Genomic DNA, 72,089 nt, shown 5'->3' with positions numbered 1-72,089 from the left:
TAATTTCATCTGTTTCTCCTTTTCTTTACTGAAGAAAGAAAGCCAGCACTCAACTCCTGGAATCAGGCAATCTTATTTAATGTCCAACTTCAAGACATCAAAATAACATAACCGTACATCAACATGGTTGTACCGGTTTCGGTAAATCCTTCATCAGCAACCAAACATGATGTACAAAATGAAGACAAAACCTAACATGCTGTCTTCCAACTTATACAAATTTCATATAGAAAGCATGGAGCGCCCTCTAGTGCATCAGTAAAATAGTGCACTAGTTCATAAATGCATGAAATGTAATGCAAATAAACACAATTATCCCAAATATATACATTAATATATGAACCCAAATATAACAACAAACATGTGAATTGGATGCCTCAAAAATGATCAAGCCAGGGGAAAATAGAGCCCATAGTTTGATGATCCACATTTTCTCTTTATAGGTAAGCCTATCATGTAAAACATGGGATTGTACATGTCTGTCCTTAATGTGATCAATGACCATAAAACAAAAATTGCCCATAGGGTGTTTGGAAATGTGTTTGTATAAACAACTGGACCCATTTTTTGTTTTTAATATCACTAAGATGTTCCCCTATCCTAATTTTAAAAGGACGGGAAGTTTGTCCAACATAGAAGGCTCGACAATTGCACTGGGCCAAATAAATCACCCAAGAAGTACTGCAATTGGCAAAACATAAATTGTCATAAACTTTTGGACAGTTTTGTGAGGAAAAGGTCTGACATTTCAACACCCTAGGGCAATAGGTACAATGACCACATGGATAGCATCCCAATAAAGGGCCTGCAAAAAGATGAGCTTGAGTAATAGAACATGTATCTCTATAATAAACCTTCTTGTAATGACTGAAAAGAGAACCCAAAGACCGCCCTTTGCGAAATGAATAGTGACACTGGTCCCCTATATATTTCTCTAAGACATTATCCGATTTTAACAAATGTCAATGCTTACGGATAATGTTCATAAATCCAACTGTATTCCTCCCATAGGTTGTTACCAGTCTAAGCAAATCAGACTTAACATGATCCCAGTTTTGATAGGATAATAAATCAGTTCTATCTTGCTGATTTGCAAAATGATTTGCCCTCGTGATGTCACCCCCTAAATAACCCCTACTTTTAAACCTGGTGATAAGATCCCTCTTGTAATGGTCGTAGGTGGAGGAGCTGGAACAAATCCTTTTAACTCGAAGGAATTGAGACTTGGGGATGTTCTTGATGACATGCTGGGGGTGGAAACTGGTGGCATGTAGTAAGGTATTAAATTGGGGAGATTTTCTAAATATCTCACTCTCAAGATTGTTGATATCCATTCTTTTTACCAAAGCATCCAAAAAGGTAATTTCAGATCTAGAAAAAGTCAACTTACTCAATCCCCCATATATTACCATTTAGATACTCAAGGAATTCCAAAAAGAATTCCTCATTAGCTCTCCACACCATCCAGCAGTCATCAAGATACCTCCTCCAAATATCAATCTCATTAATAAAGATATTGTGACTGATGTCATAAATTACCTGATCCTCCACATACGCCATAAATAGATCTGCATAAATGGGGGCAAAAGAAGCCCCCATAGCAGTGCCCTGTGTTTGCCAGAAACACCTGTCCTTAAAAAAGAACACATTGTGAATCAGGACCTGTTCAGTCATGCATACCAAGAGGGTATTAAAACCAGGCTTATAAATGTTGACCTTATCCAACCAATATTGCAGGGCCAAAAGTCCTGCCCAATGGGGAATACTGGTATATAGGGAGGTGACATCCAGGGTGCACAAAAAACAATGGGACTCTAGTTGGGTCTCAGATATAATAGAAAGGAACTGTGTAGTGTCTCGGATTCTAGAACGTATATGTACCAAAAGTGGTTTTAAATATAATGTAAGAAATTCAGAAAGGGGTTCCATAAGGGAACCCCTACCTGATACAGTCGGTCTCCCGGGCGGCCTTATGGGGTCTTTATAGATCTTCGGGAGAAAATAAATATATTGCCTGCTAGGAAAATCAACCTTAAGTTGATGACACACTTCATCATTAATGATGCCCTCCTCTGTAGCCAAATCAAAAAACTTGTCAACATCCTTTTTAAATTGCAAAGTGGGGTCCACCTGCATTTCCTGATAATGATTATGATTGGATAACTGGCAATCAGCTTCAGCTTCATAGTCCCCCAGATCCTGGACCACCACTGCTCCCCCTTTGTCCGCTGAAAGAACAACAATATCCTTGTTGTTAATCAATTTACCCAAACATATTCTCTGATCTTTATTCAAATTATCTTTAAACCTGTCTTGTTTATGTAGATATAAATGTAAATCTTTAAGGACAGCATTTTGAAATGTTTGGACAATGGGTTGCATAGGTGGCCTGAACCTGGAGGGCCGGAAGCAAAATTCCCTAACCTCAGAGGCATCATGATCAGTCCCATGAAAATAGCATTTCAAATTCAAATTTCGACAAAATTTAACCACATCTTCAGCAAAAAATTTTCTTGGACAAAAAACCCAGGGACAAAACTTAGTCCTTTATTCAATATATCAACTTGTTGATCATCCAATAACACTGAGGAAATGTTATGCACATTGTTAACATTGGATGCTAAATCCTGGTCATCTGTTGAAGGATGTCTCCCAGCCCATCTGGGTTTGTGATGCTTCCTCCCCCTCATCTCTGGGACTTGTACCTAAAGGGGTCTTTCCAATAAAACCTCTATCCAAATTATTCCTCTTGGAAATAGGGGAAATGCTAATATGAGTATCCTCCCATTCAGTATTGGAGGATGAGTCCTCACCAGATGGCGTGGACTCCCTGCTCCTTTTCTTCAGAATAGATTTAGGCCGAATAACTCTCATTCTCTTAGATGAATCTGTGGGCATATCAAATTTGACTCTAGGTCGCAATTCAAATGGCTTCCCCCTGTCATGGTCTCCTACATCCCTAGTAAATTTCTTGACCTTTCTATCATTCAAACCTGAATCCAAAGTAACCAATTCCTTGCCAAGTTTTCCAATATTGTCTTTATAGCAAGAAAATGTGGAAAAAAACCTCCACAGTTTTGCTAATCAACGATACATTGACAATTTGCTGTTCAACCTTCCTCTCATAGAAACTACTCAAAAGATCCACAAAAGTCATGGAAACATTTTGCTGGGCCTCTGCCCATTGTGTGAGAAGACATTCATCCGGTTCAGCCACCATAGGCTGAATCCTAACCCTAAGTCCTCTAGGAACTATTTTTCTACATTGATAGGCCCGAAATAGTTTTAGATGCCAAACATTTTTAGGAAGAGAAATGAGGTCTTTGGTCAATTTAGCAAAAGCTAAATTACAATCCTGAATAGGATCCCGGACACCCTGAACAGCATCACCTGAACCTGAAGCTAGGCCAAAAATATCCAGATCCTCAGAGTCTGAAGACAGACCTTTGATTAAATTTGCTAGTTCCATCCCTGGCCAAAAATAAACGCTAATTCAATACCAGGTACAAAGATATATGTAACACATGTGAAAAATACAGGTTCCACACTAAATATATTACATAAACAATTGGTTGGACAATCAGTATACTAAATGCATAATTCATGTAACCAACCTTAAATCTTAAATACACTCCAAATTAGGTGAAACCATATGGCCACCTTATTATTACACTTCATAAACCACAAGGGAACCATATATGGTCACAAATATCAAAAATATCAAAAGTCAAGGCCCCAATTAGATACTATTATAGCCAACAAGCTTAATAAAAAAGCCTGTGTTGAGCCTACAAAAGGCTCACACTACATAATCAAAAAGGGGCTATATATAATATATATATATATATATATATATATATATATATATATATATATATATATATATAATCTTAAATCACAAGTATGAAAAGCATATGAGTATCCCTGGCCAGTGGTGGAAAAGCAAAAAATAAAATGTCCGGAACAATAAAGTAAAAATTATCCAATCTGCTAATTATAAACCAAAAAAATTTTTTTTGGATAAACCAAATAGTCCATGCAAATATAACCCCCAAGGTATAATACATCACATAGCATATACCATCAAAAAAGAAAAAAATCCTAAACCTCAAAAGGGCCCAGAGACAAAAAGAGGGGCAGAAGACTTACACACTAATAACTCACTAACTCCACACTACCAAATACAGAAATAGAGAATAATACATATAGAATGCATATCAAAAAACATGTGAAACATATAAGCTCAAAAGCCCACCAATTTTACATATAATAAGCTATTCATTCTATAGAAAACTGTTATGAAGGCCAACTTTAAAAAGTGAGCCCAATGGAACAAACCCAAAACACTTATATAGAAAATAAACTGATGCCTAAATATAATTCAAAAGAACAAACATATAACATATCTAAAAAATATATACTGCTCCTAACCTATCCATAATAATAATAATAATAATGGCAGTACATGACATAAGAATGCAAATATGTTTGAAAACAACCAGCATATCAGATTGAACAATTATCTAAATTTGTCCTAAATATACCATGCAAGATGTCAAACAATTGATGAACCATTAATAAATACTTGCAAGAATAAAGTCCTCATGAAATGTTCCGCCAAACAAAAAAAGAAAAAATATAGTCACTTTAAGTCCTCAGTCCAATCGACCACAAAGTCCCAATATAAACCCAGATGCAACTGGGAACATCCAAACAGGAACTCAGGATCTTGAAAAAAAGAATCAGCATCCCAAAACACCAAACAACCATCATTCCACCATATTATAAGGTGCTCCAAAGTTTTCTAATCCAAATATGCCACGCCATCCAGGGGAAGCCATCAGCAAGAGACAAAAACCTTCAATAATTCCAAAACATCCTCCTGCATGAACGGCTGGTGCACAGCTGGAAAACCAAACCAAAAGTGAAGAAAGAAAGCCAGCACTCAACTCCTGGAATCAGGCAATCTTATTTAATGTCCAACTTCAAGACAGCAAAATAACATAACCGTACACAAACATGGTTGTACCGGTTTCGGTAAATCCTTTATCAGCAACCAAACATGATGTACAAAATGAAGACAAAACCTAACTTGCTGTCTTCCAACTTATACAAATTTCATATAGAAAGCATGGAGCGCCCTCTAGTGCATTAATCTCCTTTTCTTTATCCTCTAAATGCTGCAGTCTCTCTGCTTATTCTAGTTCCAAATATTTGGCCTCCAGTTCAAGTCTCTAACTCCAGATGGATGTTTAAGTTCTTTGAGGAACAGTTGAACTATCCATTTTCTGAGAGCTGTACATCCCCCAAGACCAGTTTGGCTATCTTCCTGGTTGCTGGTCTGTGATGCAGCTGTGACTAAGGCTGCAATCATTTCCCCTTTAGTCAGGTTGGCATGCACCAGTCCTCTGGCTTGGCACATCTCAGCCAACTGTCTTCTTGTCAGCTTGCTATAAGCCTCCGCTGACAACCTTGCCTGCTCTCCCTGACTGACTAAGCTAACAAAAAATAAATATAACTATTGTGATATAAAACTCTGAATGTTCCCTGTGTGGCTGCTTGAGAGTACAAACACCTTCTTTAGTGATCACTTCTTGCAGGCTACAAGAGTTCAATATCCACACCACTGTTCACCAGTATGTGATGTGGTGATCCCACCACTGCCAAGGCAATAGGAGGTACTGCCAGCACACTCACCAATGTACATATGATAAACTTAGAGTTGCACACCTCAGCCAATGGAGGCAGACAATGCTACCTTATGTGATTTTGCTGCTAGCTTCAGCAGTGCATGTGGGTAAGGTTTCCTCACTGCTGAATTCTGTTCCAACATAGTGCTCCCCATGGTCATGTCTGTTGTCCTTCAGGCTTGGGTTAGAAGATCCTTAAACACTGTGTAACAAATATAGTTGGCATGATAGTACAATGCTTGCAGTGTTAAAGGGTTCCTGAAAAGTGACATTTGTCGGCCATATATAGACTCCTTTTGAGATTAGGGTGTGTGCTGTACTGTGCCCTCTGACCACAGCCATATTCCAGGAGGAGCAAGCAATTGTGGAAATACCTCAGACCTCAGTATCCTAGATGATGGGAATCATGCATGAGTGCTTCTATTTTCCAGACACTAGAGAACCACTGTTTACCATGCAGGACTTTTCACACAGTAATCAGCTTTATGCTCAGTGACTGCATGCATGTGAGCATTCATAGTTTCAAGTGTGCAGAGGTACATGAACTACAAGGAGAAATATAGCATTAAGTATCAGTTTGTCGTCATAGCTAATGGGCTGATCACAAGAATTACTATCCAGCCCACTGTGTGTATGATGTCCTCTCATCTCAGGCTTCCATAATCTATGCCATTAATTCATCTGCAGTTTTATTTATAGTGAGTGGGAATTTGGTATGTATAATTGCATATTATTTTACGGGAGCAATAACCATTGCATAGCCATACACAACAGATCACTTTTTATGGTTTTACAGGAACAGTAACAACCACATAGCCATACAAGCACATAACCAAAATTATGTCCTTTTCACTTTCGGGAGGTGTTAGCTGCTGTCCTGCTTCTCTGGCTGAGTACATTTGTTAGGTTCCATCAAACAGTAGATGAAGAGGCTTGCATACCATCCTGTGTGCAGTCATGGAGTAATAGTCATGTCTGTGGATTCCTGAAACACCTGTCTGTGTACCACAGTGCACTGCAGTGCCAGTGACAGCTATAGGTGGCTCATCTGACACGTGGTGCCCTTCAACTCTATGGTGAGGAGCCAAAAAAAAAAAAGTCCTCCAATCTGGTGCTGCTCCCCTCTCTGAGGAGTGCCAGGTCCTCTCCTACTTCATCTGCTGCCTAGTGGAAGAGCAAAAAAAAAAAAAAAAAAAAGTCTTCAGCATTTAAACATTTAAAAAAAACTGTAGCAAACAGCTTTCTACAATATATATCACATAAACCACTGAAGTAAGTACTTCAATCCATTTAAAAAAAAAAAAAGTTTAGCAGTATCGGAATTAATTTCCATACTGACATTTAGAAGTGCTGGTACAAAAGTCCATATTGGTACTGCACTACTGATCAAATGGCCAATCGTTATCTCCTGATCATGCCCCCCCCAACATCTTGTACCCAGAGCAACTGCTCCCTTCGCTCCATCCTAGCTACTCTTCCGGCTAGTGGCACTATATTGTTGTACAGAAGGCGTACAATATAACTGTCTACTACAGATCATCAGCATAGCCAATTATTTATTTATTTAACATTTGTTAGAAAGTCTGACTTGGAACAAAGCCAATTCTTAGTGGAGTCCTGGGGAGAAATGCTCCAGACATATGTCTTTGTAACGTGGGAGGAAACCGGAGAACCCGGAGGAAACCCACACGAATGCAGGGAGGACATGCAGACTCCGGACAGAAGGCACTCCAGCCGAGAATCAAACCAGAGAACCTGTTGCTGTGAGGCAACAATGCTACCACTGCACCAGCCTTTATCATCATCAAGGGTCGTTAAGTAGAGGAAAAGAATATGCTAGTAATGCCAGACTCTCAGGTGTGCTGGAGTATTGCAGGATGGTGTCAGTAATTGGGTTCAATGAGCTACATGCTGCATGTTATCCAGGAGATGATATGTTCAGAGGCACATCAGGCCAGAAGCAGCAGTGTTCTGTAGCTACCTTGAGGTTGTGTTTGATTGGTCTGGGAAAAGGGTAGGGGAATGCATGCTGGGCAAGCTAGCTCAGTTTCTCACATCCAACCTTCACTTAGATGGGTGGGGGTTAGTCAAGCTATTGTTTTAGTCAGGGAGTTAATATGCTATAGTGATCTCATCCTGTTAGTGAATGAATGGGCCTGGCCCTTTCCCCAATTGGCAGAATGAACAGGCCAGCTTAGTGCGGTTAAGGGAGCTGTCGACAGATTGGGTAGGTGGGAAAAATACGTAAATGTGGTTTCATTTTTAGACTTTGCTGATGCTCTGTCTTGATCCTGAGTATTAAAATATTTAACACTCAATAGTTAAATACTTATATAAACACATACATATGATTCTTGAGTTGGGTTTTATCACCCCCCCCCTGCTCGTTAAGCCAAGTAAATGAAAGCTGATTCATTAAACCTGTGAGGTGGGCTTTAACATGGCATTTGCAGGGAGAACAAGTCCTCCTCTGCATACCCCATGCAGCTTGAAAAGCCATTCTTAGATAAAATGGACTAGATGAGATGAGAGTTGCTGAATCCCAGCTGAACAAAACATGCAGTATCTATCTAGCTATATAAAATTTGTGTGTACATGTATACATACGTGTCTAAAACAAAACTACACATTTATTTACGTAATTTTCCCCATTATAGGAATTACATGTTTAGACCGTATGGTTAAAGAAGCAGCAGCATTTATGTATACAGCCTTATCTTCACAAAAATAAAGTGAGTTAAGATTCTTTAGCATTTCAAAACCTGAACACTTGTTTCAGGTTTCGACATTTATTGGGCAGTCCTTTTCATCCCTTTTACATATTCTCTTCTGTACACTTTTCACCCCTTTTGCATATTCCCTTCTGTGCACTTAGAAATATACAATGTTTGCACACTATCATTTAAGCATTACATTGACTTTTTAAAAACGCTTGTAATCCACACATGCTCTGACAAGTTTAATCCTTGTTTGTCTGCTGGCGCCATCTCATGGAATTTTTGAAATTTATCAATCCATGTTATTTAAAATGTTGGAATATTTCCAGAAAGCACTATGAATGCCCTTGTGTAAATAAAACATTCTAATTTTAATTATTTTAACATAGAAGCTGATTAAGAAACTCATTTCAAAAAGTAAATGTTTATCAGGCTATTCTGTTTTAACAAACTTGAAATAAATCTTGGTTTGCTGCTGACTAAAATGCAAGTTAATTTAAAAACAGATATGCATTTATTTTTCTGGAAAATACAAATAAGATAAATTTGCTGGCATAAAATGAAAGATTTTATTTTCAAGTAAACTCAAAATGAAGCATGAGAAGTATACTGAAATATGTATTCATCTTCCTGAGTTTTTCTGGAATCAGAGAGAGTAAACATCAGTATTCACAGTTTTTATTAAATATCAGTGTATAACTGGTCATTTCCCATTACATTTGTTACATTACTTCATTTCTAACCCAACCAGTGCCAGGTTTATGCACCTTCTCCATGTTGTGAAGAAACAGTCCAACATATTTGCTTGCAGCAGTTTTGTATTTCATATGACTTCTGCTTTAGTGTATGCATATTGTTCAAAACATACAATGCAAGGAAAACAAGTAGGGCAACATTTAACAGTTACTTGTTGGTTTAGTTAGGATACAAGCATTCATTAGATTATATATTATGCAGACCTTATGGTTAAGGAAGAAATAGCATTTACCTATATAACCTTGACACTTTAATGCTACCTCACATTTTGCCATTTCCTTTTCCTGACTTTAATATATATATATATATATATATATATATATATATATATATATTAAAGTTGGTATAATGGTTAAGGTGCTTACCTTATAGACACAAGGTGCAAGGTTTGATTCTTAATGGGGTAATTGGCTAGGCTTAAAATGGCCCACAAGGGCAGTTAGCCTAATACTAATCTATGAACCTATGCATCTATATATATATATATATATATATATATATATATATATATATATATATATACACACACACACACACACACACACACACACTGTTTAAATGTGTAGACACATTTGAGAAGGTATAAAAATGCAGTGCATATTATGAAGCTAATATCTGTGCTAGCAGTCTACTGTTTGTAGCCAGCACATTGAGGTAGCAACTTGCATTCGCCATATAGGAAATGCTGGCATTTGGTGCACTTCAAATATAGATTTGTGCTGTTCACAGTGCCCATTTAGTCCATTATTGAGAAAAGGCTGTTGCTCTGATGGTGTTTAAGGGTGGTCATGCAAATTGTGTTCTTTAAAAAGGATTATTAGCGCCACTTGCAATGGTCCCTATGAGAGGGATAAGCTTAACTCACTTGTCATCTGGACAAGGAAAATCTTACCCTACATATCCAAACTAGCCATAGCTGCTATAGGCAAAAGAGTCATTCTGGTCCAGCTTGAATTTGGACTACCCATAATAACCACAGCCTCTAAGAAAAATTACTCCACTGTACATACTATTGAAAATAAAATTTGTTGCTTCACTTCTAACTCAACCTCTCATAATCTCCACTGCATCACCCAAAAAAAATCCAAATGGTTCCCAGAGCAGCACAGAGTATACCTACTAGGCTGTCTCATCTTCAGGTTTCTCCAGCTGAACTCCTTCCCAGCACTAGCTACCAAATTTTATACTAAACACACACGCTACAACCTCCAATACTTCTCCCTAACAACAACCCCCAACAAACCAGGCTACACTGCACCACTTTCTGCATACCTAAAATCTGGGATCCTCCTTCCCTACCTTCAGAGCTTGAGCCTAAAAAAAAAAATCCTCCACAGCAAATCAAACTGTATTTTCCACACAGCAGGTCCCATCACATGAGGACCTCTCAACCCCTAGTCTCTCCCTCAACTACTGACACATCTGAACTTCACTTCCCATGCCCTGGATAACCCACCCCTCCAAACTGATACTGTCCAGAAACTTGGACATGTATGTTTATAACTCTATCACTTGACCATTATATCTCCACAGTAGTTAAGAAATCCTATCTTGCTCAACTAATTTCCAAAAGCATCTTTGCTCTACAGTCCCAAAAGTCTGTTTCCTTGTACTTGCCTCTCATAAGAACCACTATTGACTACAGTACTGTTTCAACCAGATTCATTTTAGACATATTAGTCAACCTGAAAGCTCCTGGAGATTTGTAAATAAAAAAAAAATTATTTACCCTGACAGACTAGCAGCCCTGCTTTTGCAGTCAGTCTCTTACTGACTCCTCTACAGTGACTATTGATTTGATTTTGAACCCATGAAAGATGTACTATTTGACCTCCTACACATTGGCAGAACCAGTAAGTGAAATACCCACATCAAGGATTTCAACCTGCAGCATCAAATAAGATCTGTTGCTAGGATAAGGTACCTAAACTAATTTATTCCATGTCTATGCAACTAGCTCCCTGCAGTGCAGTACAGTTGCCATTTCAACAGCTAATGTCAGGCTGTAAAATCCTAAATTTTCCCTCTGGGTTTTCCTGCAATGCCCCTTCTAGTCAGAGGGGGTGAACACTATTAAATTACAATGTAATTCAAGGGGGTTTTGTGGCTAGGCTCTTACTAGGCCTTATGACTACTTGCCTACTATCAGAGTCTGAACTTAGGAATGTAGCATGTATAGTGCAGCAGCTTGTGCTGTGGGGTGCCTTGCATGCCAACAATGCCATACCATTTGGTTGTATAAAATCACATTAAATGTATAGGAAAAGGCGGGATATAGAGTGGGCTACTGTACTCACACCAGTATACAGGAATATGCGGCTCAGTCCTAAAACATACTGAACAGCAGTGTGTATCTTATTCACTTCTGCATAAATTGCATCTTCGTTGAGCAATAAAGTCACATCTTTCTTTTAAAGATATACCCATATTTGATTACCAGCCTTTCTCGATTCTTGCAGTATAACCAACTTTGTGACAGTTGTTTTGAATGTGTGGAAACTCATTTTCTCTCTCTACTGAAGTCTTCTACCTAATCTGTGATTCTACATTACCTTGCCAAAGACTGCACTAGGAATTTTTTATTTTTATTTTTTTTTATTTTATTTTACATTTGTTGACCGGGCTAGTCCAACTGGATTTATGTCCATTTTCAGTGGAGGCCCGGGGAGAAAGGCTCCAGAGGTACAAAAAAGTTTTACAAATACAAATAAAACATAGTACAAGTGTGTTATGCAATGGGAAGAATGAAATGTAATCACATATATTATAGATCTTAAAGAACTAAATAAGCTAACTTAGAAAAAAAGGCCTGTGGAGAAAAGCTCCAGGGCTAAAACAATTTTACATTTACAAATATTGCATAGAACTAATGTGATTATATAATCACTTATATTATAGTTCGTGACTAACTAGAAAAGGCTAAATTAGAAAGAGATTAAGTTAGAGGTTAACTCTTAGCAATACAAAAGGAAGGTCAGAAATGTTAAAATGAATAATGTAATATTTACAAAGATAAGGGAAATTTTGTTAGTTGGAGAGTTGAGGTAGATGCAAGGGTCAAAGTGGTTAAGGAAGGTTTATGATAGAGTAAGGTGCAAACAGGTTAGTCTGGGTTGGTACAAGAGCAAAGCCAGAATTTATTAAAGTGTCTTAATAGTTGTTTCTTAAAGAGTGGAAGAGTGGACAAAGAAGAGATATCAGATGGAAGATTGTTCCATATTTTACCTACTGAGTTAGAGAAAAGGCAGTTGCCTGCAGAATTATTAGTTTTGGTAATATTAACAAGTAGTTTATCAGAGGAACGTAGTTGTTTCAGGTTTATGTAGGGAGTCAAGAGGTTATAAAGAGCTGGTGTTTTAGAAGGTTGGTATAGAATTTTGTGTGCTATTAAAAGTTGTTGAAAAATGAGCTTGTTAGGGAGTTCCAGCCAGTGTAGTTGTTTTAGGTTTAGACAGTGGTGGGTTCTGAATTGGGATGAGGCGGCAAATCTGGCAATATTATGATAAGATGTAGTAAGTTTCTTAAGGTTACTTTTAGATAGATTAGTGTAAATGGGGGAGGCATACAGAAGGGTAGAGATAAGGTGTGTTTGGGCTAAGGTTGTCCTAGCTTCAGGTGTGAGGAAGGGCTTTATTCTGTACAGGGATCCTATTTTCTTATTAACTGCTTTTATAGTACTGTTGATTTGAGTATCATAGTTAAGATTGTTATCGATAATAACACCGAGAAGTTTAGTTGTGGAATCAGGAGAGATAATGTCATCAATTTATGATGGATAATTTAATGCCATCACGTCTACATTACATATCAACTTTAATAACATCTGTTCCATTCATGGTGGATCTATTTCCTCCTGTTTTGTGTCAGTTTCTGGTAGCAATATCCCATTCTTGGTATCATTGTTTTCACCTCCTGTTTCAGACTCAGAAATTAGTATATCCCTCATCAGCCTCTTTTCCAAAAATGACCATCTTATTTTCTACATACATTTTAAGAGGTGTTTTGCTGGATATGTGTTCTCCAATTCTACATCTTGTTTGAGGAGCAGATCTCTCATTCCATAGCATTCTTGGGCTTGTTCACATTGAACCTGATGGTGAAACCAGTTTGTTGTCTAAACCATCATATCATCAGTTTTGTTTTGAGGGCTTTCCCTGCTTTTCATGCCTGCTAAGTTAATCCAGTAGAGAAGATTTATATAATGTTCTAATAGTGAACTGATACCCTTTAAGGCTGTTGTGCAGAAAACCCAAAGTAACTGGCAGTGGATTATAATACAGCCATCTTCAGTGTTCCTGATCCACTTGCCTCATTTATCCTAGTACAGACTGAGATACATAAACACTGGTGCAGTTGAAAGCTTGTCTGTCTTTATAATACTTGGTGGAAGTTAGAGCACAGATAGAGAAAAGCAGCCTTCTTAATGGCAAACCTCCATGACCATTGCTTAGCCTGTTAACAGAAATCTATCATAAAAATACACATTCTTATCCATTGATATCCACCTGCAAATCAGCAGAATATACTTTGCCAAATCTTTCTGACTCAGAATGAGGTTTCTGTTAAGTATCTTGCTGTTAAAGTTCCCCACATTAGGTCTGAGACTCTTTAGAGGTTGCATTTTGTAAAAATCCAACTAGGTTTTGAATGAGTTTTACTATACTGGATTCTGAAGATGTCATGTGTTACTTGAACTATTCATCCGACCTGTTGTGGACAGGATGTTAAGTCAGCTGTACTTGTTTTATTCTGTATTGACAGACTCCCTCAGCCCACAAACATGTTTTTCCTTATTCTATAATAAACAAAGCTACTCTAACACTTGTTCTTAGAGTCTTCTATTAGGAATCATCAGCCTATGTCTAACTTTTTCTGACTGACGATTTAATTAATTCAAAAGTGTGCTCAGGAATGAGAAGCGGGTTCTATGTTATGCCTAGCTACTTCAGAAGAAATGAACTATAGAATAGGGCCACAACAACTGGAGAAAATTTCCCATAGACTGGTATAACAACAAGATTATGATATGGAAAATTAAGTATATGTATAAAATATACTATTGGGAATAATTAGATCTGCGATGGGCTGGTGTGGTGTAGTGGTTCCGTGCCAGACTCCAAGTTCAGGTATTTGGACCCAAACTGTTAATTTTTTAATCTGGCAGTTAACACAGGTCTAAAGCACTGACTTGTTAATGAGCTTCTTTCTGTGCCAAGGGTGCAGAGTTTGAATGTTTTCACCATTATTTGCCTACCATGTGACCTTGAGCAAATCACATAACCAGACAGTGCTTTGTGCTGCTGGACTGCATGCCTAGTAACTATACATATGCAATACAGTAGCTAAGATATAAATACATAAATGCTAAAGTAAATTTAGAAAAATGATTATATACGTTTATGAAATATACTCTTGGGAATTAAATCTGTAATACAGTACATGAAATTAAATAGTAACATACTAAAGTAAATTTAGGCAAAATGCTTATACTAATACAGAGAAAGCTGGGAGCTGGTGTACTAGAAGAAATGGAGTGGCAGGCACACAACTGCTAAGACATCAGTGGCCAATAATCCTGTATGCAGTTTGTATACATTTTAAGTTAAAGGACTGCATAGAGTGTATACAGCTGTGAATTTAAAAAAAAAAAACTTTTTATATTGACCTGACAATAGTACAGGCAGGCATTTAGGTGAAAAAATGAAAATCACACAGCCATAAACACGCAGGTCTGGAAACAGCTGGATTTTAATGCACATAACATGGACCAGACAGACTGTATACCCACTAGTGCACAAACATCCTTGATCTGGTCTTCACAAACAGAGGAGAAGAATGCACCCCCCACCCCATTTAATGTCTTCACTGGTCAGGTCAGACCATAAATCTGCCTCCTTAGAAATAAAAATAAAATGTGGGACACTAGCAAACCCTGGTACTTTTAAGAATTATTCCAAGGCAAACTTCCAACCCCCCCCCAAACCATGAGAGATGTTCACTGAAACCCTGCACAATCATGTTAATAGTTGCATTGAGGCAGCTGTACCTACTCAGAAAAATATATCAAATCACTCTGGTGGAATCTCAGCAATGATAGGCTGTGTGACAAAAGGAGATACTGCCAGCACAACTATCTGGAATTTTGTAAATAATTATGTCATTTGTAAATATCAACATGATCTGTATAAGATGCTTGTTTTACTAATGTATTAGAACTGTATGTCATGTATATCAAACCAGTCTGTACAGATGTATGTTAAAAATATATTTTATAAAGTGCTTGTGCTTAAAATGTAACCGCAGTGTGCCCTATTGGAATAGAACAGAGATGTACATGCACTATTGTAACTGTTTAAATGTATATTTTTTAACAGTGGAAATTAGAATACAGGACATTAACTTCAGACAAATAGCTGAAATTAAATTACTTTATAGGAGAGACTGGAGACATGTCTGTGCTGAGAAATTTACTGTATTGCCTTCGGAGTGAACTAATTACTAGTTTTGAAATGTGAGGGAATACAATTGTTTTATGACTTCCGGCATCTGAAAAAGATCTGAGGTCTATGTATTTTCATGGGGAGTTGCTAAATACTGCCACATTCCAGCAGTGGGGGTTTCACCTGGGATAGTCAGATGACAAGAAATGATATAATTCTGCAAGCTATCCCAGCAGTAATATCTGAGATATAAACTTCAGAACTCTTTGAGAGAGACAGTGCATTCTGTCTTGGACCTGACAAGAACCATTCACCACACATCTGCCTTGCTCTGTAAGTAAGTTTGTAGGGCATAGTAACTCTTAGATACAGTGGATATAAAATGTTTACACATCCCTGTTAAAATGCCAGGTTTTTGTGATATAAAAAATGAGACCACAATAAATCATTTTAAAACTTTTCCCACCTTTAATGTGACCTATAACCTGTGCAATTCAATTGAAAAACAAATATGTTAGGGAAAAAATAAAAAACATACAATATGCTAGTTGCATAAGTATGCACACCCTTAAATTAATTATTTGTTGTGTGTGCGCAACCTTAAACTAATACTTTTTTGAAGCACCTTTTGATTTAATTACAGCATTGTCTTCTTGGGTAGGAGTCTATCAGCATGGCACATCTTGACTTGGCCATATTTGCCAACTCTTCCTTGCAAAAGCACTCCAAGTCTGTCAGATTGTGAGGGCATCTCTTGTGCACAGCCCTCTTCAGGTCACCCCACAGATTTTCTATTGGATTTAAGTCTGGGCCATTCCAAAACTTTTTAATTTTCTTCTGGTGAAGCCATTCTTTTCATTTGGATGCATGTTTGGGGTCATTGTCATGTTGAAAGGTGAAATTCCTCTTCATCTTTCTAGCAGACACCTGAAGATTTTGGTTCAAAAGTGACAGGTATTTGGAACTGTTCATAATTCCCTCCACCTTGACCAAAGTCCCAGTTCCAGCTGAAGAAAAGCAACCTCAAAGCATGATACTGCCACCATGCTTCACAGTGGCGATGGTGTTCTTTTGGTCATGCGAAGTGTTGTTTTTGTGCCAAACGTACCTTTTGGAATTGTGGCCAAAAAGTTCAACCTTGATCTCATCAGACCATAATACATTTTTCCACATGCTTTTGGGAGACTTGATGTATTGTTTTGCAAATTTTAGCCGAGCCTGGATGTTTTTCTTTGTAAAAGAAGGCTAACCTATAGCCCAGACATATGGGGAATATGGGTGATTGTTGTCACATGTAATACACAACCAGTACTTGCGAGAAATTCTCTCCACTCCTTTAGTGTTGCTGTAGGTCTCTTGGCAACCTCCCTGATCAGTTTTCTTCTTGTCTTTTCATCAATTTTTGAGGGACGTCCAGTTCTTTGCAACGTCATTGTTGTCCCATATTTTTTGATGACTGTCTTCACTGTATTCTACGGTATATCCAATGCTGTGGAAATTTTTTTGCACCCTTCTCCTGACTGATATCTTTCAAATATGAGATCTCTTTGATGCTTTGTAAGCTTTCTGCGAACCATGGCTTTTGCTGTAGCAGGCAATTGAGTAAATGTCAGGAAAATCCTACTAGGACAGCTGAACTTTATTTGGGATTAATCAGAGTCTCTTTAGTTGATGGCAGGTGTGTACCAAGAAGACTGAATGCTGTAATTAAATCAAAAGGTACTTCAACAAAGTATTAGTTGACAAGAAATGTCATTCTGCAAGCTATCCCAGCAGTAATATTTGAGATATTAATTTCAGAACTCTTTTTTTTTTTTTCTTGGACCTGACAAGAACCATTCACCACACATCTGCCTTGCTCTGTAAGTACGTTTCTAGGATATAGTAACTCTCCGATATAGTCAGGAATATAGCAAAGCTTAGATATTTTCCTTTCTTTATTTGAGACTGTCCTGCAGTGTTTTAAATATTTCCTATGATTTTGAATTCTGATGTCAATGTGAATATATACTGAGTATTTTCTTGTTCTTTTATTTATTATTAAATAAATTTAAACATTTCATCGTGGCTGATCTGTCTAGAGATATTTAAGTTTTTAGAGTACTTGCATAGTTATTTGGTGACACTGTGTGAGCCACTGCTAATAACCTTGATCTTGGTCAAAATACCATTTGTATTAATATTATTAATACACAGTAAGATTGGACACCTTTGTTAAGGGCTTTAAAGTAGCTGATAAGGAGTTGGCTGGTGGCAGTGATAACTACCTTATAGTCTAGGCCAAAGGGGGGATAGCTAGTAAACCTGTGACAGCCTTTCCCAAGTTTGTGTGTAAGTAAGTAAATCAAACCTCAAAGTGTGCGTGTCAGCTACTTGGGCAGGGACATGAAGCACTGGTTGGATAGAGGGTGCTGGAATTCTTGGCTTAGCCAGTCAGCTGAGATCTCAACTCTATAGCTGTTCCAGTGGGGGGAGTCATATTGGGTATCTAGAAAAAGAGGAAGAAACCAGCCCTGAACTGACTGTGGTCTCAGTGTGCTCTTAAGGGAAATTGCACTTGATTCAGAGAGCTGCATCTGAAATTACTATATGTGTGCACCTGCTATCCTCCCAGTGCATGTCCCCACTGTTGCCAGTGGTGAGGATTGAGGCTCGTTGATTACCAGGGTTCCTATTAGATGACCGAAGACTCATTCTTTTGAATGCATCTTGATCGAACTTGAAAAGACGAAAAGGCAAAATGATGAAGCGGCATATAAGCAAATTCTTTCCCTGGTAAAGAAATCGCTTGGCTGCATCCGTTACTTTGCCATTTTCGTCACTGTAGTGTAATCTTCGAATTAGTAAATTTAAGTTGGGGGGGTGCAGGGGGCACAGCCCCCCACTTTGTTTTAAGTGTTTTTTTTTTTTTTTGGAACAGAGATTTTTTTTCCCTTGGAAAAAATCCCTGTTCTAAGCGTTCGAGTTTATAAGCTTTCACTTACATGGGGTCGATAAATCATCATTCGCTTTTCTAAGTGCTTGATGATTTACTATAGACCCAATCCAGTGGTGGATCATTACATTTATTGGCTGGCGGCGGTGGGATCATCACATCACATACTGGGATTCAGTGGTGTGGATATTGACCTCCTGTAGCCTGTAAACAGTGGTCACTAAAGAAGGTGTTTGTACCCTCAATCAGCCAGATGGTGGACATTCTGAGTTTCATATCAGAATAGTTTTATTTATTTTTTGTTAGCTTAGTTAGTCAGGGAGAACAGGCAAGGATGTCAGCAGAGGAGTATGGCAAGCTGACAAGGAGCCAGCTGGCTGAGATGTGCCAAGCAAAAGGACTGGTGCAAAACAACCTGACTAAAGTGAAAATGATTACAGCCTTAATCACAACTGCATCACAGACCAGCAACCAGGAGGACAACCAGACTGGTATTGGGGATGTACAACTCTCAGAAAATGGACAGTTCAGTTTTTCGACAGAGGACTGCAGTTTCTAAATTGTTAGATTCTGATTGCTTAAATTATAATACTGTTAAGCATTCTTAGTGTTTTAAGCTAACACTTGAAGGTAATAGAAAAAAGTTTTGTGAGCATAGATGCAAGGCAGATAAGAGTGTATGAATATATATTGCTGAGTTAAGCACTTATTTTCATAGGTAGGTGAGTGGGTGTGAGGTCACCACTTCTGAAGGGCTGGCAGACCTTTTGTGGAACCAAGCCCTTAGCCTGAGGACATGAGAATCTGATTAGCAGATAGAGAATGCAGGACCACAGATGAGTTGGGGAAAAAGGGAGACCTATACCTAGCAAGCAGGGCATCACTGCACAGGAAAGGGATACCCAATGTTGCACATGGGTCTAAGGAAACCCATGGTGGGCAGCCTAAACCACCACAACAGAGTCTGCCAATAGCAGGGGAAGCCACTAGTCAGATACATGGCCAGGAGTAAGGGTTAAATGTTTTAAATGTAACCAGTGGGGCCATGTAGCGTATAAATGTCCATGGAGGCAAGGTGGGGAACAAAAGGTGGGGGAGACAGTAAGTAGGAATGACAGAATGCCAGCAGTAAGTTGTCTGTAGACAAAAAGGGTAGCAAACTACCACAAGAGGTTGTATCCTATCTTAGCAGATGGAAAACAGGCAACTGCTAAGAGAGAGAGAGCCTCTGACCTAACCGTTGTGAAGCCTGCAATGGTTAAAGAGGAGCACTGCTTGCTTGGGTCGTTTATTCCAGTCAGAGCATTAGGAGGGACCCCATTCCACATACCTTTGGCTTGGATTCACTTTGATTGGGAGGGTGGAAAAAGGAAGCAAACAAGTAGGTGTGTTTGAGAATACCCCTGTAGATGTCCTGACAGGGAAGGATTTTGATAATGTAGTACCTTGTGTGTATTCAGTGATACTCAGTCATTCTTGGAGACAAGCATGTGGATCTGGTAGCCTGGGGGGATACAGACAGACTGCAAACTTGAAGTCAGGATTGGTGAGGTGGTTACTTCAGGGAGGGCGCTACCCTGTAGCAGTGAGACTGAAGCTGAGATACAGCTGCTTGTGGGTACTGATGTTCCCTTGGACAGAGTGACTGCAAGGGCCGAGGTAAACAGTAGTACCCAGGCTGACAGTGAGGCATCTCTGTCACAGGATACCAGACTTCCTGTGGAAGGGGAGCTCGGAAAAGTTAACAAAGAGAGAGTTGAGACAGACTTGGCTCTCAGACCCTTCATTACAAGGCTTGAAGGAGGTAGCCAGGGAGGTGACTGATTCTCAAGGAAAAGGGGAATCTGTATACTGGGACAAAGGGTTATTGTATAGAGAGTCAATCCCTGAGGGAGGACTAGAGGGTGAGAGAATACAACAGTTGGTGGTGCCCAGAGCCTACCATCTGGCACTTCTAGCCATAGCCCATGACATTCCCTTTGCAGGTCATATGGGCATAAAGTGTATAATGAGACGTATTATACAGAACTTGTATTGGCCTGGGATTTCCGGGGATGTAACAGGGTATTGTAGGACCTGCAAGCAGTGCCAAAAAGTAGGCAAGGCAGAAGACTAGGTGAAAGCTCCTCTGATGCCTTTGCCTGTGATTGATGAGCCAAAGGTAGCTATGGATATTGTGGGGCATCTGAGTACCCCAAGTTTCACACAGAAGTATATCTTAGTGGTAGATTATGGTACCAGATACCCTGAAGTGGTGGCTCTGTCCTCCATTGAGGCAAAAAAGGTGGCAAATGCTTTGTTAGAGATTTTCAGCAGGATAGGTTTCCCAAAGGAAATACTGATTGACAGATGTGCCAGTTTCAAGTTAGACCTGCTGGCTTGTCTGTGAAAATACTGTGGGGGTGAAGCACCTAAAGACCACCCCCCATACCACCTTCAGAATAATCGTTGTGTGGAGAGGTTAAATTATACACTAAAGACCATGCTACAGGCATTTGCAGACCAGTTTAAGCAGGAGTGGGACAAATATCTGCCCCATCTGTTTGCTTACAGAGAGGTGCCGCAGGAATGCACAGGTTTTTCACCCTTTGAGTTGCTGTATGAGCATAGGGTGAGGGGACCTCTAGATATGATTCGTGATGAGTGGGAGGGGGAGTGTGAATCCCACAAGGAGTCTGTTGTGGCATATGTCCTAAACCTCAGGACAAGGCTCATGGAACTCATGGACTTGGCCCAGGAGAACCTGGCAGAAGCCCAACAACAGAAAAAGGTATGGTATGACAGGAATGCTCAAGCTAGAGAGTATGCTATGGGGCAGCAGGTTATGTTTCTCATTCCTTTCAGACACAACAAGCTGCAGACACCTTCAGAGGGAACCTTCAAAGTGGTAAGGAAGGTCAGTGATGGTCACTATGTGGTAGAACTGCTAGGTAGGATTCAGGGGCAGAAACTGTGCTATTTGCACATGATGAAACCTTACCATGATAGGGAGGCCCTGGTGCTAAGTATTTGCAATAAAAACAGGAGGAGTCTAAGTGGGATCTATGGTGGCTACAAGGAGCCAGTCAGCAAAATCCCAAATTACTATGGTGGAGCCTAGGTTTGCAGGCATATATGACAAGACAATGCAGCATTGTACTGGGGTCAGCAATACAAAGGCAGCTGGGATCTCAAGACAGGGATTAGGGTAATGTATTCCCAAATAGGCTCATCCCTGTCAAACAACATTTCTCAAGGGTCACTTGAAAAACTAGTTTGAGTCTTCGAGGGGGAAAGAAATGTGACAAAGGGAGATATTGCCAGCGCAGCTGTCTGGAATTTTGTAAATTGTCATTTGTGAATATCAACATGTTCTATATAAGATGCTTGTGTTACAAATGTATTAGAACTGTACGTCATGTGTATATCAAACCTGTCTGTACAGACGTGTTAAAAAATGTATTTTATAAAGTGCTTGTGCTTAAAAAGTAACCACAGTGTGCAATACTGGAATAGAACAGAACTGTACAGGCACTATTGTAACTGTTTAAATGTATATATTTTAACAGTGGAAACTAGAATACAGGACATTAACTCCAGAAAAATAGCTGAAATTTAATTACTTTATAGGCTAGACTGGAGACATAATGTCTGTATTGAGTAGATTTCTGTATTGCCTTTGGAGTGAACTAATTACTAGTTTTGAAATGTGGAAGAATGCAGTTGTTTTATGACTTCCAGCATCTCCCAAAGATTTGAGGTCTATGTATTTTCACGGGTAGATGCTAAATATTGCCAGATTCCAGCAGTAGGGGTTTAATCTGGGATAGGGTCAGATGTCAAGAAATGATGTAATTTCACAAGCTATCCGAACAGTAATATTTGAGATATTAATTTGAGAACTCTCTCAGACAGAGTGCATTCTGTATACTGTCTTGGACCTGACAAGAGCCGTTCACCACACACATGCCTTGCTCTTTAAGTAAGTTAATAGGGCATAGTAACTCTCAGATATAGTCAGGAATATAGCAAAGCTTTGCTCAGATATTTATTTCTTTATCTGGGATTGTCCTGCAATGTTGTTTTAAATATTTCCTGTGATTTTGAACTCTGATGTCACTGTGAATATATACTGAGTATTTTCTTCTTTTATTATTTGTTATTAAATATATTTAAACCTTTCATTGTGGCTGATATGTCTAGAGATATTTAAGTTGTGAGAGAACTTACATATTTATTTGGTGGCACTGTGTGGGCCACTCCTTATAGCCTTGCTCTTGGTCAAACTACCATTTGTATTAATATTAATATTACACAGTAAGATTGGACACCCTTTGTTAAGGGCCTTAAAGTAGCTGATAAGGAGTTGGTTGGTGGCAGTTATAACTACCTTGTAATCTGGGAAAAGGGGGAATAGCAAGTAAACCTGTGCTAGCCTTTCCCTAGTGTGTGTGTGTGTGTGTGTGTGTGTCAGCTACTTGGGTAGGGACATGGAACACTGGTTGGACAGAGAGGGTGCTACAAGTCTTGGCTTGGCCACTCATCTGAGATCTCAACTCTATAGCTGTGTCAGTGGGGAGTCTTACTGGGGATCTGGAAAAAGAGGGAGAAACCAGCCCCGGACTGACTGGTATCTGTGTGCTCTTAGGGGAAATTGCACTTGATGCAGAGAGCTGCATCTGGAAATACTGTGTGTGTACCTGTCATTCTTCCAGTGTACATCCCACACTGTTGGCAGTGGTGTGAATTGAGGCTCCTTGATTACAGGTTGAGTGGTAGGTCATCACAGGCTGTTTAACAAAATAAAGAAAGTGCAATGGTCAGCAAGGTATAATTTCCTTCAGTCTAAACAAGCCACTTTAGTGGGCTAATCAAGTCTACCAAAGTTAAGTGCAAGGTAAAAATAACATACAAGGGCAATCAAAAGGCATTCTTCGGCTATGTTTGCATTCTCAAAGGTAATACACAGCAATGTGCTGAACTAATTGCAAATGGAGCCAACTATACTGTGCTATAAATCATTCCAAATCTGCTGGCAGACAAATTAAGATAAAATTTTACTCCCTCCTTCCACCCCTGCCACCCTTGAAAAAATGCCCTCAGCCATAATGCTCCAAAATATCAATAGGGAACAAGTCCTAAATGCACTCTCCAAGGTCCAGAACACTGCATCAGTGCTCCTGATAATATCCCAGGATGCCTCCTCAGTAGTATGAAACATGATCTATCAGGACCACTAGAATCACTGTTTTAACTGTAGCTTCCAGCCAGGCTCTGTGCCATGTGAATGGAGGACTGCAATGGTTACCCTTCTGCACAAGGACAGGCCATCTATAGATCTGGGTAACTGCAAGCCCATAAGTTTGACAAGTCTCATATTCAATACCATGGAAAGAATTATCATGGAAATAGTAAACATTGATGTAGGAAAACTTCAGTCACTGGATCCAGCCCAGTTTGGTTTTGTCAAAAGCAGATCATTCTTACTAAGTCTTATGGACATCTTGGAGAACGTCACCAAATCAATTTGTGGAGGGAAAAACAGTGCATATTGCCTATTCTGACCTGGCCAAAGCTTTTGAGACTTTTTGACATTGTTGATAAGTCATGAAATTGGGGATAAAACCTGATGTCACTAGCTAGGTAGCCATCTCCACAAAGAGGCCAGTGACCAGTGGAGTCCTTCACAGCTTTGTACTTGGGCTAGTCTGTTTTGGCATCTATTTCTGTGAAGTCGAGGCCAATCTCAAGTGCCTCTGGCTGACCTAGTTTGCAGATAATTGCAAATTGGGAGTAGTCATAGAATCCTCCAGTGACACAATACTCTTCAAGAAGGCCTATCACAGATAAATTAGTGGTGCCAAAGCCATGGTCTAAATCTCAGTGTCAAGAAATGCATAATAGTATCCTTTGAGGAAGACTGCTATCCCTGGAAACTACCACATTGACAATGCACCCCTAAGAGTAGACCTAGTGGTCAGGGATCTGGGATGCATGTAGACTGCAACCTGGCATTTGACGTCTCTGATGGTAAGAAAATCATTCTATGTTATGCAAATTATAAGCAAGATTAAGCTATCTAGGTCCCTCATCAGACCAGTCAATGAGTGTGCCTCCTTAGGCATATGCAACAACTGGAGTGTCCATGGAGGTTCCTTGCCAAAAAATACAGGCTGTCAACATGTCCGAGATGGAACATCTCACAGCTCCCTTTGATCCTGCTATAATGGACCTGTTGTACATCCACAAATCAAATAATACCAGAATTACCCAATTCATGGACCTAAACCTCTGCAACATAAGTAAGACATATGGGTCTCTGAAACTACCCCTTCTCTGGAATAGACTTCCCATTCATGTCAAACAGAGCTTTTCCCTCTTCCAATTCATGTGTAACTTCAGCCACTATATGTGAAATCTGCAATTTAGCCCTGGTCTTGCACCTATGAATCTAATAGATAGAGACAAGCCTGTAAATGCTTGACCACTCATACCCAAGTCTACATACTTTTAGCATGGTTTTATGGGGTATATCAACCTGTCAAATACATTTGGGAAGAAAGGCTAGGCTTAAAAAGTCCCACAGGGGTTGGTATCCTAGTAAGCGCCTATGAAGAAGTAAAATGCTGGCAAAAATTGAGCTGAAAGTCTGAGTCTGCCCCTTCTAGAAATTGTGCAGCAGAGCAAATTGAAGATGTAGAAGTTGATGGTCTAGAAAATCACAATAATGAATAATTGTAATTGTAGTTTGACAATTGTGAAAATAGGAGAAACTGATGCTTCAAACAAATATCACTCACAAATGATACCACTGCAGAAAAAAAACACTTTAATTCACTGAGTGCTTTTGTCTGACACATGACTTCATCAGAATAAAGTTACAACCACCTCCTCCTTTTTTATAAAAACAATCAGCCAATAAAAAACACCATGATTATTCAATTAACTCTATATATATATATATATATATATATATATATATATATATATATATAAACACTCTTGGAAAGAAGGAAACTGTATGACAATGAAGATTACAGGCTGACAAGTTTCCTGGGTTGAATGAAGCTATCAACATCAAGTGTTTTTTTTAAAAGGTGTAAGTTTGTGATAAAGTGCAGTATTATTTCATAGAGCTTTTGGCTGTTGGCGGGGGGAGAACCTGACATTAAAATGTACATAGGCTGTTTGGCATTGTACAACACTACAAGTGAAGTATTTGTGGAGTAGAGGGTACACAAAGTTACAGATTCTGGACTCTTGTACAGGACACTGGAGAAAGTTCTTGGAAGCCACATTAGGATACAGTAATAGAGGCACAAATTCTTATTTGCAGTGATATAGTAGCACTGTCTATGTAAGTAAGTTGCTTAGGGTAACACAACTTGCAAGTAGTTTAAAACAGAAACAAGCCCAGGAGATCTGTCTTGTAGTGCTAATCAGATATAGGGTTGAGCTGCAGCAACACTATCTGCTATTAGTTGAGCTTATGCATTTATACTGAGGAATCACAGGAAAGCTGTACTGCACACCTGTGATGATGTGAGATACTGCCAGTTATGCCAGGAGAAGTAGGGCAGTGGATGTGTAACATATGCTAGCGCAGCTATCTGGAATTTAGTAAAGAATTATGTTGTTTGAATATCAAAATGATTTGTACAGATGCTTGAGTTTAAAAATTTATTTGTGAAGATGCTTGTGTTAAAAGTGTATCAACAGTGTACCCTGCTGGACAGAAAAATGTACATGCATTATTGTAACTGTTTAAATGTATATATTGTAACAGAGGATACTGGAACAGGAAAGGTTAGTCTTAATCCACCTGACTTTGATAAATAGTAAGAAAATTTTAATTACTGGGCCTAGACCATAAAGATGTTATCTCTCAGTTTTTAATGAAGCCAGAGATGCAATCTCTATAAGAAGCATGATTTGTTAGTCTCTGTAGAAGGAGTAGAAGTTTGTAATTGTTTTATGACTTCCAGAAGCTGCATCAGATGTGAGCAATGCTCTTGTGTGTGTATTATTGACATATAGGTGCTAAATCCTGACAGCTTCTAGCAATTGGGGGTTACATGGGAACCAGAAGTATATGATGACATTCTGTACAGAAATAATATTTTAATATTAGAGGAGACTGAAGTCTCAGCAACAGTCTATCTCTTGGAGCCTGACATAGAAGAATCCCTCACCTACTTGCTTTTCCCTTGCTCTGTTAAGTAGGAACAGTAATTCTCTAGATTAGTCAGGAAAATATAGTGAAGATAGTTTATTGTTTTTCTGTACCTATGTGAATTTTTACAGCTGTGTTATTTTTAATATTTCCCGTGATTGAAACTCTGGTGTTTATTGTAAATACGTATTTAGTATTTTTATGTTCTTTTTGTATTTATTATTGAATATATTTAAACTTTTCATTGTGGTTGGTCCTTTAGGGAATATGTTAACTTTTGAGAGTACTCGCACCTGTTTGGTGACTCTGTTGCCCTTCTTGAAAGCCTTACTGCATTGGTCAGAACACTACCATTTGTATTAATATTAATTTTACTCAGTAAGAGTAAATTGTATTTGGGATTTTGAAGGTAGAGATTATTTTTTGTTTCATTACTGTGATACTTGAGACTTCATTCACTGCAGTTTTAGATACTGTTTCTTTCACTGAGAAAGAATGGTCAGGTTGGAGGTGTGGAAGTGCATATCAAATATAACATGCTTAGTACATACTGGATCTGTTAGAAAGTTCATCCTTTGAGGATGTGGGGGTAGTTTTAGTAAAGGAGAATTCCAAATTCTTGTTTTCTGGCTTACTGCTGACCACCAAGACAAGGGGGATTGACAATGATTAGTTACTACTCTCAGTTGCAACTTTAATGGACACAAATAACTTGGTGTTTGTAGGAGGCTTAAATATGCAAGAGAACGACTAATGGGGGACTAACAGCTTAACCATACCATCTTGATACATTAACAGAATTTAACATTTCCTACTTGGTGGAATAAATAGTCATGTCTGGATGCTATTACTGTTAGGAACTTTAAAGAAAGGATGGATGATATTTTTGTTAATTTTTAACACCTGTTTTTATTCCAGTACAGTTTGTGCTTAGCATAGAAAATGGCATATATTTCAAATTTAAATGAAAAAAGCAATAAAAAAAAACTGTAGACCAGGGTGGACTCTCAGTTGTCACAAGGCTGTGGTACAGCATGCACCCAAGTTATCACAGAAGGATTTAGCTAAACAGAGTACTTAAAACATTTATCAATATAGCTGTAAGAATATCAACTGATATCAACTGTGCATATTTAATACACATTTTAAGTGGTTTAATCCATTTAGTCCAAGTGAGTGAAATACATCTGGACATACATTTTTTTTTTTTAATTTGACTAAAATATTTAATGGGGTCAACCATGCCAAGCGTATTTATAAACTACAAAGGTTACTTAATTTATTAATCACTATTACAAGTGGCCTTAAAAGTGAGCTATTTGGTTAGCTAGAGTATTTTAGTGCTGCTAAAATGCTGTTATTATTGCAAAAATATTTAGTTCAGTATAAGAAGAAGACAACTGAACTTTCTGATTTTTTATTTAATCAGATGGCAAATTTGAGAAAAAATGAACTATAAAACAATGCTGGACAGAAGATCCACAAAAGATGTTTATTGAGTGCTTTTGTTTAGTATAATACAAAACTTCATCAGAATATCCAATAGAAAAACAAACAGACAACCGACTCAACAAAATTTATATTTGTGTATATATACATATATATATATATATATATATATATATATATATATATATATATATATATATATAGATAGATATATCCCATCATGCACAAATTAATCTATCAATAATTATGCCTATCCTTCCTACTTAAAGGAATATTATCAAAATTAGTAAATAAATACCTATAAATATAGATAATACATTTGATAAAACATAAAAAGGCTTAAAACTTCATAAAATCCTATCTGAACTAAAACATTATATATATATATATATATATATATATATATATATATATATATATATACACATTTCTAGCATATATTTAAATAAAAATAAACAAACAAATAACTACAAAAAGACATCAGCTTTTAACCTAAGAATAGAACCAATTGATACATTCTTTTTTAACCCTGGTTGTTGGGTGGCATTAGTTCTCAATTGCCACCTCAACTCTAATAATTCTAAAAAATCATTTTTAGGACCCCCTCTGTCATTCAAAAACACCTGTTCCAAAATGGTAAAACTAAAATAATGCCCTTCATTTTCCATGATATGTGAGGCAAGGGCATTTTTTTCATCCTTCTTTTTAATGTCATAGTAATGCTGATATATTCTCGTTCTTAGTGCATTAACAGTTTTACCTATATAGAAACTTTTACAAAAGTTACACAGGGCAAGCTCCACCACACCTTTTGTACTACAGGAAAACTTCTGTTTATAGGAAAATTTTCCATAATTAGGTATTGAGACACTAGTCCCTTCTAAAATGTATTTACATTGCAAACAAAAAACACATTTCGACATTTTTCCTGTCTCCAAACACCCTCTAGTATTCTTCTCCAACATGTTTTTGAAACACAAATCCTTTTTATAAACTATCTTAGGATTAAAACCCATCATCTCATTAAATTCAGGATCAATATTAAACATATTCCAATTTTGTTGCAAGATTTCACAAATATTATTTCATTTTTATTATAACTAAAGACACCTGTAACAGGAAAACTAGTGTTACATTCTTTACCATTCTCTTTGTTAGCCTTATCGAGTGAAATACCTTTCCCCAGTAGAGGTGATAAAATACCTCTCTGCCTCTTTTTAACCACTTCTTGTAGTTAAGGATGTAAAAAATCATAGGGATAGTTCCTATGTAAAAGCATGTCTTCTAATATCTAAATTTCATGAAGAAAATCATCCCAGTCTGACACCATTCTTGCAAGATGTACCGCTTGCCCTTTTACTAAGGCCCTTTTTTGATGTATTGAATGAAAGCTATTGTATGAAGTAAAGTGTTAGAATAGGTCGGCTTTCTATATAATGTTGTCTTGAAGGCCTGATCTTCTCTCGCCTTTGAAATAGTGATATCTAAATAATTAATAGCCTCTTTATTAAGACTGTGTGTAAAATCAAGGAAATCTGTACTTTCTTTCAAAAAGGACAAAAAGTACTGTAGTTCTTCCTCACTATTGTCCCAGAATATAAGAACATTAACAAGGTACCTGCAATAATACTTCCAGTACCCCGAAAAAGTACTAGTAAATACAAGCTCCCTTTCCCAGAAAGCTAAGACAATATTTGCAAAAATGGGAGCACAAATGGCTCCCATTGCTACTCCCTTTACTTGTTTAAATAATTGTCCCTCAAAAACAAGGACATTTGTATCAAGTGTTAATTCCATCAAAGTTCTAAGTGTTAAGATCCGATCATGTCTAATAGTGGTATATCTACATAAATATAGATAAAACCACTCAATCCCTGTATCATGCGGGATCACTGAGAAAAGGTCCCTAATGTCCATGGTAATAAAGGACAGGTCATCTGTATACATATCTTTGTCAAGTTTTTTAAGGAGATCCCAAGAGTCCTTTGCTATCCATGTACAGTTTAACAAAATGTCTTTTAACTGTACGTCAATGAATTTAGCTATAAAATAAGTCTTTGAAGCTTTTGCATCCACAATAGGATGAAGAGGGGGGTCAACAAGGTCTTTATGTAGCTTGGGTATACCGAATATGGTTGGGATTTTTGGATTTTTAACTGACATGAAATTATGTTCCTCCAAGCTAATTTCCCTATTAAATAAAAGCTCATCCAAGACCATATCAACTTTTCTATAAAGAATGTTCTTCTCATTTAAGCTAATTTCTGTATATGTGTTATTATATAGCAACCCAAGCATTTTTTCTACATATGTATTAACATTCATAATAGTTAAACCACCCCCTTTGTCTGGTTTCATAACACGTATATTTCTATTATTGCAGACCGCATTTAATAATTGTGATTCTTGTAAATTTAGGTTGCCTTGTGTTTCACTGTGTGTTACCATTTTAAACATTTGTTGTATATCATGTTCACACATTCTTTCAAAAGTTTGTATGACAGGATGTAATGGAGGATTAAAGAGACTAGGTTTCTTATATATTTCCCTTCCTATATGTAATTCAGAATTAGCTTTAAAAATTGTTTTTAAATTTAATTTACGTGTAAATAACTTTAAATTAATAAGAATTTCGTCTAGTGTACACTTCCTACTAGGGACATAGGATAAACCTTTTTCAAAAATGTTCGCAAGGCTGTTCTGAAAAACTATGTCACTGTAATTATATATTTTAAAATCACCACAATCATCAGTCAGAATATTGCATGATACATGTTGTTTATTAAAATCCGTAAGATAAAAATCATCAACATTATAGTTGCCATTTGCCAGCACATTGGAATTAAATTGTACTTCATTTGTCTCAGAGGATATATTTAGTAATTGTTCCCCCTCCCTCTCCCCCTGCCCCTGTGATCTTAACACTTGCAAAAAACCCAACAATCATAATGAAAACTTCTTATAGTCAGCATATCTAGCAAAATTCTGGAACTCTCTTCCCCCTCATCTCCAATCAGAAACCAGTGTAAAGGTTTTCTAATAAAAATTAAAATAACATCTAAAACTAAATCTGTTGGGGGAAAAATATAAAAAATAAAAAGTGTAAAATATGCTGGTTGCATAAGTGTGCACACCCTTAAACTAATACTTTGAAGCACCTTTTGATTTAATTACAGCATTCAGTCTTCTTGGGTACACACCTGCCATCAATTATAGAGACTCTGATTAACCCCAAATAAAGTTCAGCTGTCCTAGTAAGACTTTCCTGGCGTTTACTCAGTTGCCTGCTACAGCAAAAGCCATGGTTCACAGAGAGCTTACAAAGCATCAAAGGGATCTCATTGTTGAAAGATATCAGTCAGGAGAAGGGTACAAACAAATTTCCACAGCATTGGATATACCATGGATTACAGTGCAAACAGTCATCAAAAAGTGAAGAAAATATGGGACAACAGTGACGTTGCAAAGAACTGGACTTTCCTCCAAAACTGATGAAAAGACAAGATGAAAACTGGTCAGGGAGGCTGCCAAGAGACCTACAGCAACACTGAAGGAGCTGCAGGAATTTCTGGCAAGTACTGGTGTGTACTACATGCGACTACAATCTTCTGTGTTCTCCATATATCTGGACTATGGGGTAGGGTTGCAAGATGGAAGCCTTTTCTTACACAGAAAAACATCCAGGCCCAGCTAAAATTTGCAAAACAATACATCAAATCTTGCAAAATCATGTGGGAAAATGTGTTATGGTCTGATGAGACCAATGATGAACTTTTTGGCCAAAATTCCAAAAGGTACATTTGGTGCAAAAACAACACTTCACATCACCAAAAGAACACCATCCCTGTGGTGAAGCATGGTGGTGGCAGTATCATGCTTCACCATAGGGGTAGTGAAGCATGAAACATGGTGGTGGCAGTATCATGCTTTGGGGTTGCTTTTCTTTAGCTGGAACTGGGGCTTTAGTCAAGGTGGAGGGAATTATGAACAGTTCCAAATACCAGTCACTTTTGGGCCAAAACCTTCAGGCGTCTGCTAGAAAGCTGAAGATGAAAAGGAATTTCACCTTTCAACATGACAATGACTCCAAGCATACATCCAAATCAACAAAATGGCTTCACCAGAAGAAAATTAAAGTTTTGGAATGGCCCAGCCAGAGCCCAGACCTAAATCCAATAGAAAATCTGTCGGGTGCCCTAAAGTGGGCTGTGCACAAGAGATGCCCTCACAATCTGATAGATTTGGTGTGCTTTTGCAAGGAGAAGTGGCCAAATATCGCCAAGTCAAGATGTGCCATGATGATAGACTCCTACCCAAGAAGATTGAATGCTGTAATTAAATCAAAAGGTGCTTCAACAAAGTATTAGTTTAAGGATGTGCACACACAACAAAGTATTAGTTTAAGGGTGTGCACACTTATGCAACCAGTGTATTGTACGTTTTTTATTTTTTATATTTTTTCCCAGATAGATTTGTTTAGTTTTCAATTGAATTGTACAGGTTATAGGTCATATTAAAGGTGGGAAAAGATTTGAAATGATTTATTGTGGTCTCATTTTTTTTATCTCAAAAACCTGGCATTTTAACAGGGGTGTGTAAACATTTTATATCCACCGTATTTCAAGTTTGTGTAATTACAATTTTTTGCATGTTGGTTTCTAATGGGAGGTCCATAAAGGATGGTTAGAAGTAGGTGTGGCTGTACTGACTGTTACGCTTGTAATGTTAGATATGGTTTTATTTTATATAAATTACTGAGTATTTGAGTGTTTTTGCTATACCATAGCTGATGTGGTGATCAGACTTTAGTTTGTCTAGGATGACTCCTAAGGCTTTAGTCTGACTTGCCTGTTCAATGACAGATCTTAGGATACAGTTGACTAACTTTTCATGGTTTCAAGTGGAGGTCAAGATAATTACTTTAGATTTCTTTTTTAGTATTCTGTTTGAGATGACTTGAATAATGGTGAAATTAATCTTTTCCTGAAAGATTTTTGTCTTTTCATTTGGAGTTGGACAAAGGTGTTGGCTGAGCAGGTTACTGTTGGATCATCTGCATATTGTATAATGGTAGATTTTATACACATCATTGATTAATAGGTTAAAAAGAAGGGGGTCTAGGACAGAGTATTATGGAATGCCTATAGTTATTGGAAGGAAGGATGAAATGAGTATTATTCTATTTGGCAGACTGGGGTTGGTTGTGAGTGCTATGAAAACCTTATAGATGACCATGCTTATTGACTTTGGGAGGGGTTATGAAGTCAGATTCAGTGAATTAGGATCTGCCAAGCCTTAAACCTAAATGATCCATAGAAAATCAGACTGTCATGAAGGAATCAGCCTACAGTCTCCATCTTGTATATAACTACGTCTACTTTAACTGCAGGTCAGGGAAGTTGAATTCCCAATTATAGTGACATTGGTAAAAAAAAAAAACTCTCTCCATAATATGAGAGACAATACTTCTGATTATGGGACTTTAGCAATGCAACACAGTTTAACAGACAATGGGGTTTTGACAGATAGTATCATCTCCAGGGAGAGCCTATTTTCTCTAGATGTTGAATTTGGCACCTATGTCTCTAATGGACACACGCAACCTGTAAATGGTTCATCTCTCAGGCCCCTGCTTGTAAATGTTTCATCTCCCAAACCGCTGCTTACACTTATCACGGGTATCGTAACTTGTTAGAGATTTGCGATGCATGGCTAGGCTTAAAAAGGCCCTTGTGGTCATTAGTGTACTAAACACCTATTAACCTACAGAATAGATTATTCATTTATTGTTTAGGACATACTTCATCCTTTTGGGGTTACATGGAAGCAAGAATTTTTGCTGACAAATGGTGAACATAAGACAAATCATATGCATGTCCATCAAAAGATGTGCACACACACACCTTTCAGCACATCTTTAGGATGTGGAAAAAAAACACTGAGCACGGTAAAATGCCATGTGGACATGACAAGCATGCATACTCGATACAGACGGTACTCCAGCTGGGAATTAAACCAGAAAACCAAGTGCTATAAGGCAGCAATACTAACTGCTGCCTCACTATGTAGTCCCAGAACAGTCTACCAGCTGGAACACTGGATTAAGGCTATGAGATGTTAACAAGCTGCTACTTATGGTACAAGATTTGAGCCCCTCACTCTTCTTGCTTGCTGTGTGACCTCACCAGCCAAGCACTCTGGATTGTGTGCAATGGCCCACATTTCACATAGCTGAGAGACACTTTTCTGCTTTTCTGCATAGAACAGTGGTGGCTCCACTTTGAAGTTTGATTGGCTAGTATACCAAAAATAGAGCCAATCTGCATTGCAATATATGAGACAATCAGATAATGTCTCTTAATGCAAAGTTAGCCAATTAGGAGGCAAAGATTTCATCCAACCGTGTGGCTCTACAGTTTGCATGCCACTGCAATATCTTCAAAAAGGGCATTGCAGGGCGCCGGTATTTATTTTTTGAAAATGCCAAAAATTGGAAAAGTTATTTGATCCATTTGTGGGCCAAGAAGGATGATTAGTTGAAGTGATTTGCTTTACCTTGGTACTGTGGATATGCTGCCGTGCCATGGTTACATGCAGGATACTAACACCATCAGACCTGAAAACAAAAGAGCTATAGTACAGTCCCATATTTCAAAAGGTCTGGGATTTCTTTTGTGTACAGGAAGCAATTCTGACATAGTTGATGCGACTCTGAGACCTTTCATTTACTCACTGTGTGGTAGTTTTTTTTTTAATAACTGCCTTTTCCTACTGTAGTCCTGGGCATTTAACTACCTTGAATTTCCCAGATATTGTTAAAAACTTAAGATGCTAGCTTGGGGTATCTGCTGCTCCTTGGGTGGGTTCTTGATAGTATAAAATCTATAGACTTTAAAATGAACTGCATTGTACAATTCTACCATACAAGGTCATTTTGTGTAAAAAAAAAAAAAAAAAGGGAAATGTGTCCTCTTTCTTAATTGTTATCACTAATATGTGTTGGGTATGTATGTGACGCCCGTGCCCTGGCCCAGCAATCAGGGAGCCTCAGTCCTCACTACTAACACCAGGGAGGGTATTTCATATATGAGAAAAGGATAACAAATACACACAGTAAAGTGCAATTTCCCTTAAGAGCACACCGAGATCACAGTCAGTCCGGGGCTGATCGCTCCCTTGCTCCCTAGGTCCCCAATAAGACTCCCCACTGTCACAGCTATAGGGTCCAGATCTCAGCCTAGCTGGGCAAGCTAAAATTTCCAGCACCCTCTCTGTCCAACCAGTGCTTCATGTCCCTGCCCAAGTCGCTGACACACACACGCACTTTGAGAAGAGGTTATACAACCACACAGACCCTCCTGGGGAAGGTTGGCACAGGTTGTCCAGCTGTGCCCCTTTCTCCCAGACTATGTGGCAGTAATTACTGCCATCACCCAGCTAATATTTAACAGCTACTCAAAGGCCCTTAGGGTGTCCAATTATTACTGTGCAATATTAATATCCAATTGGTAGTATGACTACAGTCAAGGCTTATTAGAGTGGCTATGTACAGTTTTACCAAAGGCATACAAGTACTCTAGAGAGCTTAAATTATCTGTACACAAATCAGCCACAGTTAAAATGTTTTAAAATATTTAATAATAAATAATTAAAACCACAAGATAATACTTTCTACTCTACAGTGCTAGTCAAAAGTTCAGAGATTGCACAGAAATACTTAAAATGAGTAGTACAGTTCTGACATCACAGAAAAACACTTGGTCTAAACTTTCTAATTCTAGCTATCTCTAAAACAAAACACAAGTCTAAGATAACTTACATAAGACAACAGGCAGAGTGCTGATGAGTTGGATATCAAGACAAAAATGCTTAATAATCTGTGGTTCTCTCTGCTTAAATTAAAACTGCAGTTCTTGATAAACAATGCATCATTCGTTTACACTTTCCTGGAGTTCCCAGGCTACACATTAACTGCATTTGCATTCTTAACATCTCCCTTTTGTTATCTTGCAGCTGGTCAGGAACAGAGCAATAACAATTCATTTGCATGTTTAAATCTAGCAATTTAACTCTTGGTTAAAACAATAGAAATACTTTCTTCATCTAGACTTTTTTGGCACCACTGTCTACTTGAAAGGGTCACCACATGCTTTACTTTGGTCAGTAGAGTGCACTGTTGTCACATTGTTTTAAGTTCAACATTTCACAGTATTTACAAATGATAGAATTATGTACCAGATTCTATTTGACTAGGCTAGCAGCCTTCACCCATCTCTACCAGTCTTCACAATGTAGTCTGGTCTTCTGTGTACTAGACATTTTCAAAAATCAGTTAGTGAATGAGATTCAGAAAAATATATGAAGGGTGCATTTTATGACTCTGATAAGCAAGATAATAATGGAAAAATAATGGTGAATATTTGTTATTTTGGATAAACTATTGTCAGAAATTGATGCCATTTATCAGCATACATACGTTGAAAATAGATATATAACCACGTGTAGCATGATATTCAATAACAATATAGTAACAGCTATAAATGAAAAACTGTGCTCTGATGTCATTTGTATAGACTTAACTTCAGCTTTTCATAGGGTCATATACAAAAACACTGATCAGTAAATTAGAACAACTAGGTATTGATGTAATCTTGATAAGATGGATAGCTGTGTGGCTTACAAACAGGACATGGCAAGTATCATACAGCAATTAGAAAGGTGAAATTCTAGGTTACAGTCAGGGTATCCCACAAGGGCTCTGTCCTAGGCCCATACTTGTTTAGATTGGATCTTTCAGATTTATCTTTTTCATTCTACAGGTTGCATTCAGATGACTTGAAAATGGGTAAACTGCATGCATGTAAAAGAATTTGACTAAATTGACCATTTGGACTCAGGAAAATAAATATGCTGATACAGACATCAAAACTAAGCATATGAGATTTGAAAGACATAGCTTGAAAGGTTAATATTTAATGCAGCACATAGTGATTGAAATTGTAAATTCATTTAAGGATCTGGGTGTTTGGGTAAATCATGCTTTGAGTTTTTTGGGTCTATATTAAAAGACCGAAGAGGTGTTTCAGCGAACACGTCTTGGTCGACATGTAATGAACGAATGCACAAAACAGCAATTTCTTTCCTGGGAAAGAAACCGCTATTTTGAGCATTTGCCCTTTAGTGCGTTCGCTCATTACGTGTCGACCAAAAGGTGTTTGCTGAAACACCTCTTATGTCTTTTAATATAGACCCAGTTTTTTCTAAACATATCAACCACTTGGTTAATAATTACAGAACTATAGGTTGTATAAGAAGATTTATAAAGTCTAGGATACCAGAAATGATGAAATCAGTTTAATTATATTAGGCTTTCTAGTAGAAAGCCCACTTTGACCATCCCCCATGGAAATGATACATATTCACGCAGTGCAAAAATAGGGTGTTCCGCATTTTGAGGTTTGTCGCATGTACCTAGGATCTGTGTTCCACACTGACCTCTTAAGAGGTTGAAACTTGTGTGTGACCTTGAGCAAGTCACTTAACCAGACAGTGCTTTGGAGCAACTGGGAATATGGGCTAGGCTCATTATGGTCTCTTGGACTGTGTGCCATGTAACTACCTGTGAACCTAATAGGTTGGTCATTATGAAACATGAATATTACCTATGCACAGTGTACATTTCCATAATTTTGGCCATAAAATAAATTACCTTGAAGAAAAATCAGAACTGAGTAGACTGTTTTCTTTTGAGTCATGCACTCCATACATTTATAACAAATTTGAATTGGTAGCATTGATAGTGTATCACAGATAACATGCAGCTGTACTGTAAGGCTTACATATTTATCACAATGCAGGACATTCTTAAAATCAGGTAGTGGCATTCACATTGTTCCCCTATAGCCTTTGTACACCTATATTTTAAAAGTCTTGATAGAATTTGAGTATGTTTGTTAACCAGGTATGTGGGCTGGTCATAACCAAGTCCAAAGGCTGACAAAACATACAACAGAACAGAGATGCAAATAAAGCACTACAGACCTGAAAATATTATTGCAAATATGATGATTCATTTGATCATTATATCACTATCAGGACAGAGCAAAAGTAGAACAAATGCCACTGTTAGTTAAGGTGCTAGGTTGCAATAATGGATGCACAAGTCTGAATCCCTTCAGTCTGTTCTGACAGTGGAGTACCATGGGGCAGGATACACAACTTCCATGTATTCTCCTGACACTTCCAAAAGTAAGATTTTTGTGAAGTTTTATGTGCCTTTTTTGGTAAATCCAGATTAAAATATAAATATCAATAGACTTCTGCTAATAGACTGTGGCTGATGGAGTTATATTGCAAGTTATGTTTCCTTTAACAAAATATTTTCAATTAAAGCATATATTCATATCTGCATAATTGTGGGCAGTTCTCTTCTAAGCAGATAAGTCATTTAATTCCTGCATGTAAAGAAGATCCCTTTCTCATATTTGGCAAAGTCTCTGGTTTGGAAAGCCCTGAAGAGGAAATCAGTGTGTCTAGACAATAACAAAACCTCGCAAAGCTTAAATATGAACTTTTATTTGAAGATTGGTAAGGAGTGCCAAAGAAAACTTAGTTATGCAAGTTTTAGAATAATCTGCTGTGCTATACAAAGGGACTAACACACTTCAAAGCCATGCATGAGCTCCAGTTATGAACTGCTGTAGTTCATTACAGGGTTTTGTTTATCCTTCCAACATGAAGCCTCCTGCTAAAGTGGGACATTTCACTATAGTTTTGTTAGTTCCTGCGTATGGAAAACATTATGGGTTATACTCTTTAACATAATGTGAACTATTGACATGCCTTACATGTTTCATACACAGTTCTGATTTATTGGCATAGTAGGTTTTTTGATGTATATCTGGGATTTAATTTGACATTATATACCTTACTTACGTATATGTGTACCTTTCATAATTTTTTGAAGTGATGATCATAATTTAAGGTATTTGTATATAACTGTGTGTAAAGGTGTAGGTGTTTGTATTATATTTTATAACTCTGTGTAATCTGGTAAAAATATCTAAACAATATCAACTAATTCATAATACTCCAGCTCAGCCCAACAGATTACAACAGACAAGTGCTTTTAGAGAAATTGGCTAAATCTTGCTTATAACCAGCAAGCATAAATAAGCTGGGCATTTTAGCCACAGTACAAAGATTCCTCCTCTTTCAGGTTCCCCATGTCTCATGCATCAAATTATTTCCACAACTTAGACCACTTATTTTCACAAAAATTCTTCTGTATATTAGAGAAACCTACTTTACACTGTTTTTAGCCTCTGCAGAGGCTAAGGGTGTCCTGATTAAACTCCAAGATAACAATATAGAATACAGCCATTGCAGGGGATTTTAACTTCCCAGACATTGTATAGGTAAACTATTGATGAGCAGATAAATATCCATAAATATTAGTTAACTCAAACATATGAATACAAACATAAAATCCAAGTGGGTAACAATTTTAGCTGTCATACTGGCAAATATAGGCTATAGCTATACTCCTACCTATGGATCATGCCATTGAAATTAACACATATCATGATACCATCATGTTTAACTGAAGAGTGATAGCAAAGTCTTTCAAAAATAAGTAATTTTAATAGAGTTTACCAATGGAAATTGACACACTGAGTGGCATAATTGTGAGAGCAGATAAGATGTGCCCCTCGGTGGCTCAAATAAATCTGCTTGGGATATCGATATTGAATTATATGGTAACCTTTATAATCTTCTGCATTTATGAACACACATATTGGCAGATTATAGATCTAAAAGTGCATTCAAAAAGATTAAAAAAAAATAATGGTTGAATCACAGGTCATTAAGAAATTCAGCAAAAAATGTAATACTTCGCTTTCATAGTCATAAATAACAAATTTAGATTAAATAAAATGCAGATGTTGCTAACATTTCTTACCAGATATTTCAGATCTAACCTTGAAATCATCTTGGATTAAAAGGGTAAAACAAAATTAAGGTCTTTTTTTAATTGTACAGAAAATTTGTAAATTTAATCTTTTCAATAAAAAATGATGTCATATGAAGCCACACGACATACTGAATGTACTTCAAGAAAAAAATGTTCATACTGCACTCTAAACAAAAAACATTTCAGAGTGTAGTAAATATAGGGGGAGGTGCCTCTTTTATAACTATAGATAGATACTGCTGTCAAATTAAATAAAAAAAAACTCAAGTTCCGTGGGAGCAGATAACATTGCTCGTGGTTCTCTATATAGAATGAATGAAAATACAACTAAACTCATATCATTCATGTTAAAAAAATGTTAACATATGGACAAATCCCTGACGAGTGGTGACACACTGTGGCAGTGATACCTGTTCGGGAAGGGTTACATCAGATATAGACATTGCTTGATCCAGCGGCCTGACCAGTATTCTATGTAAACATTACAGAGGAAATCATAATGCAGTTTATTCATAATTTCAGAAAGAACCTGCTTCTTTAATAAATGGAACAGTAATAGGTTTGTTAAGAGGAGACCTTGCCTTTTGATTCCTGTTGCATTCTTTGGAGAGGTAACCGCATTGCTTGATGATGGATTGGCAGGAGAGGGCTGCTTATTTTGACCTTAAAGCATTTAGCATTTTGTTATGTAAGAGAATAACTGACATGCTAAAAACATTAAGTGCCAGTCATTACGTAGGTCTCTTGATAAAATATTAGTTAAATAGTAGGACATGGCCAGCTGGGATATGGAGTTACATTACTAGCTAAACTTTGATCGTGTATATCTGCAAATCTCAGGAAGGCATATTCTTTATGTCATATAATTAATTCTAAAGGGCATGAATAGTCACTGTAGAGAGATAATATCACTTAATAGCTCTCTGATTTGACTAGTTATTGAATACAAGTCTGCACTGTATATTGTTTCAAATGAGCCAGATGAAGCAACTTGAAAAAGGTATAACAGTCCTTTAATGTTAAAAAAATATATATTTGGTTGACAAACCTAAACTATTTGAAGAGGACTCAGGAATTCTCATTATACTGCTTTTTATATAGGCTTCCCCCTGGGTGATTTGGTTTATAATGGCAATTTGATCAGTTGTGCCTGGAATGGAACACAGGGGAAGAACACTAGATTAAGGAACCTAAATTCTAAGTATAAATATGAATAAAAGAAAAACGTATATACATTGCATAGTAACTTGCAGGTCTGTGTCGTAAGCTCTACCCTACAATTAGAACAAGTCAGATGCCATCGTCTTGGTGTGCATGTCTATCTATCCAGCTATCTGACACACACAGCAATAAAACATGCAGCAGATGCTACCAGTCTGTATAGTAACATGTTTTTATTGCATAAAAATAGAAGACCATTGCAGGTTCTTCCAAAATAATTATATGGAATGACAAAATTTAACCATGAGCAGAACCCTAACCTACTTTATCTTGAGTCTCATATACACTACCCTTTCCTCCTTTAGCTTGTTGTCCCTCTGTCTGTGTGTGTGAACCCACTTTTCACTTTTTTCCTTCTTTATGTTGCTCTTCCTTTGCCTCAGTGAGAGTCAGTAGTTAGTACCACTATAAATGTCTTTTTATTCACTGTAACTGTCTCTTTGCAATGGACGTTTCTTCACTTTTACTTTTTCTCTTACTTAACAGGTATGTGCTGCCTAGAGCCTTCTCTCATTTGACTTTTTTTTCACTGACAGAAATTGGTTTTGAATTCTAACCAGGTACTAATCTTTCCTCCTTTAACTATAAAGGCTTTGATAAGTTGCTCTTCCTCAACATTTAATGGTTGCTTAGAATTGTTCATGTTTGGGGCTTTCTGTTTTGATTTGACAGGAAGTTTAAAATCCTGCTCAGTTTGTGCATTTTCCATACCTTCTAGTTTTATTTCCTTGGAATACACCCTCTTGTGAGTGATTTATTTTCTTTAATTCTTCTAGTCATGTCTAATTTCTGCTCTGCAACACTTTTAGGCTACAATTTCACTTCTACTCACTGTTTTGCAACAATTTTAGTTTCAGTACTTTAGCAATTCATCCTTTTGTTTCTACTGGATCTGTTGTTGCTCGATGCTATGCCTTGGGTATATACTGGCATATCTCTTTAAATGATGGTGTTAATTCTCTCGGCCCACTTAGCCAGTTTTTTGTATCATTAGGATTTTCTAACAATACTATTGCTTGATCTTTGTCTGATTCATACACTCATATGGCTGTGCCTAGTAGTTGCTACCCCTTTCCAGCTTAGGCAAAAGGCCATCCACAGTCTTAGTTACTTGTTGTTTCCTGTCCCCTATACTGATAAGGTGGTTTATTAAAATAATTACATTCTTCCTACTGCCTCTGCAAATATTTAAAGTTAGGAAAATATTTCGCTATTATCATATGTTAAATTGGAAACTACATTAACAGGATTAATAGCCTTTCTAAACACCATTTATGTTTATACTTGAGTAATAGTGTACTGTTTATCTCCATGAATGCAGACTACTTAATTTGCTTTTTAGGTAAACGTATTTTGTACATTTGATATGCCTTTATAAGTGTGACTGTAGTACATGAATCTAATAGTTCCTGCAGTTCTCTGTCATCATTTAAGTCATTGCATATAAATAACTTTGCAGTAACACAGTAACAAAAAGGGTGACTCAACTATTCTTGCAGACAGTTTATCATAATCTATATGCTAAATATTACTAATAGTGTGCTTTTTAGTGGTTACAGCTTTGATGAGTATAAAAGTGTTATATTACCAGTACAAAATATGCTAATATGGCCAATTTTTCACTATTAAAACAGAGTATGTTTATAGTGGATACTTTTTTATCCAGAATTTGATATGCACTCGTAGGTCTAGATTGTTCAGTTTTAATACACAATTTCATATTTTAATCTCTGTCAGTGCAATAATCTTTCAGCATTTTTAGTATTAGATTGAAGCATCCACTTTTGTAAAGAAGTGGGGAAATCCCTCTTAAATTTATTAATGACCATTATTTCTATTATTTTACTCTTGGTATTTTGACTGTCAAGATATCCTCAATTTAATTAAATGATTAAAATAATATAATTCAGATCTTATCATTTTATTAGGAGAAAATGTCTAGCTATGAAAATTTTTGAGCTTATGTTCTCATGGTAACACCAGCTCTGGTTATCAATGCTCTATTTAACTTTCTTATAGTAACATTCACTTTCTTCCATGTCTATGAAGACCTTTAAAGTCCACCTAGGTTGCTGGGATTGAAAAAAGTGTAGCCCAATCACTATAGTCTCATCCCTACTGTTGGGCATACCTCTTCAAGGCTATCAGGTACACTTCAAGGTCCTGCTGCTTGGTTAGCTGTTTCATTGTTGGAACTGCCTTTGACATTGCCATGGATTTGGTATCCACTGCCATCCCCTTGACTGCAATGGTACTCCTCAGTTATCTTGGCAAAACGACAGCATAGAAGAACTCAACATAGTTGCTTCCAGCATACACCACTGGACTGCTTTATCTTTTATTTATTTATTTACTTGACATTTCTTAACCAGGTTGGTCCAACTGAGCTGACACCCATTTTCAGTGGAGACTTTTCAGAGGAGAAAAGCTCCAGATGTAATATACAAAGTTAAAGTAAACAAACGAAAAAAAATACAGCAAAAAAAATGTACTCACCATAATTATCCATATGAGTTGTTGCTCTTCATTTGTCTTCATCCTTTGGGGACTTGGATCTGGCATGGATCCAACTGAGCCGCCTTTCCAGGATCTGATCTGAGCTCCAAGCTCCTCCCCTACCCGTAATGCTTCTATCTTCCTTCTCCCTTCAGATCGAGTTTACTGCCCACCCGAACATCCCAATCTGATCCAAATTCTCATCTCATGGCAAGGATCTCCCTAATCAAGCAGAGGAGAACAGAAGCATATTCATATGGTGACCATTCATCATCTGTCCAGACCACCACACAACCTATACAAGGTAGGGGGAAGGAGGGAGGGATGGTTGAAGACAAATGAAGAGCAACATCTTAAATGGTGAGTACATAACTTCTTTATCTGAAGTTGTTGTCTTCATTTGCTCTTCAAACTGTGGGACAGAGTTCCAAGCTAATAAACACATAGGTGGCCCTCATGGAAGGATATTCTGGAGCATGGTGGTGCCAAAGGATGCCCTGTTCCTGGATAAAATGTCCAATGTGTAATGCGAGATGAAGGTGTGTGAAGAAGCCCAATGGAAGGATATTCTGGAGCATGGTGGAGCCAAAGGATGTCCTGTTCCTGGATAAAATGTCCAACTTGTAATGTGAGATGAAGTTGTGTGAAGAAGTGCAAGTAGCCACAGAACAAAGACCATCCAGAGAAACTCTGGACGAGAAGGCAGCTGAAGTAGCCATAGATCTAGTGGAATGCACCTTAACAAGACCTAGTGGAGTTAAACCTCTAGCTAAATATGCCAGGGAAGTGCATTGGGAAATCCAACAGGCAATGGTGAACTTTGACACTGGTTTCCCTAAAAAGGGCTTAGAATAGGAAATAAAAAGTTGGTCAGACTTGCAAAACAACTTTGTCCTATGCAGGTAAAAATGTAGCTGTCTCTGCACATCTAACAAGTGGAGTTTATACTCTCCCTTATTTTGAAAATTTGGAAAGAAAAACTGGAAGATTAATCACTTGATTAATGTTGATTTCCGAAGCTACTTTAGGAAGAAAGGATAGATTAGTATGCAATGACACCCTGTCTTTATGAAATGCCAAACAGGGGGGCTTAATCAATAATGCTTGAAGCTCAGGGACCCTTTTGGCAGATGTAATAGCAATCAAGAAAGCTGTCTTACAGGACAGAAACTGCAAGTCCACTGTTGCTGCAGATTCAAAAGGGGACAAGACCAAAGCTTGCAGAACTAGCGTGAGATCCCAAGGAGGTGCTGGGTCCTTAACTGGTGGCCAAAGTAAGAAGGTGTTTTCAAAAAGGCTTTATAAGGCTTAGAAAAAGCTGGAGAAGCCATGTTGTCACCTACATGAAAGTTCGATATAACTGCCAGTTGGACCTCGATCGTAGAAGAACTGCCACCTTGCTGAAAAATACTTACTAAAAAATCTAAAACTGCCTGAACCAGAGCAGTGAAGGGGTCCAGGCCATGCCGAGAGGCCCAAATAGAAAAATGTTTCCACTTACTGGAATAAACTTTCCTAGTAGAAGATTTGTGAGCCACCACCAAAATTCTTAAGACCAGTGAGGATAACCTCGTTGTCCTGACTGTCATGGGAACTGGAGTAGCCAAGTAGTGAGCTTCAAACTGGCCAGGTCTGGATGGGGGATCACTGAGGGATGAGACATGAGATCCAGAATCAGATCTAATGTCCAGGGCAGACACACAACCTGAGACCACAGAGAGAGGAGCCATACTTGGCGAGGCCAGAATGGGGTAATGAGGATGACAGAGCTAACCAGCCTGCAAGCTTTCTGAAGGAATTTTGGTATGAGGGGCAGAGGAGGATATGCATACAGAAGGCCAGAGGGTCAAGCATGAACCAGAGCATTTCTGGGGACTTCCCCCTGTGGGGGGTTCAGAGTGAAAAAGTCACTGCACTTTGCATTGGAAGGAAAGGCAAAGAGATTGCAGCAAGGCTGGCCCCACTTGAGAAAGATCTGTTTTACTATTGAAGGATTCAGGGACCACTCATAAGGCATCAGGATAGACCTGCTGAGCCTGTCAGCTAGAATGTTGGACCTCCCTGGAATGTGTGCTGCCACCAGAAAACGGCCGGTGGAGATCACTCACTCGCACACTCTTATGGCCTCTTGACACAGGGGGGTAAGACCTGGTTCCCTCAGCTTGTTGATGTACCAGACCACAGACATGTTGTCTGTCTGAATAGCAGTCATCCCTAGAGGAAGATGGGCATGGAGAGCTTGTAACACGAGGAGCACCACCCTCATCTCCAGGATGTTGATATGCAATTGAGTCTTGTAGGGGGACCACATACCTTTGACTGTCCTTCCCAAGCTGTGCCCCCCCACCCTAGCAGGGAGGTGTCCATGGTCACCATGGCCAAAGGGGGAGGCAGAAGAAAGGGAGGACTCTGGAGAAGATCTGGGGAATTAATCTACCACAAAAGGGAGTCCCTGCACACCCAAGATACTCAAATAGGGTGAGAATAATGGAAGATCTAGCATGGACCATTGAACTGTGAGGGTCCATTGAAGTACCCGCATTCATAGTCGAGCCATGGTTAAGAGAGTGATTGTGGCCGCCATGGATACCAGTGTCCATAATACCAATTCTGCCATTGGTGAGTGAGCCTTGAAGGAAACAGTGGACATGTAGCTTCAGAGACTGGATTCTCTCTGAGGTTAGGAAGACCTTAGTTTGAATTGTGCCCAATCGGGCTCTGATGAAATATAGCACTTGAACTGGGGTCAGTAAAGATTTGTTAAGATTGATGGTTATGCCCAACTGATGGACTAAGTGAAGTAAGAAATCCCTCACTTGGCAGAGTTGGTGTCTGGAAGGGGCAGCAAGGAGCCAGTCGTCCATGTAGGGGAAGACCTGGAATTCCTGTAGTCTCAGGTGAGCCACTACCACTGCCATCACTTTGGTAAACACCCTGGGGCAGGGGTGAGACCAAAGGGGAGCACTCTGAACTGGTAATGACTGGCCCCCAGCTGGAAGTGGAAAAAACCTTTGAAAGTGTCTGTCCATTTTGATGTGGTGGTAGTACGCATCCTGAAGGTCGAATGTGCACATCCAATAGTTCTCCTGCAGACAGGGTAGGATAGATTGAAGAGTGACCATCCAGAATTCTGTCTTGGCAACTGACAGATTTAGAATGGAAAGATCCAGAATGGATCTTAAGTCCCCCATCTTTTTTGGCACCAAAAACAATCTGGAATAAATGCCTAATCCAGTCTGGTCTGGGGGGATGGGTTGGGTGACTCACATTTCTAGCAGCTTTGCAATTTCCAGTGCTGCTGCCTCCCTTTCCATGGGTGGGACATCAGGGAGATGTTTGGGTGGAAGAGGTAATTGGTTGAAAGGGATAGAGTAGCCTCTGGATATGATCTGCAACACTCAACGACTCCCAGGTTGTTGGGTGTAGCGAGAGGTGTCCCCCGACTGCCTCCAGAGCTGAGCAGTCGGGAAACCCTTCAGGGCTGCTGAGCGGGTCTGTCCAAGAAAGGCTCTTGAGACCCCTGATTCCTAAGCCCCCTCTGCCTTGGGGGTGGTGTCTATCAAATCCCCCTCTGCCTGTAGGAGAAGGTGAGTCCTGAACATCCTGGAAGTGGCTCTGAGACTTTCAGAACCACATCTTTTTTGCCCCCCGCTGATTCTTCAAAAATGTTTATTGGGGGTGGAGAAATGGATCCCAATGGCAGAGTCTTCTTGTCTTCCTCACTCTGGACAAGAGTATCACATACCAAATTACCAAAGAGAGTGGAACCATCATATGGGGCGTTTGTAAAGGACACCTTAAAGGGTTCTGAGAATGCACAGGGTCAGAGCCAGGCATGACACCTGATGGCAATGCCTATCTCAGCAGCTCTAGCAGTGTCCTCAGTGGCATGAGAAAGAAGCCACATAGAGGTGTTAGCAATCGATGTGAGGGTGGCCATGTGAGAAGAGAAAACCTTCTGATCCTCAGCCATCATGGACCCTGGTTAGACCCAGCAATCTTGACAAGGTCTCACTGGAGTCTAATTATGTGTGCCATATAATTCAGTGCATGTACCAAAAATGTGGCTGAAGCATACACCCACTTCGTAAAGTGATCCATCATCCTGGACTCTTGGTCTGGTGGCTGGATCATGGAGCTCTCCTGCGCAAATCCTTTCTCAATGGCCACTGCCACTACCATGGCGTCTACGGGGGATCCCTTATTCTAGTGGGTCCTATCTGTGGGAGCACTCAAAATCTTGTCAAGACGTTTGGGGATTGGCTCCACCATGTCCAGTTCCTTCCATGCCAGAGATGTAATTAGATCCATCTGTGGATCCATGGGAGGGGACACCCAGTATGTAGAGGATCCTGCACCAAATGCCTCCAGGAACACTGATTTGTCTGAGTTGGGTTTCTGGGTAAACCACTCCCCTCATTGTTGAAGGATCTTCATGATGTCTCCAAAGAAGACATCCTTGAGGGGGTGTGACTGGGGGAACCCTCCCCTTCCCCCAAATTGGTGTCCACTGTGATGTACTTTATTGGGGAGTCAATGTGCCTCCTTTTGTACATATATTTTTAATGCACCTCCTTAGGGGCAGTTTCAGTGGAAGACTCAAAAATGTGTGGCTGCTCCCGTGTGGCAGCTTCCTAGGACAGAGAGGTGGCAGGCTGTCCCTGAGTTAGCAGGATAGCCAAATTCATACCAGAAACAGCAGGAGCCAGGGCGGAGTCCAAAGACAAGATAGTCAAGGGTCTCGATGGTATCGAGAAAACCCTCTCACCATGTCAAAGGCAGAGGGGGAGCGAACTGTCTGAGAAGGAAGTATAGTTGGGTCCACCACCCTCTGAAGGCTCCGAAACTGAGGGTTCGATCAAGAGGAGGAGTAATCAGTAGGAATGCAGACTGCATGTCCCTTGCTCTGGAGGGAGAGGGGGCAGGCAAGACTCCCATCTGTATCTGAGTGCGGATAAATTTCTATATCATCCTGTCTACCTCCACTTTGGAAAGGCTGTGGGTGGATTGGAACAAAAAGGCCACCAATACTGGCCTGGAGGGTTGATGGGGAGAAGCTGGGGCTGGTGAATGGATCCAAAGCTTCTCTGGCTCTGGTGAGAATTGAGGGGAATGCTTCCTCAGTATGTCCTGGTGTTCTATGCTTGTCCCTGTCCCTAAGTCTCTTGGCAGGAGTTTGAGTCTCAGAGTCCCGGGGCAGAGACAGAAGTAGTAGCTGAAGATGAGGAGGCCTTGGGCCCCAGAAATAGGGGGGGAAGAGGCCTTTTAAAATTAGCTTGCTCCTCCTGTCCATCAATGCATGGGGGTTGAAGCCTGTGCAGATGGAACAGGAGGATTTGAGATGGGAAACCCCTAAACATACTGTGCATAGAGTGTGGCCATCAGCTGGGGAGAGCTTATGGCCACACTCCATGTACTTTCTGAAGCCTAGTTTGGGATTCTTTGACATAGTTGCAGCAAGGAGGTCCAACCAGAACAAACCCTTGCGCACACACACACACACACACACACACACACACACACACACACACACACACACACACACACACTTCCAGATAGAAGAAATACTAAGAAGGAGAGGTTTCCTTTTAATACCAATGAAAAGCTCAAGGGTAGGGAAGGTAGAAAAAGAGAAAAATATAAGTAAAAAGGAGATAGAAGCTCACAAAAAAGCAGTTACTTACCCGAAAGAAGCTCAGAGCAGAGGATCACGATGCTTATGCTAGTGTGGCAAGTGAGATCTGAAGGGAGGAGGGAGACGGGCGTTATGGGTAGGGGAGGAGCTTGCAGCTCAGATCAGGTGCTGGAAAGGTAGCCAAGTCAGATTCGAGTACCCAGAGGTTGAAGAGCAAATGAAGACAACAACTTCAGATTAAGATATTACAGGTTAATAAGATATTATAGGTTACAAATCTGAGGAATACAAAACAAAAATAATGTAATCATAAATAATTTACATACAGAAAACCAACAAATGAGAAATAACTTTATACAAGTTTGAATGAAAATAAGAAATTGTGGTAGGCTGTTTGAGTCTTATCAACATGTAAGAGTTTGCAGGTAGTAGTAGCAGAGCAAGAACGTAGGAGCAGGAAGAAGAAAAGGCCATAAGCTCTTTTTTTTAATCTAATGGATTAATACATCTTAAGTTGGGGGGGGGAGTTTGTTCCAATTGTAAGATTCTGAGTGTTTGTATAATATTTTACCAACTGTTTTATTTGATTTGTATATCAAAAGCAGATATTGGTCTGTGCTATGGGGTGGACGAGGAGGCAGTAGTAAGACACAAGATTAGATAGGGAGGAGCAGGAGGCAGTAGTAAGACACAAGATTAGAAAGGGAGGAGCAGGCTGAGGGTTTGCAGGTAGTAGTAGCAGAGCAAGAACATAGGAGCAGGAAGAAGAAAAGGCCATAAGCTCTTTTTTTTAATCTAATGGATTAATACATCTTAAGTTGGGGGGGGGAGTTTGTTCCAATTGTAAGATTCTGAGTGTTTGTATAATATTTTACCAACTGTTTTATTTGATTTGTATATCAAAAGCAGATATTGGTCTGTGCTATGGGGTGGACGAGGAGGCAGTAGTAAGACACAAGATTAGATAGGGAGGAGCAGGAGGCAGTAGTAAGACACAAGATTAGATAGGGAGGAGCAGGCTGAGGGTTTGTTGAGTAAGAAGTGAATCTTGTGGAGTTGGGGGAGTTGACGTTGGTGGGTGAATTCAAGCCACTGAAAATGTTTTAGTGCCAAGCAGTGGTGAGAAGTATGTGGAAGGTTAGCAGCAAATTTTCCAATGTTATTGTATGCCTGTTCAAGCTTAGTGATTAAGGAAGACAAAGTGTGTAAGGACTGGGGCAGCATAGAGAAGGCTGGGAAGTAGATAAGCTTGAGTCAAGGAGAGTCTAGAGTCTGAAGTAAGGTATTTTTGTTCCTATATAGAAGATCTAGTTTTTGGTCATTTTTTAAAGGGATTGTTTAATGTGAAGATCAAATTTTAATTGATTATCATACCCAGTCGATTTGTATGAGATTCAGTATTAATGATGGGTTTGTTTAATGAAGAAATGGTAAAGGGGGGTTTAAGATGTACAAGTGATTTGGGGAGAAAGAGTAAAAGTTTAGTCTTTTTAGCATTTAAAATAAGGTGATTTTCTGTGAGTCATCTTTTTACCGAATGGAAGGAGGTTTGGGTAAGAATATGAAGTTGAGAGAGAGTTTTGGAGGAGGTGATGAGAGTAGAGTCATCTGCATACTGAATAAGAGTCGAGTGGCATGAGGATGAGTAGAGGTCATTAGAGAAAATGCTGAATAGTAGGGGTCCCAGGCTGAAGCCCTGGGGAACACCTGTATTGATGGGTAGGAAGGGGGAACAGGAGGAATGCCATCTGACAGATTGCAGTCTGTTTGAGTGATAGCTGGAGAACCATGCAAGAGTGGAAGATGAGAGTTTGAGGTTCGTTAATTTGGAAAGGAGTTTAGAGTGGGATACCATATCAAAGGCTTTTGACAGGTCTAAGAATAGACAAGAGGCAAGTTTATTGTTATCACAGGCTTCATCTATGGTATTAATGAAAGATAAGAGGGCTGTAGTTGTACTATGGATTGGACGGAAACCATGTTGGGGGTGTCAGGTTTTCTTGGATTAGAAAGTTGCACTGTTGAGTGTGTAAGCATTTTTCGAGGATTTTTGATAGAGGAGAGAGAATGGCTATGGGTCTAAAGTTGGACGGGTCAGTGAAGGGGTATAACATAAAAAGATTTCCAAATATCAGGAACAGTGGCTTCACAAATTTCTCTATTGATAAGAATAGAAACTGGCTAGGCTATAGGGTCAGCTGCAAGCTTGAGAAAGAGGGGGGTAGATTATCAGTAGACAGAGAGCATGGTTTAGTTTATGTAGGAGATATTTTATATAAGTGGTGAGGACAGGTTGAAGAGAGAAGAATGTTTTGTTGAAGGGTGACAGGGAAGGGATTGTAGAGTTGGGGTTGTTGCCATTGTTGGTTATTTTACAGATAATATCAATAAAGTAAGGATTGACTAGAGAGGCAGTGACCTGAGGTGATTTGTCAGGGAAGGGATTATGAGTTGCAGGGCTCCCAGGGTGAAGGATTGAGTTGATAGTTCTCCAAACTTTTTTTGGGGGTTGGAGTAATGGCTGGTTTGGCCCTTATAGTAGAATTTCATCTTGTCATTATAGTGATGTGTTTTTTGTATGGTTCATGAATTCTTTGGAAATTTGAAGGGTTGTAGGGGTTTTGATTTTAGCCATGTTTTCCAAGCAGAATCCCTTTGATGCATAAGGGAATAAGTGCTTTTTGTAAGCCAGGGGGATAATTTGATTTTATCCTGATTTTCCTAGGGGATGCTAGGATGCTGAGAATGTCCAAGGGATGTGGTTGATCATGAAGGGGAAGATTATGAAGGTTGGACCGGTTTATAGATGAGTGTTTCATTAAATGTTACGGACCTGAAGGCAGAGAATTTACAACAGTCTTTTATAAAGGTGTGGGTATAGATGAGAATGTGGTAGCTTAAGGTATCAGGGAGTGTACTAGGGTTGTGATAGAGGTGTGGGTCAATAGTTGATACTCCGTCAATGATAGTGCCAGAGTTGGAATGTTTATTTAAATGAGTGGGGGCTGTGATGAGCAGAGTAAATCCATAGAGATTGATGGTTTGCTCAGTGGAGTTTACACTTACTGGGTGATGTAAATAATGGCTAGAAAACAATATAACTGTTTCATAGGGTAAGTTATGTGAGAACCAGGATAGAATATTTTCAAGACAAGGATATTATTGTTGGGTGGGATATAGAGGGAAGAATAACATTTTTTTTTGTGGGCATTGATGTGGCAGTTAAGTATTAAAAGTTCAGTGGGGTGAAAATTAGGGAGATGAGTGGATAGGAGACTAAGGTTTAGTTGTTCAGAGTAGAGGATGTCTATGCCACCTCCCTTTTTAGATGTTTTATCTTGCTGGTAGATATTGTATCCAGGGGTAAAATTTCAGTGTTAGAGATATGGGGGTTCAGCCAGGTTTCAGACAAGGTTAAGATATGCGGAGTATTATGGGTGATCCAAGCATGTAGTTCAGTAGTTTTGTTTGGTAGACTTAGTATATTTACAGAAAGGATGGCTATGTTTTTAGGAGGGAAAACGAGGTGGGGGGTGGAGGAGAAGGATGTTGTTAGGATAATAGTAGGTAGAGCTGAGGAGGGACCTGGATTAGGAGGTATGTCTCTGGCTAGAAGGAGAATTCTAGCAAGCATGGTGAGCTTAGGAGGGTTAGAGGTAAAGATGTAATGTTTTAGCTTGATTCTGGGGAGACAGAGGAGGGGTAAGAAAAGCATTTGGTTTTTAAGAGATAGGAGGAGAAGTTATATAGAGAGGGAAATATAATGGCATTCCAGGGTTAAGTTGTGATTGTTGTATGCTTGGCAGAGTGTAGGTGATGGTATAAGAGATGGTAGGTTTGTATGGCAAGAGGTAAAGGAGGAGAGGAGATGTAATATGGGGTGACTAGAAAGGTGAGAAGCATGGTATGGAATGTAGTGAGAATGAGAGAATGAACTTTATGCAACCGAAGAGAGTTAAAATAGAAGTGACAGAAAGGAGAATCAAGTGGAAGAAGTGAAAGTTAAGTTTAGGGGAGCAGAAGAGTGAGTGTGTTGGAGGGTTTGTAGAAGATAGGATAACACTAAAGGGTGGGTGTAAACAGGGATGAAAAATGAGTTGTAGTGGAGGTGGGTTTAATTAATGGGTTGGGAGTAATTTAAAGTAGATAGATGGTGATTGGTTGGCTGTTGGGGTGGGGTTACAGTGAGTAGAGTATACATGTACAGTATGTGGGGTGTGTTGGAATTGGGGTAGGATAGGGGAGTGGAGTGAACCTGAGTGGAAGACCCAAATCTTAGTGTGGAAAACAGTGATAAAAAAAATAATCAATCAGGTAAGTTTGCCCACACTTATTGATCCCTTGATGTTAAGCGGCTTGATACTAGTTAGAATCAGCTCTAAAATAAATAATGTGTTAAAAAAGTATATTCTGATGGCTAGTGATTTTCAGAGGTTTGCTTAGCTAGTACAGGCAGCATAAATGAGGAGGCAAGCTAAGTGTGGGGGGGGGGGAGGGGAAATACACTGCTGCTGATCCTTGCAAAGTGCCCTCCTGTTCTCTAACATGGAGTAGATCTGCTGCAACAGGTCTGCTCACAATGCACACCACAGGAATGCTATCACTCATGCCAGAGAAAAAATGCTCAAACTAAGGGTCTTTCTGAAGGTAGTGAAAGTCATAAACTCAGGACATTTGGTGTAAAAAAAAATGAGCAAAAAACATGCCCACATTCTCCATTAATGTGAAACATATAATGAAGCAGAAGCTACCGGTCTATAAAATAACTTGGTTTTATTGCTTATAAGCAATAAAAATACATGTTCTTCGAAAGACAATCACTTCATAGGTTCGTAGGTGTGTACTAGGCTAATGGCCCTGGGGCCTTTACAAGTCTAGCCATAGGATTACCCTGGCATCGTGCCACCTGACCTAAGTTCCCAGTGCCTCTGTCGAGTAGAGCCACTGGAATCATCCCTGGGGTGAATTTTCTAATTCCCATCCACTCATCAAGATTTCTTTGGAAAAGGATCAGCAAGGTGCTCTGCTTGACATGTATGGGAAGTCTATTCCATAGCATGGGCAGTCTCTGGGTTATGGGACCTGTCCCTCTAGTACGTTCTGTTGATTGTGGTAATGAGGTTGAGGTCTCTGGAGCGTGTGGTGCGGAGGGATTGAGATTTCTTTAGATGTAGTATTTCTAACAGAGCTGGGTCAGACATGGCTTTGTAAGTCATGCAGAGATCGCCTCTAAGTAGGTGATATAAGACAGAGAATAGTTGGAGTTTTTTGAGTCTGTCCATATAGGACAAGTGTTTAAGGCCTAGGATTTTCTTTGTGAGATACTTTTGCAGCCTCTCCATTGTTGCAGTTGTCTAGTGAGGTACATGCCAAATGGGGCATTGTACTCCATGATTGGCCTAATGAGGGAAGAGTAGAGGGAGACAATGACCTCTTTCTTCCTGGATGCAAAACCCTTAGTAATGAGATGTGCCACATAGGACTTTCTGACCACAGTGGCAAAGTGATCAAAAGAGAGGTTGCTGTCAACCTGTGTCCCCAGATCTCTTATAATGCCTTCTGTGTTCAGTGGACTACCATCAGTGTGGTAATTCATGGGAACCAGTTCTTTCCCGAAGGGAATGACGACACATTTTTTGGCATTGAGTTTAAGGCCATTGTTCTGACATCAGTCGTTGGTCTCAGTCAGGCCATTCTCCCTATTCTTGGGGAGTTAATAATCACTCCCAACTTGCAATTGTCTGCGGACTTTGTCAGCCAGAGTCCCTTTGTGTTAGCCTGGACTTCAGAGAAGTAGATACCAAACAGCAGAGGACCCAGGTCTGAACCTTGTGGGACTCCACTCGTGACTAGTTGGCAGTCTGTCTTGGAGTCAGCTACTTTCACAATCTGGGTTCTGTGAGCCAGTTTGGAACCCACCTGGTGATATAGGGGTTGATGCCTAGCTTAGTGAGTTTTTCTATGATTCCTGAGTGGGGAATGGTATCAAACGCCTTGGCCAGATCAAGATAGGCTGTATGAACCACCTTGCCTTCATCTACAGCAATGGTGACTGACTCAAAGAAGTCGACCAAGTTGAGTAGGCATGCTCTACCCTTCACAAAACCAAACTGTGAGGGATCCAGAGTTTGGAAATTCCCTATGTTCTTGTTTATTAGGTCCATGATGATGCATTCCATAGCTTTGCATATCAGACTCGTCAGGCTAATTGGGTGATAGTTCCCAGGGTCTGTAGTTGCTCCTCTTTTGTGGAGAGGGATGACTGTAGCAGTGCACCATTTTCATAGGGACAAAGCCTGAGGTGAGGCTGTGATTGAACAAGGCACACAGGTGAAGTGCCAGTTCACTCTGTAGTTCATGTAGAACACAGCCAAGGATATTATCAGGTCCCATAGAAGCTGTATTCTTGGCCTTGGACAGTGCTGTTTTTACCTGTGCAGTAGTAATACTGGGTGCCTGGCAATCTACTGGTATTGTGATTGGTCCTTTGGTGGGAACGGGGTAAAGTTGGCACTGAATCTGTCGGCCAGTATATTGGCAATATCTGTTGGCTCCATATAGGAGGTACCATTGTGCATTAGCTCAGAGCAAATCTGGGTATTGCCTTGGAGATTCTTTACATAGCTATAGAAGGCCTTGTGGTTGTCTTTTTACTATCTGCTGCAATTCTGTTTTCATAGCTAGCTTTAGAGGATTTGATGAAGGATCTCAACTTTTTATTGAGGCTGATATGGGAGTTTTTCCAATCTTGGGACTTCACCTTATTCCGCATCAGTTTCCTCCTCCTGCTGTAGAGTTCGTTTATGGCAGGGGACCACCAGATTGGCTTCTTTTGTTTTGGAGGAGAGTGTCTTGGTTCTATTGGGAATGGCGAGATCCATGCATTTGTGTACATGTTAGTGCAGTGCATTGGTGTATGATTTGATGGTCATGCAACTATTCTCTATTTGCATGGATGTCGTGAAGTTAGCCACCTCTGTTTTTAGGAGCCCAAAGTTATCTTTGGAGAAGTTTCTCATGATGGTTACCTTTGTGGCGGGTGGGGTGGAAGGGATGTGGATTTTGAAGGTGATTAGTTTGTGGTTGGATCTAACCAGGGAGGGGTTGACTATTGGTGTAGAGCAATGGTCGCCCATGTTAGTAATGACCCGGTCAAGGATGTTGCTACCTCTAGTGGGGGGTAAGAATAAGCTGGTCCAAGGCACTGGAATTAATGAATTCCAAGAAACGTTGGGCAAGTGTATTGGTACACGAGTAGTTTTCCCAGTTAATGGAGGGGCAATTGAAGTCGCCCAGTATGAAAGTGTTAGGTTGGACCCTAATATTCTCTAGGGTGCTTAGGAACATGGAGTGAGAGTCTGGGGGCATGGTTGGGGACCTGTAGCAAGCTATGACCTGAATCGCTGTCTTACCCCATGTTAGTTGCACCTGAAGTATCTCTGATGCATTATGTTGGGCTACCAGTCTGGAGGTGTGCACATCCTTTATGAATATGGAAACACCACCGCCTTTGGAACTTCAGTCCAAGTTCTGGGGCCGAAAGGTGTGGAATGAGTTGTAGCCTGGTAGTGCAGGGGTACTTTCTGTTGCCTTGAATTAGGTTTCAGTTACAGCACAAATGTCGATGTTCTCCATTTTAAGGAGTGCTTTGAGCCAGTGCATTTTGAGTTTGACTTCTAGCATTCAGCAGCATGTCCCTCAGATTGCATTTGTTTGTAGCTGTTATGGTGGTAATTTGGTCTTTGGAACACCACCTAAAAAAGGCTCTATAGGGGTGGCAAGAGCCTTCGCCAGTGTCCAAAAGCCCAGGGGTGACAGATGCAGGCCATCTCTGGCAAAGCATCGAGGTCTGTCAGTTATGTCATCCCAGGCAGACAGATACTGGAACCCCTTAGAATGACATCAGAAACTTAGCCAATTGTTGAAATCAATCATTTTCTGCTTGTACTGTTTCATTCTGGGTGATGGTAAGATGCCGGTCAGGGCTAGGGTCATACCTGTCTGGGCTACATAATTCGAGAGCTCCTCCATGTCTGATTTCATGTAGTCCAGGGAGATATGTCTCAGATCATTCACACCCACACGTACAATGATAGAGTCATATTTGTAGCTGTTGTTGAGGGACCTGAGTGTGTGCATTATGTGTTGGACCCTGGCACCTGACAGGCTAATGACTGTTACTTTCTCCTTATTCAACCTAGTGAGTGGGACATCAGTCTGCCTCACTATCGAGTCACCTATGACTAGTGTGTTGGGCATGCTGTTTTGCCTTAGGGGCTTTGGTTGAGTGTCACACTGTTTAGGAGAGTTATGTGTCCTCATGATTAGTGTTGTGTTGTGGTGACCGAGCGTGTTTCTGCCTGGGAGGTCTCTGCTGTTTGGGTAGATGTTTATTGAGAGCCTCCATGAAGGTGGGTGTGTGGTTTGTGTTTTTATGTGAAGGCAGTGTTGGTGCGTGTTCTGGAGGGCTATGTGGTCCATGTGGTGTAAGTGTTGACCTTCTCCTCTTGACTAGTTTTTCCAGTCTTGGCTGGAGAGTGGGTGGCTTCCAATTTGGATATATAAGTGCATCTCTCACAAGTCTGAGTGTTGGGAGGTAAGAGGAGAGGGTTGTCAGTGTACATGAGGCAGTTGCTACATTGCCTCAGGATGACCAAGTTCATCAGGTTAATAGGAGAAAGCACAGGGAACTGACCTTTAGACATGCCTGGAGGGGTGGGCATTAATAAGTACTGGAGCTGTTTCCTTGTAGACTTTTGTGTGCTACAATAATTGCTACAAGAAGTCTGGTAAAGTGCTAGACTAATAAGCGAGTAAAAGTGCAGGAGAGAAGAGAAATAGCAGATCTAAGGGAAACACTGAAGAGCAGACTTTGGCACCGCTCAGGAGCTTACAAACAATCCTGGATGCAGCAAGTCTGTATCTGGAGTAGACTAGTTACAGGAAAGGCGGGAAACAAGTGCAAATGCGGGATTTTAAACCAGAAAGTTGAAAGAGATGAAAAAACTGCCAAAACAGCCAATAAACTACAATTTCTGGGCCAGAAACCACTCCTCTTGTAGTAGATAGGCTACCTTGTGCTTACCACTCCCACTGACGACCTAGAAGGCTTCCCTCCAATACAGAAAGGCTTGGGGGGGGGCTCAGAAAATTACAAACAGTCCTTGGAATGTCAAAACAAAAGTACCTTTCTGCATTGTCCCCATTTATCAGGGATTCCCTTTCTCTTTTTTTCCTCCCTACATCTGCTACCATCTCCTTTCCTTTTTCACTAGATCTTCTGGACACCTTAGCCTCCCCTGTACTCACTTCAACCCATGTCCTGGCTGGTGAGAAAATCAAGGATGTTGCTGCCAGGGAGTGTATCCTAATTTCCATACCATTATGGAAGTCTTCCCAACTCCATGATCACTGCCCTCGTTGATGCATGCGCATCCTCATGACTAAGCTGGTCACTGCTTATGCAGCTCAGACACTGTTTAATGCAACAGCAAAGGTTGCCCTGTAATCCCAGGATGGGCTTGGCAATATTGACAGCTCACTGCCTCTGTAGCACCCACCAGCTCTAGTGATGCTAACTGAACACAGGTCATCTGGGCACAGTAAGGGCTTTATCCTTCTGCACCACAGGGGCTGCTGGGACACAGTCTGTCTTCGCAAATCTGTCTGAACTTTTCAATATTTTTTTTTATTTTCTTTGTATTTTTTCCTGGGGTGAAGTTGTCCAGAGTCTTTCTGGTGTATCTTCCAGATCTTCCTCTTTGTAGCGCATTACTCAGGTCACAGTATCATTGTTCAGAAATACCTAGCAGCTCTGAGGCTGCTTGACTTCGGTCCTCATGTTTATACACAACTAATTGTCTACTTTATCTAAAAAACCTGTAAGACTGTATTCCAACACAGCAATGTTTCTGTCTTTCCTAAAGGAATAGTTCTATTTAAAGTAACAGTTTTATTTACATCAGTATTATTTACATTTTTATGCATGTTTCACTTTCTTTTGACATTCTACTCATGAAATGCAGCCATATATATGCAAATATATATATATAATGGATGCAGATATTTGTCACAGGCTTTTTTCATCGAAATAGGGATTCACTGTTTGATTGAATTCCTGTTTTATCAATCATTTAGTGTATTAGGTGTTTTTGCCAACTCTTTTAGTTAACCTTCTACACACGTACTTTGTTCATAAGAAAAAATTGTTTGTCATGATGACTTAAAAAGTAAAAAATAAGTTACAGGCATTTTGAATCCATGTACCAGAAAATCTGGTATGCCCTTAAGGGGTAATTTGCATATATCCTATGGGTCTTTCCTGCAGTGTTGTTTTTTTGTTTTTCTGAATTGTTTGTCTGTATGACATCTTTGCGCTTTGGACTAGAAGTTTTGGGCCTTCGATAAAAATGGCATGCTCATTAGTTTTCATGGTGTTATGCTGTCTATAGCAAAACAGTTCCTACTGCAGTGTGATTTGAGAGGGAAGAGGTTACTTTGATTCTCAACCAAACAGTAAGATATGGAAATTGGCCAGACTTCAGGACCTTAAACATCATTCAACGGAAAAAGTTCCTCCAAACATTATTTTATTAAAAACTTGATGGAGCTGTTCAGGTTAATAAAATGATTTTCATTTCTAGATGAAAGAAAATAAAATCTACAGATCTTAATACAGAGGGCCACAAAGCCAATCATGGCTGTAGTAGATGCACTGGCAACTAGTACGAGGCTGAGCTTGCAAGTTCTGTCTCTGTTTTCTAATGGCAACTTAGCTTCAAAAGCAAGAAATGTAGTTAGTTTCCACCAAGAGTGTGTTGTTCTAACTGTACTTAAGATGACACATTAAAAGCCTTCAGAGAATAAGAGGTCTGCATGAATATTCTAGTATCTGAAGAAGGGACTAATTCAGTGTACTTTCTGAATAAAGAAAGAAATGTTCTAATTAATAGGGCTAATTTTAGTCATGAAAGAGTAGCAAATAGCATTTATTTATCCTGTTTAAGACAAACTGCTTATTATCTAGCACAAACTGTGAAGATCATTATTAATTTCTGATATGATGGTAAGTTGTGAGGCAAAAGACTTGAAGATGAGATAATTTGGTGTACAGAATAAGATTAGAAGGAAGGTCTATAGGGAGAGAATTCATAAATAATGTGAAAATAAATAGCGGGTTCAGTAATTTAGTAGTTATCACATCTACTACATTTGCAGAGGGTCCTAGGTTCAATGCCCAGTGGAATCATCAAGAAAGTCTGGCAGTTGGCAGAGGATTGAGACCCTGAGCTGTAACAGGCTGCTTCCTGTAATCCAGGGATTGATTATCTCATCCTGCATTTATCTGCTGTGTAATGCTGAGCAAGTCAGTAAACCAGGCAGTGGTCTAGGACATTGGGAGACTAGACTAGACTCCTTAGTGATCTCCTGGACTGCATTCCTAGTTTATATTCCTCTGAAGGCTTGTACCTAGGTGCTAGAGGATTAGAATAAAAGTTTTTTTTTTTAAATAAAAGCCGGTATGCTTTCCTGTTTGTTGTTTTCTTGAAACATTTGGGATCTGTAGTCATTTTTGTTTTCATTGCTGTTTTATCTGAGCTTACTTTGTGGTTGATGCATTCTCTAGCACAGTGGATGTAACTGATCATTGTAGTTCCATCCATTAGTCTATTTACAAATAAGTACGATAACTTGCAGAGACCTCCTTCCATCATGGTCTGAGCGAGTATGAGGTACCTTGTAGGGGGGTTGCCTGCTGCCTTTGCTCCTCTTGCCTTTTTCTCCTTTAGTGCACTACTAAACCTGTTTAGGAGAAGTGACTTTACTCTTATAGAAGAAACAACACAGTGATCTTCTGGAAGGTTTGCTTTCCTTGCTGTACTGGTGAAAAACACTTGTAAGAGTGACCAGATTTCATCTCTCTCTCTTTCTGTGTGTACGCTAGGACCTCTGTTGCCCTCATCTTCACTGATGATGCCAGAAATTGGAATCCCTTACAATGACCAGAAATATGCTGTTGACCCAACAGTCATATTGCTAGAGTATAACGGCTTATATTTTGCCCAATAAAATTCATCCCTCAGGGTGAGGTCACTCAATGGGGTATTCTGTTTTCTGAGGTTCAGGGGCTCCGGTGTTTATTGTGCCATGTGGCAAGGAATGGGGGATGGTGGTCGTGGTGTTGAAGGAGCACTAGTTCCCCCCACAGAAAAAAAAATATCGAGTACATTTTCCCTGCATAGACATCTGACCAAATTTTGAGTCACATTTGCAAAGTGGGAAATTTTATCAACTTTGGTGTTCAAGGTCTAAAAAGAACATCCGGTACCTGATTTTTTTACCTCTATAATGTGATGACCTCTATTTTGCAAGCTAAATCTGAGTGTTATAGGCTAGTTGTTTACAGTATCCAGGGAGACTGCCTTCATCTATATCTTGCGTTCTTCAAAACAAGGGCAAATGCTTAGTTAACCAAGAAAATTTTAATATGCGATTGTGCGCACAAAAGTTTGTACATCCTTACTGCACGGATAGTGAGAATAAACATGAATGCAGTGCTACAATAGACCATTGTTCCCAGGTTTTCTATTAATCAGACTGAAACACACCTTCTCTTACAGGCTTACCTGCTCTTCTGCCTCCAAGTATTGGAATCATTATTCAGGATACATATTGTATGATCCAGTTAACTTACTGTTAAAAAACACCACAAAAACATGCATTAAATTCATCACATCCATGGACCATTTTTAAAGCCAAATATTTTCCTTTCCTTGTCCTTGACTGACACTAATTTGGCAGTCTTGCAGTTGTGAAGAAATCCCCCAGTCCTGTAATGAGTCCTATAGTGAATTTCCCTCTTAATACACTGTTCTGCGAACAAAAACTTTTCCCTAACAAAGATTTTATCTTAGTTACCTTGTGCTACATTCTGCTTGGCCATTTAAGCCACAGTTCTTTGGTTTTGTTGTCAGCACTGCATCTCCCTCAGTCTTCATGCCTTGGTGGTGGACGATAGCGCCTAATATCCTCTGTGGTGTTTGTGTATCATCATAATAACATTTTTGAACCAAGACTACCACATTTTTGACCTTCTATCTGGATACTGGATGTTGGCTTGATATCGTACTGCATAATTCCTCACTTGTATTGTTGCAAATTACTGCCTCAGGCAAGAATACAGTCTGAATCGTCATGAAGCCCAGTCCAGCAGTTGTATTTAGTGAATCAGTCTTATGATATAAATGCTTAATCATCAATTTAAATACTTCAGTTTTATTTTGTATTCTGAGTGGGGCTTTCCTGTAACAGTTTAAAGAGTGGGTTATAAAAAAGGGAGCTGTACCTAAATCAGTTTCATTGGCAATAAGTTGCAGTAGGATGCCTTCCCTTCATTTGCTGGAGCAAAAACTGTAATGGTTTCTGTGTCTTTCTCCTGTAGATATGAAGAACCACTCTTGGTCCCTAACATTTCTGCCATTAATATCTTATTTGATGTCTGTTGAATTTCTACATAGAAGTAGATTTCCTCACTGGGGGTCACAAGTTTGGTTCTTGCCCTTGTCTTTGCATTATGAAAACTGGACATGCATTGAAAATGAGCTTTTTATTCATTTTCTTTCTGCGGGAATGCAGTTGATCTCATGATCCTGCATTTTCTGGCCCCCTTCTAACATTGCTTCCTAATAGGCTATGAGTTATTTATTTGGTTTATAGCACTAACATATAGAATGCATGCCCTTACATTCCTAGCATAAATTTTGAAATAGATAAGGTAGCTTGATGTATCCTGACTTACCAATGAGCCCAAATGCCTTTTTGGTATATACCCTTTCTGTTCTTCAGTACTGAAATGTTTTCTTACCCAGACATTCACTGACCATAAATTGTTAGATATTGTAATAAAACCAATGCTTTCATGTGTCTATGTAATATGCTGTCACAAAAGGAGATAATGCCAGCCCAGCTATCTGGAATTTTGTAAATAATTATATGTAATTTTGAATATCAACATGATTTTTATGCTTGTCTTACAAATGTATTAGAATTGTATGTCATATAAGGGATCAGGGAGGGGAGGGTGGCCTAATGTTTAAGGTGTTTGCCTTGCAAGCACAAGGTACAGAGTTTGAGTCTCACAAGGGATAATTGGCTAGGCTTAAAATGGCTCGTATAGGCAGTTAGCTTAGTACTAATAAGATGGTTTATACAGACTTGTGCTGAAGAGGTATTTTGCAAAGTGCTGTTTAAAGATGTAATTACAGCATGCACTACTGAATTAGAACATTAATGTACCTGCACTATTGTAACTATTTAGATGTATATGTTTTAACAACAGAAACTGGAACACAAGAGGTTAATGTCAGAAAAATAGCTGAAATTAAATTACCTTATGGCCACGTAATAAAAGGATGCTATCTTTCAGTTTCAGTGTAGTAACAGACACAATGTCTAGAACTAGAAGTTTTCTGTATTGTCTTGGAAGTGTTTTATTGTTTTATGACTTCCAGGATCTGCCTTACATCTAAGAAAAGCCCTTGTCTATGTATTTTCACAGGTAGATGCTAAATGCTACCAGCTGCATTAGTGGGGGTTTTCACCTGGGATAGAGTCAGATGACAAGAAATTATGTCATTCTGCAAGCTCTCACAGCAGCAATATTTCAGATATTAATTTGGGAAGTCTCTTAGAGAGAGACTGTATTCTGTATTTTATCTTTGACCTGACAACATCAAGATCCATTCACCACATCTGCCTTGCTTGCTCTGAAGTAAGTTATTAGGGTACAGTAATTCTCTTAGATACTGTCAGGAATATAGCAAAGCTCAGCTTAGACATTCTTCATTTGAGACAGCCCTGCAATGTTGTTTTAAATATTTCCTGTGATTTTGAACTCTGGTGTAACTGTAAGTATATACTGAGTATTTTCTTGTTCTTTTATTATTTATTATTAAATATATTTAAACCTTTCATTGTTGGCTGATCTGTGTAGAGACATATTTATTTTCTGAGAATACTTGCATATTTATTTGGTAACACTGTGTAGGCCATTCCTAATAGCCTTACTCTTGGTCAAACTACCATTTATATTAACAGTAACATTACAGAGTAAGATTGGAAACCCTTTGTTAAGGACCTTAAAGTAGCTGATAAGGAGTGACTGGTGGTAGGGGAAACTACCTTATAGTCTGGGCAGAAGGGGGCATAGCTAGTAAACCCTGTGCCAGCCTTTTCCAGGTGTGTGTGTGTGTGTGTGTGTGTGTGTGTGTGTGTGTGTGTGTGTGTAACTCAAACTTCAAACAGTGTGTGTATCGACTACCTGGGAAGGGACATGAAGCACTGGTTGGACAGAAAGGGTGCTGGCAGTCTTGGCTTGGTCACTCAGCTGAGATCTCAACTGTATAGCTGTGCCAGTGGGGAGTCTTTTTAGGGATCTGGTGAAAGAGGGAGAAAATAGCCCCGGACTTACTGTGGTCTCTGTGTGCTCTTAAGGGAAATTACACTTGATGCAGAGAGCTGCATCTGGAAATACTGTGTGTACACTTGTCATTCTCCCAATGTTCATCCCCCACTAGTGCTAGTGGTGAGGATTGAAGCTCCTTGATTATTGGGCCAGAGGTGGGGAATCACATATGCTTCTCTGTTTACATGGACGTCAGGAGGCATACTCACTGTATGCACTTCACTACAGTGCTTGAGTGGAGGAGGTAGCACAAGGCAGGCACTAGGATTGAGGGGAAAAAAACTAATGTTGTGTCTTCTCCTTTAAGGAAAGCCATGTGTGAGTCATGCACACGCTACCATGGATGTAAATATATTTCTCACTCTCACCCACAATTTAAAATAGCCATTCCATTGAGAGAGAAGGTAAGTAAGTAAATGGTGTGTGTGTGTGTGTGTGTGTGTGTGTGTGTGTGTGTGTGTGTGTGTGTGTGTGTGTGTGTGTGTGTGTGTGTGTGTGTGTGTATATATGTATGTATATCATTTATACTAGTGGCTGCTTTCATTTCTGTATGAGAGAGAAAGTGTGCGTGTGTATGTAATTTGAACTAGCCGTATGAGAGATAAAGTGCATATGTGTGCGCTTCTTACTGTTTGCCATCTGACATGTCTGTGTACATCCTCTCGATCTCCACAACAAGGCAGAGGTGAAAGAGGACATCCTGGCACAGGCAGGAGAGACTTTTGCCCTTTGCTTGACCTTTAATACTCTGAGTACTTATGCGAGCAGATGTGAGAAGGTAGAGTGGCCTTGACTGCAGTTCTTCTTGGAGGAAGGTTATGGATTGTTTCCTTCTTTGCTCCCCTCCATCAGAAGATATATCTCAGGTGGAAGATGTGGGAGTGTATAAGCAGTTCACGTGTCCTGTGTGTGTTTACACAAGGAGCAGAGTTTTCTGGGAATGTGCATGGCTGGTGGTTGTTTGCCTACACTGTTAACTCTGCTGCTTTATTGCTGAGTTTTATTTTATCCTTATTTGTCGTTATTGGAAGCTTATTTTACCTTTCTCATTCAGATTTGGACTTACTGCAGCATTTTTTTTCAGAAGATGGCAAATGTTGGCGGTATTATGGGGAAGAAAGAGGTAACTAGGAATATATGTTTTGGAGTTTGAGTTGGCAGACTTTTAAAAAATTCCCTACAGAGTGCTCTGTTAGAAATATTGGGTGAGCAAATGAGTGTATATAAGGAAAAATTTTTTTGAGCTGGGATGCAGCATTTGAATTGCCTAGACATAGTAACGCTTTGTTTATTTCTGGTGGCTGACAAAAAAAAAATGAAATCCAAGTCTAATCTGAGTGCATTTGAAGTGAATATTATAACAGAAATAAAAAAACTGGAAGTGGGATCTTTAGAAAAAGGTAGGGACAAATTATATAGAAAAAAATGGAAACTGAGGAAAAAGACATGCAGAATAATGTTTTGGAGGAGAAGTGAGGTCCAAGAGAAGGCTGGAATTGAGCAGTTTATGTAACGTTGGATCGATGATAATTATACAAAAGAATACATCTAATATATAAGGTTTGTAGATAGGCACATGTTAATATGATTTGTTTCCTTTTATATAAATGCATGTTTGCCTGTGTCTTAAGTGAGCTCAATAAGCGTATTAAAAAAGAGTTACTGCAGCAGTTGTTTTGACTTTTCCACAACTGTCATCTGTTATCCGAGGTTGCCACAGCCACTTATGTTCCTGCTGCTATTCCTGCCACTGCTTTGCTGGAACTCAATTCATTTTACCCTGCTCTTCAGTAATTGTGGAAGTGCCTTTTGTCATTCCTTCAACAATGAAGGCTACTAATTCTAGACCTGTGGTCACAGTTACTGCACTATTTATAAAAATCCCCGCCTTTTCCACTGAATTCAATAACCGTTACTGCTTGGCTTTATTGATTTTACTTGCTATTACAGTTTGTAGCTCTTTAGACAACATAGTTGACATGCTCACAATTTTCAGTTACTGTGAAGCCTAACTTTTCATCTGAGCTGCATTGAGGCAGACGTTTTCTTTCTGGACTCTAATTTGGACTATGAACTATTTACTTATATCAGTTGTTATTTGTCAATTAATTGTGCTTGTTGTTTGTGGTTCTTCAGATTTTGATGTTCATATCTTCAACACTTACATCTACTCAGAATCCTTGTTCTTCACTGGAGCAAATTTACTCTCCTGGAGTTTTCGTCTTCATTTTGAACTACAACTGCAACCTTTTTCTTCAATTTACAGTGGTTGTCATCCAGTGCTACAATGGTTATACATATGTTTTTGTTTTCCCTGGTTCTTCGCACTTCAAAAATCTACCTCTACAACCACATGGGACTTAAAATTCTACACAGCAACCTTTAAACTTGATTTTTTTATATATCCTTCTACAGTGCTTTTAAAAGTCAGGTTGAGGCAGGAAAATTTTGCAATACTTACACATCCCTGAATATGTTAACTGAATGTACTGTATAAGAGCATTAAAGAATGCAGCTTGCAATATAATATACAATATTTGTGATGACATGGTTAAGGATTTTCACTAGAAATGTGTAGAAAAAACAATGGGCATGAAATTAAAATGTTGTCTACTTGCAGACTTGTGACAAGGGAAAGTAAAGAGCTGACACAATAATTCCAACTGCTTGGTAAAAACAGAACACACAACAAGAACTTTTGGGGCTTTCCTTTATGTAAATGTGTTAATATAGGCTAGCATGGGTAGCAGTCTCATTTTAGTTTATTTGTAAATGTTTTTATTTTACATTGTTTAGTAGGCAGGACTTGTATATTACATTATAAATGTATAACATTCCTGCTTTTAGTTGAGATTTTTTGTGTCCCTTATATAACAGCTATTTAATTTAAAGGGATAGTATGGAAAATGCCTTGTGTGATGATAGTATGCTCATCTGAAAACATCTTGTTTCAAACTTTTGATTTCTTTCATAAATCAGTGTCCAAAATATCTCATTGAAATGTCTTCCTTCTGCATTCCCTATGAAGACCCACTGTATAATAACCAAGAAACCCTGGAATAATTAGGTTCATACCTTTCATATACGGTTTAAGCTCTTATTCTCTGATAAGCTGGCACTTGTGATTTCATGTTCTGTAGACTCTCAGCAATCTGTTTCTCTGTTTTGCATGGTTTATTTCATAAGTGATTGTCTGACAGGTCTGATCCTAACCAAACTGTGTGCTTCAGATATGAAGGCTATGAAATTCACCTCGAGTGAAATGAAGCAAAACTTGACAGGTAAAGCTTGACTTCCATGCTGAGAACATAGAGCAGCTTAGTTATGCTCAGAGAGAGTCCTAATTCTTTGTAGAGCATGAAACGCTATGAACTTCATGTTCTATTAGTTACAGAAAAAAAGAGTAGGAAAGTGAAGTGTTTTGCAGCTTGAAAGCTTGAAAGTTTGAGTGCTGCCAAAGTGTAGAAGTTAAGTACGTCTGCTTAAAAATGGCTTTAAAAGCTGTTAAAGTTCACTCTAAAAGACTGCTATCATTTGTAGGAGAGTGAAGACTATTGCAGCTCTTAAAGCTGTGAAAATGCTTCAGATGCTGTTCTGAGGTGGCTTCTGTTATACTGCAGTACAAGGCTGCAGCATAAGAGCATGGAAAGGTACTTAATCTTTATCCTCAAATTCAGATACCATTATTATGCCACTCCATGCACTATATTACTTACCAAGGATTTACAAGTTTTCATAGGGTAAATATTTGAAATGTTGGAACTCGCTAGATTGAGCCCTGAAATATGTAGACAGAATGGGCGAAAGATTGGATTTGTTTGTACTAAGTCTGCAATGCCATTTCTCAGACTATTTCCTTTTCCTTGAGGTATGGAAATCTCAGATATTTACATATTTTCTTCCCAGGGCCTTAACATTTATTTTGCTGTTCTTTCATGGCATCGTCTGTACCTTAATGCTTACTTCATCCTTACCCCCCTGTCCCCACCTCCCCTTTCTTTGTTGGTTGCTGAAACATCTTGTGCTCTTCCAGAGCGTTTTCCCTTCAAAACACTCCACAGGTACATTACATGCTTTGGACTCTGGGCTATTTAATGAATTGGACTGATTCCATTTCTACAACTTAAGTCTTTTCTGCTTCAAGTCTATAAACTTGTTGAAAAACCATCTAGGGTGATTTCATTGCTACTTTGATTTCACAGAGTATTGTCTACTTAGAGATCTTCCCATCTATTTGATATAATCTTCCTATAAATTAAACCGGAAACAAGCACACTATTTGACAGCATATTGCACTGACCCTTGGTTTCTGCCTATGTGGCTAAGCCATAAACAATAAACAGTTTTACAAAGCATATTAAGAACCACATTACAGCATTCATCCGCTTATTCTGTTTTGTATACATATGCAGTATATGCTTATAATAAACAGTCTTAAGAGCATTCCAACTAGTATCAATGGGCTACAGGAACAATTAGGCTGTATGGTGATCTAGTCCTTGAACAGAAAGAAAAAGATGATAGTAGATAAGATCCTATATTAGTATTTTTCTCATTAAATACTGTTAACCTCTATCTCTTTTCCACCCACTGTGATATTTCTTCCTTCGTATCCAGCCATTAGAGGCCATTGCCACAATGGCACCTTATGAACCCAATATGTCATTAGCTGCACATTTTTTTTGACAGATACAAAATGACATATTTTTCCTCAGCTTACCATGGCATCACTGTATCCACTTTAGTTAAAATAGGAATGACTTTATCACTCTGCACTGTTCATTTCTCAGGCATGTCACTTCCCATCAGTATTTTGTACACATTGGACATTAAACTTGGCATTATCCCGTCTAGATTAATGTACCTCTTGTTGCAGGAAGCAAAACTGGCTCCTTTTTGTTTTGTGATCTTTGAGTAAAGCAGACGAACATTCATTTCCTTGTACCTTGTAAATCTCCATCTGCTCAGGAACTTGTCCACCCATCCTTAGCCCACAAGCTAAATACCTGGAGTTAATTGCAACATTGTTTTCCTTTTATACGGCAATCATTATTTCCTTGGCTTGTTATTCAGGTTGCCAGCTGTGTGTTTATAGTGTTGCATTTTATTTTCCTGTTGCCACTCAAGAGACCATTGTTTGCACTAGTTCCAATTGCTCCTGGCAAAAAAAAAAAAAAAGTATATTTTTCTTCAAGAGCAGGCAACTCTTTTTATTTATTCTCTGTGAATTTGTTTTCATTAAAATGCTTTATTTTTCTCATGGGATTGTTAGCTGTCAACCCCTTTTGTAATACTTATTTTAAAATCTAGTGCGTGTGACCTTTATCTAGTCAATTTCCTATGACCTTCAGCAGTATTTCAGAAATTATTAGATGTTTTGTTTATGTTTGAGTAACCCCCAACTGCTTATTTTTTTGTATTAATTACCCTCAGTCTAAGGCTGCCATCTAAAACAAGGCCGAGATTTTCACAATTTAATTTAATATTAACCGAATGATAGAATTACTGAAAATAATTACAAAAAAGTCGTGTTTTGCAAAAATTGAGATGTGTAGCTATCATTTTAAAACTATAGCAGTTCAACTGTTCTATTAACAAACAAAAAAAACTCGGTTTTAAGCATTTCAGTGCTGATAGCAGCAATGGTGACTACATAAATATTAATATAAGCAATGTATATTATAGAATAGACCAACAACAAAACTTAGAAAATTTTGAGACAGTGAAGCCATTTTACAGTGCTGAGCTCAAATTGTGACTCATATACCAAACAAGTGAAAAATCTCTTAATTAGCCTGTTGCTTAATTGAGAAAAACAAGTAATTTTCAAAATTCTCAGAGCAGAAAAGACTAAAAACCAGATAATCAGGCAACAAAGACTAGCCGCTAAAGCCAGATACCTGATCTGCATTGTAACACATGTCATAGTGCAGACCTATATAATCTCACTCTGGGATCCAGAAACATTGCGTTTATGATTGCAACCAACCCTCCTCTGTTTACTGTGCATGTAGAAAGGGCTTTCTATCCTCATTAACAGTGAATGTGGGCAGGTAAGTTGGCATGACAAGCAGCTCAAGAAAGATTGTGTTCGCTGCTGCAACAGGGACCTGCAGGAAGATCGTACAGGACTATGGTGTGACCATAGGGAAGCCCAAGCAGCAATAGTGCTCATTAGTTGCGCATAAGCCTTGATGGTATTTGGCATAATTCTGCATGCACAATAGTGGCAATGTAAAACTGGTTTGTGGCTGCCCTAAATGATCATTGTTGTGAAGCTTGTATGCTTACCCAAAGATATATATATATATATATATATATATATATATATATATATATATATATATATATATATATATCCAGAGAAGATACTTGTGGAAGGTAGTAACAGAAGTATGGTTACGGTAGCAGGATAGTGGAGGTGGTAGAGCCACAGAAACAAACTTGTAACATAGACAAGACTGTAAAGGGAGGTGTTTCACAATCAGGGATTTGGAAGACAATGAAATGCACTAATATCAATCTCAAGAAACTAAAGATAAAAAGGTATAAAAAACTCATAATGGAATGGGATCAGAAAAATATCAATAAATTGACCAAAGTAGTTATGACATCACCAGAGTCTGACTGCTGTACCTGTTCTGTAATGCAGCTGTTTGGAAAAAAGCACCGAACTGTAATAATGATGTACCTATATGCAACCATTATGGAATTTGAACCCACAGTCATCTCTACTAAAATTGTGCAAAACACTTCATTTAAATGCCATGCTACTGAATCAGTTACAATAAAGGTGTCAGTGAAGCACATGGCAGGTAATTGTTAAACACTTGCAGAATGAAGGAATAAAAGACAGAAAAGCACACAGCACTTTGGGGCTTGAACCTACAACTGTCTCCACTTACACTGTGGAAGGCACTTCATTTGCAGGCTGAGTTACTGGAGCCTGAAACACTCACAATAAAGATGTCAGTTTTACTCAATTTTGCATGTGAAAACTGTCATGCTACCACACTTAGCTCACTTGCATGCAGTATAGGAAACAGAAAAAGAGGAAAGCAGAGGGTAGAACAGAAGGTGAGCAACTGAGGAGTGACCAGGATGGAAGTGGGGATTGTTTTAACTTGGGACAGGTGCCTATTTTCATGCATAAAGAGAATG

Source organism: Protopterus annectens, chromosome 15.part0 (genome assembly GCF_019279795.1).
Source record: "Protopterus annectens isolate FY-2018-M chromosome 15.part0, PAN1.0, whole genome shotgun sequence".
Classification (NCBI taxonomy): Eukaryota; Metazoa; Chordata; order Ceratodontiformes; family Protopteridae; genus Protopterus; species Protopterus annectens.
Note: the sequence above shows the minus strand (reverse complement) of the source record.